At 39.2% G+C, this 72,089-nt stretch overlaps 1 protein-coding gene across 1 annotated transcript; it reads right to left on the bottom strand.

Annotated features, from left to right (window-relative positions):
- Positions 1–15,437: 15,437 nt before the first annotated feature.
- TES (testin LIM domain protein) lies at positions 15,438–40,117 on the bottom strand. Its single transcript, XM_072344031.1, has 7 exons — positions 39,892–40,117; positions 28,071–28,156; positions 20,820–21,072; positions 19,318–19,653; positions 17,778–17,993; positions 17,067–17,225; positions 15,438–16,937 (listed from the first exon to the last, which is right to left on the bottom strand). Exons 1-7 carry the CDS (start codon positions 39,916–39,918, stop codon positions 16,746–16,748), a joined length of 1,269 nt encoding a protein of 422 aa, XP_072200132.1. The 5' UTR covers positions 39,919–40,117; the 3' UTR covers positions 15,438–16,745.
- Between the last annotated feature and the right edge of the window lie 31,972 nt (positions 40,118–72,089).

Here is a 72,089-nt window from a genome sequence, read left to right on the forward strand (position 1 = left end):
AAGAGTTTACACAATGTTATGGAGGAACTGGAAGACTCAGTGAGTAAGAAGGCAGTGAATGTTACCAAATACAAGCAAAACAAAACTCCAGTTCAGCACCACACTTGCATTTATCTCAGATCAATAAGTCGAATTTTGTTTGAAAATGATTCAAGAATGGGAATGCATTCCAGTGAACTACCTTCTGTTTTCCTGGTTCACTCACTCTTAGAAGTTGACTTTGGTTGCTGTTGGATTCAGTGTTTTTTTGTTGGAGTTTTTTTGTGTGACCTACAACAGCTGTGCCAAATCTGTAATGTTGTGAGTGAATTATCTGTAGTAGCTTAAGGTCTAACCCAGCAGCTGCTGGAAGATCACTTAGATGTTATGCAGCTTTTGTGGCTACCAAGAACTTCGTAAAGAAATTCCCTGAATCCACTGGCCCTACAAACATACTGTTCTGTGCATTTCTATCCACATGAGACATCTGCAATTCACTGTTTGGGACTGGAATGGGTCAAATGCCTCCTTAGCAAGGGTGGGCTGCACCACAGTGGAAAATCTTGTCTCCTCAGTATGCCCTTGATAGTTCTACAATCTAAGAAATGGGTTTCTACAAATAAACAACATCTGTGTGTTATCAGAATTATCCATCTTCAAGATGGAACACATTCATCTGAGCAGAGTCTGAAAGCCCTCCCAGGAATATTTAAAATCCATTCCTTAGGAAAGCAAACAGATACTTATGCCCAGCCCTATATCCTGCTCAGACTCCTACATTCACAAGGAGATCCAGTGACCTCTCTGGGTCCTTACAAACCAGCTATAGTACAGGGCAATTAGCCACCTTTAATTATTAGTACACTGTGGTTTTTATTTTTTGTGTGTATACTTTGATTTTATCACTTCTTAATGAGAAAATTCAGTTTAGGTTGGCATTTCAAAGAATGAAGTAAGATGTTCAGAAGGGTTTAAATACATAAATGCCAAGTTTCCCTGTAAACTCAAGTCAGATATCTAAATGATCAGAGGAGATCCCATGAAAACAAATGTGCACAAATTTGTCACGACCACATTTCTGTGTGATCTGAAGGAAGACCTAGAGCTGATGTGAAGAGTTTGGAAGTAAAACAAAACATATTATAATCATGTATTTAGAAGAAATATGTGTGCATTTCAATGACTCATGGAAATGTATCCCAAATTTATTTTCTTACTTTTATTACAGATTAAAAGTTTATTTGTGTTTAGGGAAAACACGGGAAAGGAAAGGTGAATGGCATTTCAGTTTTCAGTCCTGATTCAGCACAAAGAAATCTATGATTAAAAATGTTGGAGGACACAAGCTGATGGCTTTCCTCGAGCATCAGGCAGGTGTTACTCATGCAAGTAACTAACCCTGTGTGACTTATTCCTTCAGAAGATGAACTTGTGTATTCACACAATTTGATAAAACTACTGCTCAAACCCTAGGGCATAATTACACTGCAATATAATTACTTTTTAGAAAACAAAACAAATGACAAAGGGAACTCTAGCAGTTGGGAAAGTCTTACCTTTTCTCCACCACTCCAAATCCAGTTCATTGGTGAAATAGTCAGAAGTTCATTTGGTTCCCAGTTCCAATTTCTTTTGCCTTCATGATGGTAAGATGCCACAAGCTATCCACTATTGGTAGTGACTGCTCCATGAGCTCTACTATTCTGTTGCAAATGCAAAGGAAAATGAATTTATATATAAAAAAAATCCTCCATGAGACTGACTGAGCTGCACGTTTAATGGCACAGAATCATGGAATTGAAGAAACTGAAAGGAACTCCAAGAAATAATCAAATCCAACACCCCTACAATAGGTTGCACAGGTAGGCAGCCAAATGGGTGTATCTCCATAGAAGGAGACTACGCAAACTCTTTGGACAACCTGTTCCAGTGTTCCATCACACTTACTGTAAAGAAGATCTTCTGCATGTTAGTACAGAACTTACTGCGTTCAAGTTTTAGGCCATTACTGCTTGTCCTATTGCTACACGCTGCAGTTCAACTGATGGGCAGTTAAGAATTACTCACTTGTTCATGAAAGAACCTACTGCTAAATTGCCTGATCTGGTATTTTACCACATTAAAAAAGATGTTGCTTCAAAGTTGTGGTAAAAGCTTTAGTTTATTAACACTACATGAAATTAAAACATAGCCATGAACCAAGTGACATTTTACATCTTCTGTCTACATTCTATCCACTCATATCAGTTTCTTGTGATTAATTTACCCACAGCTTTCTGTGTCTTCCTTCCAGTACTGAGTGTTCTTCCAGAGGAAAAATAAATTAGATATTATCATTTTTTTTTCTTTCTGATTTTTACCATTCGGAAGTTCTAAAGACCACACAAGGAGGTTTTTTGGCAAGCGTGAAATATGGAGTTTTCCACAATAGTGGGTGGTTGCTTTTCTGAGAATCTCAAGCTTCAGCTATGACCAACAGCTTGTGGAAACACTTTCATACATGAGAAGGGAAGTGCTGAGTAAATTATCCATTTTTGATGGAGATTCCACATCTAGGTAAGAGTTCCACTCCCAGCACACAGTTACCTCTCCCTGCTGGAATTCTTTCCATCAGACAATCAGGCACAAAACTACTTACTTTTTTTTTTATCACTATGGGTGTGACAAAAATCTACAGATATGGTATCAGATAGGAAGAAAAGAATTAGCTTCTTTGTTAAATTTTGGTAGGCAAGTGATTTGATCCCTTGCATTTGTACACTGTGTTTGTGTAATAAATAAATTAGGAGACGGCTTTTATTTTTTCTTTCATTTGCATGTAATAGCAGAGATATGCAGGTTTCAGATTTGTATTAAAATTATATCAATGCTTTGAGCTTGCAAGATTTAATGTTTAAAAGGTAATTCTCAAAAGACATGCAATAAACATGAAATCTGTATAAATTCTGCAGAAAGGAACAGATGGTTAACCTGAACTACTTTGACTCCCTGCCACCAGGAGAGGGTGAGGTGAGGAACATGCTCCAATCATTCAGAAATAAGAGCCTAAAACAGCATCATGGAATGACCCTTATAGGTGCTGACCTTCCCTTGTTAGCACCAGGTGGAGCACTGATGACCAGCTTCAGCCCAACAGCTTCATTTTAGATGGCTTAGAATAGGTAACATGAACCTTACCCTGCAAGTGCCTATTATTTCCACCCAATACAGCAAAGCTTCTAATAGCAAACATAAATGGAAGAAAAGTGCCATAAATATTTCTAAGTGTTTTGCTGGAGCAGGGCCAGAGTGCTCATCTGTTTGCAGGATCAAACACCAAATCTTTAATGGTGTTTAGCACTTGAGTTCACCATTGGTCTCATTGCTCTGACGTGCTGTTACAGCTGTGAAATGTGAAGGCCAGACCTGAACAGATTTGTTTGTCACCCATCTGTGCTGCTCCCTTTAGCAGAGGGAGGTGAAGGTGTAGAAGAGCTCACATTAGGCTGAACACTGAGCACCTGAAAGTGATTCTCATCAGGGTCCTTCTCACAAAGACAGCAATGTTAAGGGCAGACACAGAAGTGGAAACAGATTTCATATACAGCTATTACATTTTCTTAATGATCTACCAAGCCCCTGTCAGGCATTTACATTAGGTGCAGTTCAGGACATATGAGTTTAGAAGTCCAAATTTCCTCTACAGTCCATGGGAAGAGACACTCAGAAGGCCAGTGGGAACATCCATGCTAGCTGTCCATAATCTCCTGCATTACCCATTTTGCTATTTAATTGCAGTATTAATGCGTGGTTGTTTCCTGGCAAGGTATAAAGTACACATGGAAAAAATATGATACTGCAAGAACACAGAGCACCTTTTTGAGTCCATTAAATTCCCCTGTAAACTGGCAATAAACTCTGCTTTCACTGAAGTCTTGTGTCTAAGCAGCACAAAATGTGTTTTTGTTTTTTTTTTTTAATGCAGTCTTAAACATGCTTTTTCACAGCAATTTAGATAAATGACCTGCAAAAATGATGTTGAATTTTGTGTCTGAGATGCTAAGCTTTATTTGGGCACACATCAGAAAGATAAAATAGAAGCAACTTAACAATGTTACGTCTTGGCTTTGAACGTGGGGAACGTAACACATTATCATTCTGCCAAAACAAACATGTTGCATTTGTGACAAATTTCCAGAAAAATAGGTTTAGACTCATTAGCCACCCAGCTTTGTTTCCAAAATGACCTGAAAGAGTAAAATACTTCTCTCATCTACTTTACTGTTGTTTTAGGCCAAGCAGAGGATTGGCTTAAGTAGCTCTGTTCTGACTTTCATTAAACTATTTGACTTATTATGAATCTAGTCCAAACAAAGGAAAGAAAACATTTCAGCCAGCATTACAAGCTGACTTATATGCAGCTTTTATAGAACAGAACTTTACGTTTGCATTGCTGACTCCAGTTGCCACAGTGTTTGGCAGTTCTGCTTGTCCAGGAAGACTTGGTTTGACAAGCTCCACTGCAAACAGCTCCACTCTGAGAACAGTCTCACGTAAGGCAGAGGCCCACCACTTTGCTCTCCCATCCATTGTGGGAAGTGAAATCTGCAGGTGCTGACAAGTAGGGTGGACAAGTGCACCAGCAAGAAATAAATCTGTTGTGGGATGGACCAATTCCAACCCTTCTACCACTTTCTTGTCCAAAGTGAAAGGGAAATTAGCACCTCGATCTATTTGTTTGTGTGAAGCACTGTTTGTTTGTTTAGGAGAGCTTTTACTGATACGTGACATGTGGATGTTGGTATTTCTGACAACCTGCGTCTGTTTTGCAGATCCATCAGCTTTACAGCCTGCTCCAGTATGCAGAGAGCTGAGCTGAGACCTGTACAGACACCTTACAGCCATCTGCACCACTCTGAGTGGAAGGGCAAAGGAAAGCCACTGCAGTTATCTGCAGAATCCTTCCACTACTTCAGTTCTGGCATTATTAGCAAAAATGTCATAAAGGACATGTCAACAAAGAGCTGCTTGCTGTATACTCTCCTTAATGAGCCCTGAAAATAGCTCTGGCCCTGTGAAAGTACACCAGCCCACATGGCCTCCTGCAGTGGCACGAGGGTTTTAGTCCACTCTCAGTACTGAAATGGATAATTTGCATCAATACATGTTTGCAGCTGTCTAGGTCTGATTTCTGTGTTGCCCCTTTTGAGTTTTTATTCATTCATTCATTTATTTATTTATAGGGATCGGTATTAACAGTAGCAGAGATGATGGCATTGCTTTGGTGTAAAAGGATGACATTTCAACAAGAAGTATACCTCTGTCTTTCTTGTGCACTTCATGTGAAGTGGAGGTTCCTGTGACGGCAATTTCCTGGATGGGATTACTCAGATTGGCTGTAGCTTCATTTGTGGCTGACAGCCCTGTCCCTGTGAGGTGAAGGATGTGTGGTAGATAATGGGGTAGGGCTGTGACATTCCTCAAAGGCTTCTAATTCCTGTTCTGTTACAGAACTCTCTAGGGGACCCTTCCCTTGGAGCTCCCTCTTCCTGTTACCTCAGCTGATGGGACCAAGGCCTGTGTAACACCACGTATTACAGGCTCCTTTCAGATGGGAGGCTTAGATTACACATCCTAGTCCATTCCCACAGACTTGTGTCAGTGGGAACATGTTCTTACTGCTTTGAAAGTTGAAGAACTTGTGGGTCAAACTTTTTCCCGTGCCAGTGAGGTCTCCCACCTGGTAAATGTTATCTCAATAATTAGCAGTGACAATGTTGCCATAGGAAAAAAATATATACTTAGAAGCAAGAAGCCTTAAGAGCACTATTTTGGATAATTTTAGATCAGTGGATTTATTTTATTTTTAATTTAAAAATATTATCACCTTGTAAGTAAATAAATAGTTGGAGTTAATCTGAAGTGCTAGTTCAATTGGCTGAACAGTGAAATTTACCTGCAGTGTTATCATTGGAGTACCTCTGAAATACAAGAAGCTGCACCTTTAGCCAAGAGCCATAGCTCAGGAGGTGTGAGGCTGGGTATGATGGGAGCAACAAGGTCCGTTTGCAGTGGGCAGGGAATGTTGGTCATGAAAAGCTGCACTTGTCAGGTGAAATTGGAATGTCAGTGCAGATACCTGAAGCAGAACTTCTACCTCTTCCTAAGTTCAAATTGTCTTGAAGTTTTTAGTTGACTCTGGAAGAGTCCATCCTGTGTTGAAAAAAGGAAAGTACAGAATTAGAGAAGCTAATGTGTTCTACAAGCGGTTAGCAGTGCAAAGATGAAAAGTCATCCCCAGAATGACACCCCCGAACTTCTGGTCTTGTATGAATGGACAATGGACAAGGGAAGAACCACCGATGTCATCTATCTGGATTTCAGTAAGGCCTTTGACATGGAACCCCACAACATCCTTCTCTGCAAATTGGAAAGATATTGATTTGATGGGTGGACTATTCAGTGGATGAAGAACTGGATGCAAGACTGAGTCCAAAGAGCACTGGTCAGTGGCTCCATGTTCGGATGGAGATCAGTGATGAGTGGTACCCCACATCAATCAGTGCTGGGACCAGCATTCTGTAATATCTTCATCAGTGACATTGACAGTGGGGTTGAATTTACCCTAAGCAAGTTTGTGGATGACACCAAGCTGTGGGTTGTGGTTGACACACCAGAGGGATGCCATCCAGAGGGACCTAGACAGGCTTGAGCAGTGGGCCCAAGTGAAACTCATGAGATTCAACAAATCTAAGTGCAAGGTCTTACAATATATACTAACAATACATGCGTGGCGATGAAAGGATAAAGTGCAGCTTTGCTGAGAAAGACCTGGGGGTAATAGTGGATGTGAAGATGGACATGAACCAACAATGTGCCCTCGAAGCTCAGAAAGCTATTCTAGGCTTTCAGCAGTATGAGGGAGGTGATCCTGCCCCTCTAGTCTGTGATGGTGAGCCCTCATATGGGGTACCATGTCCAGATATGGAGTCATCAGTATAGAAGAGACATGGACCTGTTGGAGTGCATCCAGAGAAGGACCACAAAAATCATATAGGGGATGGAACATTTCTCCTTTGAGGACAAGCTAAGAGAGCTGGGGTTGTTCAGCCTGGAGAAGCGAAGGCTGCAAGATGACCTGATAGCAGCATTTCAGTATCTAAAGGTGAGCTACAGAAAAGAAGGGGACAGAATCTGTAGCAGGGTCAGTGGTGATAGAACAAGGGGAAATGGCTTCAAGTTTAAAGAGGGGAGATTTAGGTTAGATGTAAGGAAAAAGTCTTATACAGTGGGGGTGGCGAGGCAGTGGATCAGCTTGCCCAGAGATGTGGTGGATGCCCCATCCCTGGAGACTTTCATAACCATCCGTGAAAGTAAGCATGATATTATTATCCTCCCCCAAAAGTTCCTCACTCATTCTAGTGAAGCTAATTAACTAATGAGCCAAAGAATGCAAACATACCTGATGTTCAGAATTTCCCATCTTCTGTGGGCTTTGCATTTTATACCACAGAATTACTTTTCTGACTTAAGTGAAACCAGCAAAAATTGACAGAGTTTGATTTTACAATTTTCTTCTTTTTCCCCTCCACTTCTTCTGCCATAGGTAACATCATTAATGTAAGAGTACCTATCTCCTCCAAAACATGACATGGCCAGTATACTGTGCCTTTCCTTTCTCAGTGGAAACAAACCCATAGGGCAGGGTGTCAGGGCTGGGGCAGACTTGCACGCGGCACAGCTCTGGAACATCGTGTGCCATCCACGTCAGGTCAGACGCATATCGTGCCATTGCGCTGGAGGCAAAGTGGCAAAGGTTTACATTAAGAGCAGGCCTGGGTCTGAGACAGCGAGTGCATCAAGTATGAGAATAATGCTTCTTTCTTTAGCCATCTCCAGGCTCCACCCCGTTTCTCAAAATTGCTGAACTATTTACAAATGTTTAAGAGAACCTCTGTGTTATTAGAGGAATGTTTACACTGCCACGCGTTCCCAATGCAGGCAGAGCTACACAATCAAGGCCCACCCCAAAGACAAGAGCTGCACTGTAAGATCAAAATATGTGCTGGTTCTTCTCTCCACTACCATACAAGGCAGCTCTGCATTCCTGCTGGTAACCTTTTATTACCTCCTCAGTTTTCCAGATCACTGCCAGATTTCTTGAACTTCATGGAATGATTACAGCCTTCATAAATGTAAACTTCAGAGTTTGCTTGGCAGTTTTGTATGGGAATGTCAAAATGAAGAAAATAAAAAGGTTTTCAGCAAAGACCACGAGGAGCTTTTGCACAGTAATGGCTGCAGTTACTACAGTTTATAGTTCAATAAACCTCCCCAGCTAGAAAGAACCCAGTCTCAAAATGCCACTGTGATGTTGCTATTATGCCCATCCCACGGGGGATGCTAGCTGAGGAACAGCATGCCCAAGGAATTTAGGCAATGTCCCATTGCATTCAGCACAGGCCTGGAATGAGATGTCAAATGTTTCTGCTTTCTAGTCACAGCCTGCAGTCTCCTAAACTAAATGCCTTTAGAGAGGAAGAAAGTATTACATAAAAAGGATTCCAGCTTGTCTTAGTGCTCTTGTGCATTATGTCTGAGTTAGATGGGGCCAGGAGCACATTTGTTTGTCATAAATAGGAAATTTGTAAAAGTTTTAGAGAACAATCCAACACATAAGAAAAAATAAAAGAAGTGATGGAATACATGCAAGTCAACAAAAGCTTAAAAGCACCTGAATGCATTTCATATAGAGAATTTCCTAATTGAAGAGCATGAACCTAATTCCTGGAGTGAGAGAGATGCTGTTTGTGTTCCGCCCACAGTGTTCTGGCTTCCTATTCTGGAAGGTCATTAAAATACTTCCTAAGAACAGAGGAACTGTTTTCTGACTTCATTCTCACTGATTGATGCTGATTTCTGTCCTGGAGACACTTTAAATGTTGTTTGTTAAAAAATGCCTCTCAGCTCGTTTAAACTGAAACCTTCAAACTATGTCTTTTTTCCTTCATGTTTTCTTTGACAAAGACCAGTGTCCAACTGAGACAACAGTTAACCCCCAGGAGTTTCATTGAGCCCAATGTCTATGCAACACAATTCATTTGTTTGCACCTGGGGGACTCCATAAGGGTTTTAGTACCTGAGTTTCAGCTGCTGTAATATCTCATTTCTAGGTCCAGAATTTGAAATATGGATAATGTGGCTTTTGTGGTCCAATCTGAAACTTAAATGCATCAGATTGAAATGGGTGCAGACTTCACCACCATGCTTGCTAAGAGACTTTCAGAAAGGCTCCTCAGACAGACAGAGGTGTGCGTGGGTGCATCTTTCATGTGAGCAAGTGTGTCCGTGAGAGAGACAGGGAGACAGGGGAGTGTCTTCCTCCCATAACCTCAGCAAAATTCGGCACAGGGGGAGGGCTCGAATGCTTATTAAGTTTCTACAAGTTTTCTGAAACTTGCAGAACGAGATTTGTCTGCTAATGCTGAGCCTCAGCCTCTGAAAGACCAGAGAAAATCCACATGGACAAATAAGACATAATGAATTCTCCCACCATGGGAAATGCTTTAGTCAGAGCCGATGTGTTGAACAGCAGGGAAACCTCAGACCAGAGTTCTTCCCCACATGGATTCTCTGCTGTTTAATGAGATGCAGGTATGGGTACAAACCATAAATATGCTTGTAACTATGGCTTCCCAGCCAGATGCTCTGAGATCTATAAGGAATAAACTGTTAATATAATACAGTTTGTTAATTGGTACAGATTTTTAATTAATCACAAAGCTCTCAGGAGCTTAGTTACTTTGGTTCAGGCACCTGGGAACGCTTCTCCTGAGTCCTAGGATCCAGCTGCTACTCCGTGCTGTGAGCTTTAGGATTAATTAGGATGACACAAAGGAGCAGTTACCTCAGCCAGAGGTGCACCTGGTTGGCACTTTTTTTGTGACGCTGGATAGCTTCAACAGGAACAGACCATGAGAATAAAGAATTAGATTGCAGGCCTTGTTGGGATGGGTGGGTCAGTGACTGTAACAGGACAAGGCCTAGAGCAGCTTGATATTTCAAGAGTGACAGGACAAGGGGGAATGGTTTTAAGCTCAAGGAAGGATGGTTTAGATTGGATGTCAGGGACAAGGTGATCCTTCCAACCCAAGCCATTCTATGATTCTATGAGATTGGTCCTGCTTGATTCAGGGAGTTGGATTAATAACTCCCAGAGGTCTCTTCGGTTTAGATCTTATGAATTCACATCTAATAGGCATATAACCCTTTTGCTGTTATTTTACCGGAGTAAATCTTTTCTACTTGGTGAACATTTGGTAGTGTTTGGATGCCCTTAGCCTTTGTGAAACTGAAGAAGACATCAGTATCCACTTGTTTGAAAATCCACTCAGAGGTTTTCAAATGCTTCCTGTTGCCAGCCCTGTGCTCTGCTGCCAAGTGGGTTCCTCAGAGCCGCTTTCTGGGAAGCGCTATAAAATTAACCTCAGACTTCAAACTTCAGCATGGAACATGAGCCCATGATCACATTACATTTTGCCTATATCATTACATGATCACATTTTGCCTTCTTTTTTCTTTAAAATTTTAACAGTGCACATCTGTTGATCAATATATAGTTGTAACCTGTTTGACTTTAGATATGCTGTCAGCCATGTTGTCAGCATTAGCAGCACAGAGTGGTCTGACCTTTCCTCACCACTTGTACTCTTGCCCTCTCCTGTTCACCTCACACCTCCAGTACTGCAAGCTGTTTCTTCAATGCATGGTCTCTGATTTCCACCCATAGCATTTAAACAATATTACCGACCTTCCTTGCTTCACATTCTCTAGTTTTCTGCCTTTCTGTCACATCAGAATTAATCCAGAGTACCTGCATAATTCAGTATTAACTCCTGCTGCTGCTTTTCTCACTGTTTCTTCCCTTTCCCTGCTCTAATCATGGTTGTCCCAAAATACTCCCCCTGTGCATCCTCCTCCTATCCAAATTTGCAGTCATGCTGTTTTCCACTCCCACCCACTCTCCTGGTGGCAGGGCCCTCTTCTGCCCCTCCTCTGCTGATTGCTTCCTTAAAACACTCCGAATCTCTCTCCTTTTTTCCCAGCTCAGCACCTCCCAGGGCTTTGCTTCATTTCCCCCCAGCTCAGCGCAGCACAGTCGGCACCTGCTGGGTGACTGCAGAATGCCATGGGGCTGCAGCCAGCCTTCCTCAAACCACAAGCACAAAGACCAGGGATTGATGCTCATAAACAGCTCGTCTAGTGCAACCAACGAATACTTCCAATATTTCGGTGAGATAATGCTTTTCTAAAAAACAAAGGTTAATAAATACATGAAGCTTGACTAGGGAGCACCGCTTAAAGTGGACACAACAATGCGGGGCCAGAAGCCAAATCTGAACAATGCTGGACTTAATCTGTAGCAAATACCTCTTCTTATTTGGGTTGGCTTTTTTTCACGTGTTGGGAAGAGGAAGCGAGGGAAACTCTGATCTGTTGCTTTTTGTTGTGGTTGCTCACAGCAACAAGCAGCCCCAGCATTGTGCTCTGGTGGTGGCACAGCACAGCAGGTACTGCTTTCAGTGCCTGCTGGGTTGCAAGGTAAAAGCCACCCACCTCATGTCTTATGGCTTAAACAGGGAACAGAAGGTGGAAGTCTGCAGTCTGAGCCTCCTCTTAGCTCACGTGATTTTGGACTGAGCTTCCTTAAAGCTCTTTCATTGATCATTTTGATAACTGGGAAAAGACATTGAACACAAACATATTTTTTTCAGAACTTTGACTATTTTTTTTTTTCTCTCTATTTTGCCTGGATTGCTGATGACCCCCACTTCTTCATTTTAAGCTTTATACTGAATTAGTAAATGGAATTGAGTGTGTAAAGACTGACTTAGAAGATGTTGGGCTATAGGCATTTTTGGCCTTATCCCTTTGGAGCAGTAGGGTAGGAGATGCAGTATGTGAAATTGGCTGATTGGTTCCAGCCTCTGTAAGTGTGGAGTCTCCAACCTGATTCTGTTAGCAAGCAGCTATTTGCAGGACTGCTCTGAAGGAAACCACTGATCCCCACTGTGCCTGATCTTGCTGCTGACTGCTAGTGAAACAGTGGTACAACTTTAGTAGTGCAAAAGGATTTCAGCTAACATTCAAAACCAGCCTTAGTTTCATTTGTTGAAGAAGCTGATTAGGACATGCTTAATTCCAAGCTCCAATGGGTGTAATGAAGAGGGCTGCACTGAGACGGCATCACAGCTCAATAATGGGGACAATCCCCCCAAAAACATGAGGCCAAATTTGGAGTTAAAAAGCTTGGGGACAATCTAGAATCCACATTTCCCATTTCAGTCAGCAACTGCTTCACTCACCCAGCACTACCAGGGAAGGTGAACATACCCATCCAGTTTCACCCAGAAAACTATGATCAAAATAATGTGGGTATGCAGGATGCAGCAGCTGGATTGAGTTCCTGTCAATTCAGGGATAAAATAGCGCACTCTGCTGTCGTACCACTTGAAGAGATGTTAAGGTCTAGCAAATTTCCTGTTGGTCCACAGAGATCATCAAAAGGCTGAACAATGTCTCTTACAAAGAATGAAGCATCTGGGCTTGTACAGCCTGGGAAATGCTCTAGAGAGACTTAATTGCAGCCTTCCAGTAATAAAATAAGCTTATAAACAGGAGAAAACCCTATTTTTTATATATGCAGATACAAGGGGGATCAGTTTTAAGCTAAATGAGGGAAGGTTTAGATATGAGCAAGAAACATGTTACTGTGAGGGTGGTGAGGCACTGGCACAGGCTGTCCAGAGAAGTTGTGGATGTCCCATCCTTGGATGTGCCCAAGAGCAGGATGGATGGGGCTCTGGGCAGCCTGATCTATTGTCCTTGGCAGGGATGTTGGAACTAAGTAGTAATTAAGGTTCCTTCTGACCCAAGCTATTCCATAATTCCATGGAAACTAACAGCATCTGTATTCTAGGGTGCACTCCAAGATACCATCTGATACAAAACAGACTCAGCATTAACTTTTCCTCATTGCACAGTAAAAAATGGTTCACCTGGACTTCATATAATTAACATTTTTATAGCTGTGAGCCATAAACAAGGAAAACCTTGTTGTTTTTTGTACTAACACTTTCTTCATTTGGACTGTAAAGACTTCAATTAAAGCACTAACATTCAGCAAGCCATAAGCAAGTTTTACTACATACATAAAACTTAAATTTGCTAAAAGCTCTTCATCCACATCTGTATCTCATAAAGAGCAGCAGGAGCTAGATATGCTCAGACCGCCATTCCATTGCTGGAGAGACTGTACAGGTGAATTTGGTTAGGTCAGTGATGGAATGGTCTCCTTGATGCCCTCTACTGCTTGGCTTGAGCCAGTAAAAAACATTCCAAGTGGTTGCCAATCAACTGAGATAAAGAACTGTGCCTCTTAGGTCACTCAGCAGTTTGAATAAGACGCATTGAAGAGAGCCTCATAAAATACAATGCTGAACATAAATGCATAATGTTACAATCTGAAGGTGAATTCGGGCTTTTCCTTCTAATATATACTAATGAAGTCTCTAGAGATAAACCATTTGGTAGTCATGACCTGCAGAGTTAAACCCAAGTACAATGTGATTCTGTGATGATACCCTGGCAGTGGTATGGCAAATAGAGCTGCCTCTTCAGGCTGTCTCTTGCATACAGTTAACTGCTCCTGAAAGTATAATGAGCACTTACAAGGCTTTCTCACCAGCTAGATCTAGATCTACTTTTAAGGTAAAACTTCAACTTTGATTTCTGGAGTTAAACATTTTTTATCTGCAAAGTAGGTAGTTCTGTTCTTAAAGTGTGCAAAAACTTCAGGTTTCTATTCTTAGCTTACAAGGATAAATAGATTCCTCCATGACAAAGACAGAAGAAGAGAAAAAAAGATAGACAACTGCCACTGTTATTATAGAAATGGCTGAATGAACCTTCCATGCTTATTTTCAATAGAAGCTTTCAGCTTCTAGTAGAAGTGTTATCCAGAGGAACACAAGTTCCTTCCTTCTTCCTTAGAAGAACTAGTGCTCCTAATTATCCTGTGATCTACTGTGTGTTCACACAGTGATATCTTAGTCTCACCTCTATCATCTGTACTTTAGACTTGAGCTTCCTATAACATGATTATTTCTTTCCCATTGTCCATGGACATAGGTTAAACTTTGGCTACCCCATAGTAGAAACACTGAGGTGAATCAGGTTCCAGAGAAAAGAGCTAGGAAGGAGTAGGTAAGGGATTAAGCTTCTTAGAAAAGGCTAGTTAAGGGCAGCAGGCCAGCATGCTTCAGGAGAGGCATGGAAAAAGCCAGTCCCAAAAGACGTTACTGTTCAAATGTTTGGTTCAACAACAGTTTCCTCAACAATTCTGTCCTGGGGGAGTGAGTAAGTGCTGAGGTAATGCCTGCTCATCCTCTTCAGCGAAGGTTACACAGCAATAAAATTTTCATAAACAACATTGCACAGAACAGGCCTCAAAGTGAGAAGTGCTTGCATTAATGATAGTCTTACCAATCATGTTAAGGAGAAATAGAGTTGTTGCAGAAGGTGGTCAGGGAGGGAAAAGGAAATTGCCCAACATCTTTTTACAAGAAGTTATTCTTAAAGGTCAGCTGCAGCTTTTAGAATAGATGTTAGCAAATGGGTGAGGACAGAAGAACCCAAGACAAGTAAAAGGCAAACACTGTTCATCATTTAATGATACCTTATTATCCCCTCAGGGATGGCAACCTCACAACATGTCCAGATATAGATAAAGGAACAGTAAAATGGAAAAAAAAAACAAAAAACCTCAACAAAACAAAACATAGAAACTTTCTTTTCCTGAGGCATCCTGATTTCCCTTGGTCTAAAACTGCAAGCTTGGTAAGAAAACAGACCCATTGGTAGGAGCTGAAAGACATTCTTTTTAGTTCAACCAGGGGATCCCTGAGGAGGGCTGTAGCTGAAAAGGACTATACATGCTTCCAGAGCATGGATCTAAAGTTTGCATCTTCATTTAGACAACAGACAAAGTACAAATCTCATGCTACTGTCTTATTTATTACACAGGAAGTATCACAAAGCACCTCAGTGTCACTGCACCCAGCTGTGGTTACAGCTCAACTCTGAATTCAGTATTTTTCCTATGACTTGAAATATAACTGAACTGAAGCTTTCAGTAATACCCTCATGTGAATAAATGAGTGTGAACAAAACTTAGTGGTGTGAATTTTCGTCTTCACAAACTACTGAAATTATGTATTTGTATGAACAAGACCCATCCTTTTTCACCAGTGCGTGCCTCAGTAATACTGTGTATGCCAAGAAGCACCTGACAATATCACAGGCCTTAAGTTATGCTAGAAATAATGCCAAAGCTAAACAGATGTTGAGGGATATTTCCCTTTCTCTTTTGTCTCCCTCCAGAACAAGGAATTCAGCAAGAACAGAATCAGAGAACAATTCAAGTGAACAATACCAATGTTTATTTGTAAGTGTTAGAATACCAGCATCATAAAACATAAAGCTGAACATAAAACTTGCATAGGATTTGTTTTTAATTTTTATTTTATTTTATTTTATTTTTTTAGGCTAAAGATGATCCAGTCCCTCTTCAGCACAGAGATAGCTAATAAGTCTCACTGTAGACCTACAATCATTAAGGGGAGGAAAAGAAGACAAACGCCACAGGAATCGATTTATTTGGCTTATTAGAGAAGCAAAGGTAATACATAAGGGTGAACTTTTAATTCAAAAACTGGAAGCCTTCTAGTTGAGACTTCTTTCTGCTTTGGTTAAGAACATACAATTCAAAAGCCTAAGTACAAGCCTTTTGCAGTATGACCTACTGGGGAATGCACACGGTACCCCTGTGCTGTGCTCCTCTGACAGAAGGCACAATATGCAAAAAGAACATTCATGAGAAGCTGAAGCCGGATCCACAAGTTGTAGTGGATTTTTAATTTGGGTAGGATGTCCCCTTAGATTTATTCCACCATCATCCCTCCCCTCCAAAAACAAACAAAGAAAAAGCAACCACAAAGCCAAACCAAACCCTCACAAAATGCAGAAGCGAAAGAAACGCTTGCAAAGTAACTTCAAAAAGTAGTAAGAAGAAACATGAGATAAAGCATTTTTTTCAGTGGTGCAGGTTCTTTACATGTGAGATGTGAGAGTAGTTCCTATTTTTCAGCAATCCATGTGTCAACCAGGAGCAAAAAAAACTACATGCAGCTTTAAAAAAAAACACCCAAATGAAACAACTTCATTCTCCCTGCCCACCTGAGGTCTGGTGAACAAAACTGTATGTGGAAGTAAAGCTGATCATCTTGTCTAAAGTGCTTGATGATAGCAGGGAAACTGAGACATAAATAACGTGTCAAATTGAAAGTGGTAAAGCTAGATGATTGTATAAGAAAAAAAAAATGGAGCACATTCACATTTTCTTCTTCCATTATAAAGGACACAGTGAAAAGATCCTTCATGGTGAAAAGTTCCCTTAAAGTGTATAGAGTTCATAGCATACTTTTTCCTACAGTTCTGGGATATGAAGACATTTGACACAAGACTCAGGAACAAAATCCCAAAGAATAAAACATTACAGCTAAGGAGTCAAGATTACAGAACATGAATTAGTCATTAAAAGAAAAAAAATCTTTGGGAAAATGCTAGTTAGTACTTTCCATAACCTTAAATGCCACAGTTCTACATATTTTACAGTAGAAAAAAAGCCTTTGGAACAGAGCAATTATTAGTTTTGTGCATGTTACCCCTTAAGACATCATCTTCTTCTTACATTCCACTGAGCAAAAGACCATCCCTTCCACTGGCATAAACTTCTGGCCAATTAAACACTTGCTACAACAGGAACACAAGAAACACTCCTGTGTAGCATGCCAATTGAAGTTGTTGTAGGTCACACGCTGAACCTCTGGATCTATAGCATTATGACAGCCTTGGCAGATCTATTAGGAAAAAAAAGACAAACAATCAGTTTACACTCTTCAGATACTCCCACCTGGGAGAAAGGTAAGAGTTCCATGCTCTTCAGGTTCCCTTCCTTCACAACACCAACATGTCAGTGAGGATCTTACCGCAGCATGTTTCTTCACATAGCATGGTCTGCAGACTGGCTTATCATTCACCATGACATAGATTTCTCCAGCCAAAACACAATCGCAGTCAAAACAGCAGAAGTGTTTCAGATGCCAGTTTTGACCTTCTGCTTGAGTATATTCATTGCTGAATATTAGCTATGAGGAAAACATACAAGCATTAATATCTGAATAGTACTTCCTTTATTAAAGCTGTCCCCATGATATTTTGTCATTTGTCAGGAACTGCTGGTATCCCACAGCTTCAAATGACTTCAATAAAAATGGGACTATTCACTTGTATCACTATTTTCCAGAGTTGCCATTAAGAAACAATAAGATGCCAAAGACATCAGGCAGGCTGCTCTCTTCCTTGCTACAGATGTAATTTAGGGAGGCGCTCCCCCTAGCGCCCTTCCTGAGGAAACATCTGCATAACTAAAGACTTTCCAACATAAGAATTAACACTCCTGTATTACACACATATCCTACTCTTCTGTGAACTGCACAAACCCCCACCAAAACCAAAACAAACTATGGAACCTTTTGAATGTGAAGTATCCACATACATCTCAGTTCTTTGCAACTATGATCAGCTAAAACTAACGAACAGATGTCATATCTCTGCATTGAAATGTTGCACTACGATGATATTAACTTTTCAGGATGACAAACCAGTGCATTAAAACAAAGGTCTGGGCTATTTCCTACCTCATCGCATCCAGCACAGCGGGGTTTTTCACTATCACAATAATGTCTTCCACAGTACAGGTTGCCATTCTTCCAGAAATAGATCATGTCTACAAGAAGTTCGCTACAGGTACAACAGACAAAACAAGCTGGATGCCACAGTTTGTCATATCCTGCACGTTCTGCATAGACAGCTGGGTCACCTTCTTTCATGTTCAGCTTGCAGCGATAGCAGGACTGGAAAGAGGTTTTAAAGATTAAGTAATTCTTTGAAGAGGAATGTTTATAGCATAATAATATAACATATTAAATAAACATCTATTTAAACCCACCTGCCGGTAATGAAACTACAGTATTAACTTTCATCCAGTATCAGATAATGTGACATATCACAGAACAGCAATTCTCACACCAAGCAATTCAAGATGATGCTTACTATACTGACAGCATTAGTGCTTCTTAAATGGATTACTGTATTTTGCAGTATTCACATCCTCAAAACTACCATCCAATACTTTGAAAAATCCAACAGACAAAACTCATACTATGTTCTACGAGCATCACACACTCAAGAACAAGGAGCCTCCTTCAAACCAACTAGACACAGGGCAGTATACATAACAAAAATATGGCTCTGTATTCACAGATTGTGAGGGAAAAGTCACCTGTCACTTGCAAAATCCCCAGCCTAGACAGCTAAGAGAGAAAGCAAAGACCTTCTTTATTAAATGTAAAACTTACTATTCTGCTAAATATCCAGTTCTCTGTTACTCATCTTTTAATCGTAGCAAGATAGATTTTTAACAAGAGAAAACTCATGAAGACAATTATTATAGGTAGACATACATTAGTAGTGGAGATCTGATTTTATTTTTTGAAATCGGATTTAAAAAACCTGTTCCTTCAAAGAAACTGAATTTCTACCCTGCAGCTCCAGGAATACACACTTTCAGACTTGGAACAAATAGGAACAACCCTTTCTGTTGAGCTGTTACAAGGTGGAAATCAGATGTCAAAGGGGAAAAAGATCCAATTATAAAAAAATCTAATCAAACCAGCAGTTACGTGGCTTAGCCTGTTGGAGACAGGAGGAAGAAGTGTTACTTTATTACTTCTTAGTTTTATTTAGTTTTAAATGCAATTTGATAATGGAGCAATTTTTGATTCTTCTCCAGGAAAGATAAAATAGTTGACCACAATTAAACTAAAATTAAGCTAAAGTCTTCAAGAAGGAAAGGGTGTAGCAGTCAGTCTGTAAGATTATACAACCTCTTCGTTATTCGGTAGAAGCCATCCTGATATAGAATATCTCCAAGCTGACTTTTTTTTGCTATGAACATAAGTCATCTTGGAAGCTATTTGCACCAGTGTGCTAAATACTGTCGTGAACCACTAGTTCTGAGCAGACATTAACAATGTTTTCCAATTTCTCCTCTTTCATCCCCTCCCCAGATGTTCACTATTTCAAATGAACAAACAAGTTCAATGAATTAAAATGACCAAAGAGAATGCTCAAATGGAAGACTCCCTTCTTGCTTTATCTTTTCTTTCTTATACTTACATACTGAGATGCCTTCTGGTCTGCTGACTTGTCCTCCATTGCTCCTACAGCAGCTGAGGTACTTCTGTCCCCACTGTTCACGTTATTCTTGTCAGTAGCTTTAGATTCCAGCTCACCGGGGAGCTTCACATCTCCAACACCAAGTGCTTCATTTTTGTACTTCTTCACAAATTGTTCCATCTGTTTAACTTCATTGGGGGACAGCTCATGGCATTTTGAAGGATCCTGATCATGAGCAGGCAGCTGCTTAGCCAACTGCTTCTTCCTGTACTGAGCGCCTTCTGAGCCAGCAACAGGCTGTTTCTCCTTTGGTAGCATCTGCATATACTGTCTAGCCTAAATCAGGCAGAATTAGATATCAGATGCCATTTCTATTATAGACCTATCCTTTTAAGCAAACAAGTGATTAAAATCATCTCTACTGTTGCTAGCGACAGACAAACTTGTCAAAAACAAGGTTCTTTTCATAAACATTAATGTCCTGAAGCAAAGTAGACAGAGAAAAAAAATACAGCAGAAACACTAATTGGCTTCTTCCCAGAGTAAGAAGCAGGCTCCCTTTCAAGCTATTTATGACATGTAGAGTACACAGAGTTATGACTTTTCAGAGTAAACAACAATTGTTTTGCATAGCACCTTGCCTCTTCAAAACTCACTAGAACTATGGGTCACCAGTACAGCTCTAAGAAGTACAAGCTGGAACAGCTTTCCTGAGGCACATAGCCCATTGCAGAACTAGTTCTAGGAACAACAACAAAAAAAAGCTCTTTTTTTAATCAAGCAAGGGCAAGTGCAAAAATAAAAGTGCTAACTGAATATTAAGTAATGGTCAGCTTAGCTGCACAAGGTTTGATTCATTCACTGAAAAAGGTTATTTAGAGAGGCAAGTCAGAGATAACAGTATGCCAGCAATGATTACACAACACTGAGTACAGTAAATTAACAGTAAAAGCTTGAAAAGCAAAGTAGAAATCCTCAGAAGGCTATCTACCATCCCATCTACTTGAGCTGCAAACATAGTGAACGAGAGCTCTTCTGAGATGTCAACACTGAACTTGCTCTTACCATATAGAGTAAAAGACATAAGCAAGTCTGGGTGTTCCCCTTAACTTTAAACTGTAATAATAAATTGTATTGTGTGCATTTGTGCGTATGTGATTCTAAGCGCACACACTGCACATTTTCCAAGTTAACTGATGAAGGTAGATTAGAGAAATTGCGCTCCAGGGATGTAATGAGTTAAAAGTAATCTACTATTAAACAAAAATTCAATCTTATTTCCTCAGTTCTCAAGAAGTTCCACAGAAGCACATCAATTTCTGCAAGACTGCACAGGCAAGGCTGACTAAAAACATCCACCATAATTTCAGTTTTGAGGAGGAAGAAAAGTGTAAGTACATTCAGCAGAACAAGAAGAGGCAGATTTGTTGTTCTACTAAACTGTGCTTTACATCTCATCATCTCTCGCCTTGAACATGAAGGAAAAAGGGGGTCTGACTTACAAGTGTCTGATTCTGAACAGGAGGAGCCCACTCATAGGTCACAGTGTTGATGGATATGTTTTTCTTGGCTTGCACCGGATTCGTCAGTATCATTACGTTACGTTTATACATGGGAATGCCATCATTTTTCAGCTTTGCAATAAGAGTTGTATATTTCGTATCTTCAAAGAGTTTCCCCACTTTCCTGTCTTCTTCATTGCTTGTGAGGACATCGTGCTCTTCCTGGCCACATTTGCAGTTGCGGCAGATTTTTCTGAAATTCATGGGAATGGCAAAGAATTATAGTCTCAGCTGCAACCTCCACCTCCCATCAGTGGCATGTAACAATATCGGCAGAACCCCAAAACCTTGTTTTTGGTGCTTTGATTAGGTTAGATACAAGTTTTCCTGCGATTTGTCAAATATCTTTGGAGGATATTCTTTGTTCTAGTATTTATTCACTGAGATCAGGGTGGATGCATAATGCTGTACTAAAATGCATTAACGTAATTGGCTGCTGTGTCATTCCTTCAGTTACGTCACTGCACATATACATATCCGTGATCACTTACCTATCAGGTTTATTGTGAGTAGCCACACATGACCCATGCCTCAAGCATATAAATACGATCCCCAGCAATTATTTATTTGCACCCTTAATTTTTTCCAGGTCCTCTTTGTATATTCAAAATTACACACGCTACTATTTCTCCATTTGCATGATATATGGTAACCACAGGGTTACTATCAACTGGAAACAAGTATTTCTTAGTAAGGAAAATAAACACACACAGAAGAGAACGTGGTGCAAGATTAGCACTTAAAAGAGAAGGTGAAAGAAGAGTGACTTGCTTATATGGAGAAAGTATTTCTGACATCTGTGAACAAAGTCCGAGGTAGTCTGGTACATGCTGTACAGAGAATTTTCACAGATAACAGCCTTAAAAGGTAGATGGTTTCACTTACTCAGATAGATGGAAGTATTCTTTCACATACAATGAAATATATTTGAACTCCTTTGATGAAGGCACATTAGATAGCAATTTATTAAATTACGCATAACTAAACAATTCACTTTTAATAAGCAGGACCTTGGATTAACCGCTCTGGTTCACTATTTATTAATGGCTTTTCCTGAGCTTCCATTCGACCATGGTATAAGGAAATTAGTGAAGCTGGATGTTAACTAATGGCTCTCCTTATATGTGAAAAGAACAGATCAACCTTCTGGATGTCTCTTGAAAATGGACAAAAACAAACATTTTACCCAATGATTTACTCTTCATGTAGTGAGTAACATAAGACTACTATCTATAAGACAATTCTCAAATCTGCTTACCAGAAACCATGTAAGTCTCACAGTGTTTGGCAACTTGCTGTCTGAAGCCTTGAAGACAAGGTAAGTACCTTATTGTAAGGCATGTAATGAGTGCATAGCTTGAATGAGCCATGACTACAGCAAAGCCAGTAGGTAGTGGAAAAGGGAGGAAGAGGAAGACATGCCTGTAAGGTCAGCTGAACTGATGCACAGCCATGCCCAAAATTATACATTACATTCTAAGTATACTCTATGACCATTTCAGTGTGTGATGGATGCAGTCCAGGTCATCTGATAAAACAGCAGCTGTAGTTTCCTGAGTTACAAATCCCATTCCAAACAGAAATGGTCAATTTTGCTATCTGCTACAGAAGATCCTATTTTTGAATCTTAGCTCAGTATTACATCAGCAATGAACAGAGTTCTATGCCCCACAGTGCACATGCAACTTGAACAACAGTTTACAAGACATTTTCTTCATTTTTTCCACACAAGCCTTTAGCAATAAGCAGTGTGCTGCAGTCTTGTTTCTTGATAGTATGTGCTCTAACATAGCACAGGTGGCTGAACAGACATCTCCAGGTAAACTACATGCTCAGCAACCATAGTGCAGTCTTGCTGTCCAGAACTGTTCTGATTGCAAAACAGAACTCACTGAGAACAATTCATATGGTTGTACTGGCTGTGTGATCAGTATGGCAGTTTGTCTAGTTTTCCCTGCTCCACACAGCCTTCGTCTACAGCTGCTCTGACAGTCTGCAGAGATCAGAGCCACTTCCAACAAGTTCTGGGGGAATTCTTCCCCTTGGATCTTTTTCATAGGTGCTGGAAGAACGACAAGGGTTTTGTTCGTATGGCATATTTACTTTCTATTAGAGTTTTGAGATCCTGTTTCTGTTCTCAGATAGGAGAAACACCCTGGCTTAATTGCTTTTATCTTCAGTCCCACACTGAAGGACTAGTATGTCTCACTAGTTTCAGTATTCTTGAGATTTTTTCTGTAATCTTGATAAACAGATGCACAAATCCGTACAAAAAATGAAAATACATAATTTACCTTCAGGTCCTTCCTGGGTCCCACTGTGAAAACTGGCATTAAACTACCGTGGCTTAAGCTTGAGTGGAGAAGAAAAAGCATTATCTTTATGCTTGCTGAAATTGCTCCTCTTCATGCTTGCTTATATCAAGAAATTGACTGTGAACATTTCATCCTAATGTTATCTCCTCACTCTTTCAAGAAATCAGTGAATGTCTCTTTGTTTTATGTGCAGTTTGCAAGAAGCTGTTTGTAAATGTGATTGTTCTGGATTAGAACTTGCAGATAAGTTTCCAAAGTGCAGGAGCAAATAATCCATGAAGATAATCCTTACTCATAACTGATATCAGCCTACTGTAGTAAGCTACAGGAAAATCCCCGAGGCTGCTGCCATCTCCCCTGTTCCCCAAGGCTTCACTGAATCCCTGCCACACAGAGACATCTGCACTCTGCTAAAAAGCCAAAAAAGGTTTCCTATTCTGATTTATAATCCCTTTTCTTGATTAATTCTTAGCCCTAAATGTCAACTGGATATCTTTTACATACACAAGCCTTAGCACAAAGTACTGCTTACAATTCAGTCATACTTTCTCCCTCTAAGATGCCATATCAGAGTCTTGATCATCTGCCATGTTCTCTGCTGCTCCCTTTGACTACGAAAGAACTATCTTTCTTAAGAGACTATATCAAACCAGCTCTAACCCTTCATTACACTTCACAAATCTGTCTGATAACTGACACATATATTTTTTAGTTTTGATATTAAAGCAAGGGTCTCACACACTGGAACATCCAGTTGCTTCTTTATACAGACTTATATTTATCTCTCGTGGCTCTACCTAGAAGACAGGCAGTAAGATCATTCTCTTCATTTATTCTGTCAACGGGTGATAACAGTGTAAGCGTAGAAAAAGAAAATATATTTTTTTATTTAACTTGAGGGCATTCAGCAGAATCTTAATTAAATGAGATGTTAGAGGTTCCTGAGAGCTGTGGACACAAGCAGGACTTTAGCAAAGGACAGAAGTGTTCCCCAGTCCAATCCTAGCAGCTTTGGAAGCTTTCCCTTTCCAAAACATGGCATATAAGAAGGAAGCTTAAGAGCTGTGGAATTAAAAGGGACATCATTGTACAATGCAGACTTAGTGGACTATGTCTTGCTTCCAGGTCTTGCGTGAGTAGAAAGAAAAACAGATTCCATGTTCTATCCTTGTCTCCTAGGCTCATGTACTCCCACGTCATAGCTTTCTACTACCTACAAAGCTCCTTCTACGGAAGGAAGCATCACTCATCCACCTGTTATTTTAGTTTTTATGTGTCCAGAGAAGAATAACAATTCAGATCATGACCCTTTCTATGCTGGCTTTGAAGCTTCAGAAAGAAGCATTTGCAAGCCCAGAGAAACTCTCAACAAGGACCTGGCAAATCTTGAGGCTTTGTTCTCCGTACAAAAACAAATAAACTCAACTCTTTTGATTCCTCCTGTTTTCCTGCTATTAATACAGCTGTAGTAATTGTAAATGCAGTTAGTAATGTCCCTCAGTTCTCACCTGACAGCCTTAGTATCAGAGGATGTTAAAACAAGTTCCCTCTGACTTCCAGGGGCTGTATCTGTGCCAAGAAACCAGGTGCTCATAGTAGTCAATCCCAAGCTTAAGTTTCTTGCCTCCAGCAGCTTTACCATTTTGGCAATTATCACTTCCCAGTGCATGACCTTCCTTCTCACTTGTAAGATCTGATTACTGTTCCACATCTCCCTCTAGTGGGAAATACATTTTCCCCCAATATATATATATATTTTATCAGTTGCAGGGTTTTTAAAATTTATTATTATTATTATTATTATTTTTAACAGCTTGCTTGGCATCTTAGTTTTGTGGAGGACATTTTGCAGTCTGAAAGAATGACTACATCTGAACTTAGAAGACCCTGCTCCTTGTTTATGCTGAATCTGGATAAAAACATAATTTGGAAGGCAATTTTAAAAGCTAAAGTTATTAGCACACAAATGAAGCAGGTAATTTCTTTTCTTTTTTTAACCACTGCAGACTGCAACTTCCATTGTAGTGACTTGTAGGCAGGTCACAACATTGAGGCTTTAAGAATTTCTACATTTGGGAGCAAGTTTTACGAAGAGCTTTGTTTATACCTTCTTGTGTACAAAATTAACACAAATTAGCCCAAATTAACAGTTCTGCATTTGCAAAGTCAGCCCACCTGTTGTGCCAAGTACTGTAGCACAAAGTGCTTAAAGATTTCAAGTTGCCACCTCAGAAGATATATTTGCCAAATGCTAACAATACAGAGAAAGATGGTGTAGAAGCTCTGTATAAAACACTGCTATTAGATTGGTATGTTTGGATATTTTTTGGTGCACTCTCCAGTCTCACTTGCCAAAGGCAGCACTGATGCTCCCTGAGCAAAAACAGAGAAATTGCACCTAGTTCTTAATGGTACGCAGTTTTCACCCTAACTCCATCCACCAGAGGGCAGAGTCACCCTGACACCAAAGCAATGTACAGCCTACGTGCAGCACTGCTGCTGTCTCAGCTGCTGCATTGTGTCTGGCTGGCATGGAGTTAACTTGGCTTAGAGTGCCCCTGTGGTGCTGTGTTTTGGATCATGATTAAAAATATTGGTGATAGCACTCACTATTGCTGAGCAGCACCTGCGCTTTATTTCACGCTGCCTCTCCATTGCAAGTAATGTAATGCTTTATCTGTTGCTGAACTGTCTTTGCACAAAGCCAGCCAATGACTTTTCAGTTTCTCATGCTGCCCTGCCAGTAATGGGGCCGGGGGTGCACACGGAACTGGGAATGAATAGATCCAGGACAGCAGATCCAGAGAGGTCAAAGGGATATATTCCATGCCATATAGCATCAAGCAGAAGTATAAAACTGGGGGGGTAGGGGAGTCAGGATGCAGCCAAGGGAACAAAAGTAAGACAGTAAGTACTCAAACATGAACAAACATTCTGAATCCATCCATCCCTCTTTCTGTTCCAGTGATGAACTCCTGAGATATCTATACCATGCAAAATGTACTACTATATTTTTCCTTTATGAACATCTTATATAACTAATTTCAGACTTCATATTCACATCCTATCTGTGTCCAGAAGCGGATTAAGTGGAGAAAAAGCTGTATTTCAACCTGTTCTAGAATTGCCTTAATTGCCAACCTTTCATCTCTTAATGTGTTACATTTCTCTGACACCTAGAAGTATTTTTTTTTGGCCACCTTGTTGCTTGGACTATCCTACATCTTCTCAACTCTCAAACTATAACTTCAATCCAAACTAAACAGACTTTTCTGTTTTCACATCATCTTACTTGATCTTTAATGCACTGCCATCTACAGGCTTTCTTTAAGAGAGTCCTGACGAGCCGTTTATTTAGAACCTACCAAGATGAGCCATAACTGCAGGAGCAGCTCAGTAAAAGGACTATTAAAGAAAAGCACACACAAAAATATTTAAATGCACACCCACAAGCAGCTACATTCCAGCTTGGCAAATATGCTTATTTATGTATTGCTTCATATTTCTTTTTATCCTTAGTTTTTTTGTTTTTTAAGAATATGTTAGGAAATAGGCCTCAGCAGTGGGAACTAGGAATGAGAGAGGACAAAAAGAAGCAATTATTTGGTCTCATCTTCTTTTTTTCCTCCCAACATATAATTTCATTACCAAACTGACCCTAAACAAAGGTCTCTCTCTGGAGTAATACAAAACATAATTTTCCTGTAAGTACAGAAACAATATATTTACTCCTGCAAGACTTGTGTTCAGTTTCACTGAATCACCTATGCACATTTCTATCACCGTTCTGTTACCTCTACATGAACCTTCCCAGAGTCTTCCCATAAATTGTTTCTTATCACAGAATCACAGAATGACCTGGGTTGGAAAGGACCTCAAGGATCATGAAGCTCTAACCCCCCTGCCTGGCAGGGCCACACCAGGTTTATCTATTCCTTGTTTCAGGTTGTTATTTGTAAGTTGCTAACATAGTTACATATTGCAGATATATAACTGAGTTATAACCTCATCAGTATACAGTAAGTTTCTGTCGTGGGATGCCTGGTTATTTTCTAAACCACGTCACAGCTGCACTCAAGTACTCTGAGATGGATGCAATATCTCTTAGGCCTTATCTTCACCTGATACCACTCTAGCTGAGTTGTATAAAGATCAGAATTAAAATCCATCATGAAATCCTATCACAGACACAGTTATTACTGTAGCTAAATAGCAGTGGGGAAAGGCAACTGCTTTAGTTACGTTGCCTGTGCTAGTGCTACTATCCACAGTATGAACTGTGAACGGAGTGGGTCAGAGCTATTTGTTAAGGTTTCAGTAACACAAAGAAGGGAATTGGACGTTTCTGTCAAAATAACAGCACTGACCTCTCAAAGGTCCATTTGCTGCAACTATCGTCAGTCCTCACTGGTTTAGAAGTGGTGTACTGTTCAAGGCAAAGAAATATTTAACTTTGTTGAAATATAACACAGTTCCCTCCTTATGGATGTACACAAAGTTTCAGCCTCTTTTCAAGAGAGAAAATTTCACCTAAAATCTCAGATCAAAGCTAATGTATTTGATTAGAAATTGAGAAAGCATTTTATTACTGTGATGAAGCACTCTTGCAGTAGAAATAAGGATGTTTTCAAATCTACTTCAACCATTTATTAAACTAAAGCGAATGCCTCAATAGAAGCAGTAGCATGGACTTTAGTGAAGATAAAATGTATACTCATACACGATTACCTACTTAGTTGTTGCAGTGCTGCAACTCTAGTCCTGAACACAAACACAAGATCTTTAAAGCATCTGAACAGTTTAATGGAAAAAGGGAAGAAAAAGCCCAGTACTTGCACATTTACATCTAATTGTCAAAGTGTGTTGAGTCACTTACCTCCAAAAATGAAGCTCAAATCCTTCACACTTATCCTTGCATTTTAAGCAGGGGGCACCAAATCCCTGTTCATGGCCCAAGCCCATCTGTTTAAAGATCAAGAAGAAAACTCTTGTCAGCCCCAAGAATTAGCTGCATGAATGATCTCACTGCTTCCTTTATAACATACAACCACAACTAAAACAGAACATTAAGCATTTGACTAAGCCAATATCAGGACAGTGTTTTAGGTTCCAGTTACCCCTTTTTTGTATTTAGAGAAGTGATGCTGTCTGCACAGACCTGTTTGTAGGATTGATCTAGCAAGTAGAAAGCCTTAACCTAAACCCAGTTGGTTTTATTTTTTAGTTTGTTTTTGCGTGTATAACATGCCTCCACCAAAAAGCTCATGCTGCAGACTTCAAAGGGAGAAGCAGACCTTACAGCTCTGTCTGTAGATGTGAAACCACAGTGTGAAAGCTGCAAAACCTCAAGTCCAAGCTAAAAGGTATTTAATCCAGCTGTCAGGACAAAGTGATCTGTAGTGTATCACTTGACAATATACAGAAGATCACGAAATAAACAGACTCTGCTTTGATATCAATCGCCTGAGCATCAGATAGAAATAAAGAAAACATTTAAGTGATTAGCATAATATTTTTGAAACTACTCTGACAGTGATGGAGACCAGAACATACCTTTTATAATTGTGCTTCAGCTGAACTAATACCAGCTTACTTTCCAAGGAGAAAGACAAACAGCAGTTAGTAAGAACAACGACCGTAAATGATACACAGTGTTTCACTGTGAGGTAATTAAAATACACACAACCAATTTATAACACAACTAATTTGAGAGAATACAAAAACCAGTGCATAACAGAAGCCAAATATTCACACAATATATCGATGTATTGGCACATTTAAGTGGATAGTGAGCAGCAGCTGGAAGTTTGAGGTGAGAAATAGACATCAATCACCATAACTTATGCATCTAAATAAGTTTCAGATGCCTCATTCCAGTTCTCTAAACCTTTGGGAATCACCACCCTTAAATCAGCTGTGGTCACAGCTGAGTGTGCAGGCTGCTGCCCATACTCCCAGGCATGAAGAGCACATCTAGAAGGCTGTGAGTATACTCTTTGTGAGGGACAGTAGTCATGACAGAGACAGCTCAATTCCAGTCTGACACAACTTACCATGAAAGAAAAAAAAAAACAATCATTGAATCATTGAATCGCCAAGGTTGGAAAAGATCTAAAAGATCATCCAATCCAGCCGTTCACCTATTACCGATAGCTCCCACTAAGCCATGTCCCTCAACACAATATCCAATTGCTCCTTGAACACCCCCAGGGTTGGTGACTCCACCACCTCCCTGGGTAGTCCATTCCAGTGTCTCACCACCCTTTCTGAGAAGTAATACTTCCTAATGTCCAGCCTGAATCTCCCCTGCCGTAGCTTGAAACCATTCCCTCTGGTCCTATCACTAATGACACAAGAGAAGAGGCCGATCCCCAACTCACTACAGCCTCCCTTCAGGAAGTTATAGAGAGCAATAAGGTTTCCCCTGAGAAACAAGATAGAGGGTGGTAAGTTCTAGTACTGATTTTAGTTCTGCCAGCAATAAGACAATGCAAGCATTAATTAAATGTGTCGATGCAAGCTTTTTCATAATGAAATTGTGGTTTGATCTTCAAGGATATATGCAGTTCATCTTTCAACTTGCTTCTGTCCAAAGTGAAGGAACATATTACTTGCAAGCCAATTACTCAGGACAGCACATGAAAAAATGCCACAGCTACAATTTCAATCATTTTATATTTGAAAGATCACTGCCTTCAAAGGCAGATAACCCTAAGAAAATTACAAGCCTTCCTGCAGATTATTATTTGGTAAGAAGTTGCACTTTAGCAGCTATCCAGCTACTGCTTACAACTGTGAGGATGAGTAGAGAGATGTGAAACTACTTATTCCTTTCATGTGAAAGGAAAAAAATACAAGCCTTAGATGATTGTGCTTTTATCTATAAGCCTATTGGCTCAAGAAGTTCACACAGCAGATGAGCTAACCTGAAGCAAGATCAGTAGACACCTAAAACAAACATAGCTTGAGAAAAGTGAACACAGGAACCTAGTGAGGTTCAGAAGGTCCAAGTGCAAGGTGTGGTACTTCTGTTGGAGACAAGAAAAAGGAAGAAAAGGCTATGAGGAAACCCCATTGCAGCCTTCCAGTGCTTGAGAACAGTAGGGAGACCAACTGTTCACACGGTCTGACAGGGATAAGACAAGGGGGAACAGTTTCAAACTAATGGAGGAAAGATTTAGGTTAGATGTTAGGCAGGAACATCTTTGCCTCTCAAAACCACAAAGAAAACATTAACCCATTCTCTTCAGTTGCTACTCCAAACCAGCAGTACTTTCTTATGCTCAAGCTCCTATCTCCTTTATTTATTTATTTACTTTTTTAAAGGAAGAGGGCAGAATAGGAGTAATGCTTACTTTATTGCCATGTTACAAGACACAGAAATCTAGGATCACTAGTGTATGAAGAGCTACTGTGTAGTATACTGTGTAGAATTCCCAAAGCACACTCAAATACAAGCAAGAGAAAGAATGGCTTTCAAAAGCAAATACACTATTCCCAACCTAACATTTAAGGGTCTTTCAGGCTAGAAACAAGTAGAGATAATTCATCAAGCACCGCAAGATTCTTCTCCTTAAGTGCTCCACCCAAAATACACTCCCTATCCCAACTGAGCTGACAGCAACCAGCCAGCATACTTGCACTGTCATCACTCTCAACACTGATTTCTTCAGTGACAGAAGATTTTATATTCCATCCCCAGTAAAATAAAGCACATCAAGGATATGTTTATGCAACTTAAGGCAAATAAACTGAATTAGTCAACAAGACAGACTTGTTCTGATACACATTCTTCAGTTTGCTGTAAAAGAGAAGCACGATCTCATTTGTGTTGCCTGGTCATCTTATAGATATTTAGCTTGAAAATAATAGGCACACTCAGAACTGAATCAGATGCTATTCCACATTCACTCTCAGACTCTGCCTTTGTTCTGAGTGAGAAACTAGGTAACCACATGCTGAAAATACTAAGGATATAAAATAGCATTTGCAGACACAGCATTTTGAGTTTGGCTGTACCTAACAATGTATGCCAAATACAGTACCATAACAGGATCTGCTTCAGTGGTAAGGAAGCATCAGTCCCAGAAGTGAGTGTTGCTTTCCAGTGGCTGATTCTGCTGTAACTCAGGAAATTCGGAGTACTTAAAATGCAGTGTCCCTGTGTTTATTCCCCGGGCCTTCCTATGGATGCAACTAGTGCTGAGATAGAGGACCCAGTAATACTGTGAGCTGGGCACATGCTAGAAGGGGAATGTACATCTGAGCACAGGATGGAATCAATTTTCCCCATAAATGGAATCATGGGAGAAGTGACCCAGATAGGTCAACTGAAATTCTGCCAGAAAGAGATTTCTGTGTGCCTACTGCCATTAATTTTCATTTTACAGCAAAAGCTATCTAAAACCATCTGGTACGACTAACACAGCCAGTATGGATTTAAATAGCCTGAGTATGGAAAATGATATTAATATGACTGAGATCGTGATTAAATAGTTCTCAAGGATAAAGAATTTTAAATGGTTGCAGCAAAGTGAGAATTACTGGAGTCCACCCTCCTTCAGATTGTGCTGGAGTCCAGTATGAAAAGTTGGCTAACTTTAGAAGAGCCACTTGTAAAAGCTTATTGTTGTCTTAAAAATCTAAATGGTCCAATTTGAATGCTCAATAGCTTGCCTGGATGAGTAAAAGAAACACTGCAGTTACTATAAATTAGCCTAAGCCTGGATTAGAACAAGTGTTTACAATCAACTTCATTGAAAATGACCAAGAATTAAAGTCCAAGAGATCCTGTTTCCAAATTGTATTAAGTTAAACCCTTTGGGAAATGCTTAAGTATGGCTTCTTTTTAAAATAATTTCATGATTCATATTCATATATATATGTAACAGATTTCAAAGAGCATACACCAACAGCATCTCCTGATATGGGATGCTACAGAATAATCATAGACACAAATCACAAAGTGGTAGTTGGCCAATTTAAGCCTATGGGCAGATGCAAATCAAAATACATTTCACCAGCTATGGCTTCTCCTATGTGGTAAAATACTGAGAAGTTTGTATAATAAATTTGTTCCTGTGTTGAATGAACTGTGCCACAGTGCTGGTAAAAAAATAAAATAGTAGTGATGAATGGAGAATCATCTTCTGGTAGTTAGAAGAACATAATGCTGTAAAACTCAAGATTACTGTTGATAATTACAGGGACAAAAAGAGCCCTAAGAAATCTTGGGTGAGTTAGAATGAAATCTCACAGCAGTCATTTTCAAAGCTTGCATATACTTGCTTTTACTGGTGACAGATGATTTAAAGTTGAAAGGGCTCTCTGGAGATCATCCAGCCACCCAGAAAGAACAGGTGCAGCTAAATCAGATTTGGCAGAGACCTTGTCCATTTTCCACATTCAACAACCTATCACTGTGCTGGGCCACAGACAGGAATGAATCTGTCTGATTGGAATTTCACACTGTGCAACTTCTGCCTACTGTCTTGTATTATCACCACACAATGACTAGAGTCAAATTCTCTCTTCTTTATTTCCTCCCACTAATTAGCTAGGTACAAACGGTAACAAGAAACTGGAAGTCTTTATTTCTGTAATTATTATTTAATAGGCAACATATGACAAAGATAGCCTTCAAATAACACTAGCTGCACAGAACTTCTTGCCTGCTTAAAGAGGAACCACTGAGGTGCAGTGATAAGAAGTTAAAAAGAAAGGAAGCTGTAATAAATAAATAAATAAATAAAATGGAGAAGTTCTACTTGACGTTTCTCACACAGGGTTTCTTGCACATCCTGAGTTTCACCAAAAGACCAAAGCAAGCTAGGGGCTTACTTCCTCACTCTTCCTCTACCCATGAGGGGACTCTTGCATCACCTGGCAGATGATCTGATTCATCTTTTGGCTTGCAGGGGATAGTGTGGCACGATACCCACACCCAATCTCTGCTGAATAGAAGTGATTCCCATGCTGGAGCCCTGTCTCAATTTGAAAGGTTGTGACTACACAGTGAAAAAGCCATCAGTGTTACTGCAGTACTTGAGTGGAACCCTGCACAGGGTTAAGGAATTTTCACTGTTCTTTTGTAGATCTTTCTTCTGTGTCCCTCAGCATTCCAAGAACAGAAACAACTTCTGCTAAAGCCATTCTTGAGTTTACTATAACATACCAGGGCTCCTCTGGTCTGAAGATTAATAGGCTATTAACTTATTTGGATATTAGTGAGGAACAAAACAAAAACACACAACAGAAAAAAAAAAAAAAGTACAGCATAACAGATGATGTCTTTAACAGATTTTAATGTTGTATAGAATCTTCCAGAAAAAGGTCAAGGTTAAAGCCAAGCATGGGGATGGGAAGGAAAAAGAACAAAACTACATCAAGAAAAAAATTGTATGCGCCGTGGATGCTTTATTGCTGAGAACTGATCTTGTCTTACTGAATTCTATACATGCAGGTGACTTCTCTGGTTGGGAAACAAACTGGAATTTGAAATAGATGAAATAGATTTTTCAAAGATATTTGAAAAAGATTAAAATTCTTCCACTCTTGAAGTTTATTTCTTGTAATTCCAGAATGGTGAGAAAAATAAATACACAAAAAACACAAACATTTATATCCAGGCTCCCTCATAAGGCTCTATGAACACTGTATCAGATCAGAGAAAGATCTCCAGTGAAGTGAAATACTGCATAGACCATTCGATATTTGTTATTTAACATACCTAATTTTAATTGATGGCAAATCTGTTCTAGCTTTTACTTTAAGCATGAATTTAGAGCTAGGGAAAAGTTTACTAAGATTAAGATGCAGAAACTCTTGTAAGGAAGAAGGATGCCAGAAAGGGCCGGCATCCAAGAAAGATATTTGAAAGATAATCTGAGCAGGACAAATCTGAGGATAAATCAAGGAACTGCAGCAGACTATGACAGCACACAAGTACTAGGAATTTATTTTATTGTGATGTCTTTACTAAATATCAAACAGCTCAGAATATAAATATTTAAGGCGCTACTATGGTCTGCTGTCAAAAGATTAGCAGCTATTAAAGACCTCAGCACAACAAGTGGGTTTTTTTCCCCCACAAAGTCCTGTATGATGCTAACAAAGTTTCAGGGTGATTGACACACACTGTGACACTGTCTCTAACAACCCTGCAGTACAACAGGGTACCATCCACAGGGTTTACAGCACAGCACAGTACCATTCAACACCCAATGCTGCCAAGGCAAACTAAGAATTACCATCCTTTCTCTGTTGCTCTTCCTGGAAGGCCTGGACTTATGCGTATGGGTCACCAGGAAAAGCTAATCCAACACAGGAACACAAGTAAACACTGCCTCTTATTTCCAGTTGAATGGCTTATGACAACACACACAACAAGAAACACTGAGTACTCTCAAGCTGCCCACAAAGAACTTAATGGTAGGTGGACAGTTTTGCAGTCACCACACACGGACAAGTGCAATGAAAACGCAACCAGTACTAGTTTACAGAAAGATCATGGCTTGTACTATGGGCAACATTAAGTGTGCTAAAGCCTAAAGGAATCCTGGACACTCCTCTTCCAGAAGAGTCCTTGTGACCAAGCAAGGGCTTGTCATTTGAAAACACACACAACTTACAGGCCACAGGCCAGCCGACTTTCCTAAAGATTATTCAAAGTTATTACAAGTCTACCAAGCTCAGCTCCTCCCAACAACCTGATTTAAAAGAGGCATTCTTAAGATAGATCTGTCATTTTGCTAAGAAGAGGAGTAATAATCAAAGAAGTGAGGTACTCATTTCATGATACATGTGTATTTTGCCTTTAAATCTGTGCTTTTGCCCCATACCTTCTAACATTTGTTTTTCAGACCTGCAAGTCTACACATTTACGAGGAACTTTAGACTTGCAGGAAAATTTGTTGCATTGTTTTTCCTCCTCTCTTCTCTCTCTCTCCTTGGCCCAAGCCAATGCATTCAGAAGCAGCAACTAGATAGCCTCAGACTAAAAGCAAAGCACAAAGAGAGAGGAAGACTATAACAGACCAGAGGTGAACACAGAACAGTGCCTGAAGCACAGTTACGTTTAACACGATGTTGAATGGGTGCAACAGATACCACCTTACTCTCTTGACCACATCTAAGACCCAAAATAACAAGTACACAAGCTTTCTGTCTTCACAGCCCTGTTCTTCCTGTGTGTCTCCAAAACATAGAAGAATCTCACTAACTCTTCACAACAGCAGTAGATATACACAAATCACATCTATAACCACACATATCTATTCAAATATCTTGCTGTATGCGTTACAATTTACAATGTATATTTTATGTCTACCCCACAACACTTGGAAGCTTTGCATTTGCTAGGATGAAATCATCGATTTGCAGAACTTATTCACTCATGTGAAAGGAATGCAATGCATTTTTAGCTACTTCTACCAAGAAAGTTTCACTCCTGATGGTGACTTGCTAGTTGCCATTGTTATCATTTTTCCTAGATGAAATAAAATGTTCTTTGTTTTTTAATTTTTTCTTCCAGGAACACATGCAGAAAATGCTCTTTGTGCCTTTAATGGCAGAAGGTCATAATAAAAAGTAACTTGCTGATTAATACTCTGTTTACAGTTATGCCATTGACCTAATCTCAGAAGTTATGCACTTCTACATGCAAGGAGTTCCTTGGCTTATTATCCAGGCATGTCATTATATTTTATGGTCAAATACTCAGGGAATACTTTCACCACAGAAGAAAAAAAAAGTTTAATTTAGCACTGCTTTCTTTGCAAACCTGAAATGCACAAATGACAAGAAAAGAAATAAATGTGAAAGGCATTCCAGGCAACAAATCATATCTGTCCAATATTCTCACTCCTCTCCCCTCTCTCTTTACCTTCAAACTTGCTGTTTGAAGGTAAAGAAAGAACCTAGAAATCCTCAGAACAAATACAAAACACACAAAATAACACCAAAGATGCAATAAAAAACACTTTATTTGTTAGAGGAACTTAACCATGTCTTCTCACATCTTCATACTTGTTTTTGTACTTCTTGCAGCCAAATGAAACTGATGTGTGTGAACTTTGCATTTCCTTGATTTTACCATACAAACAAAAACCCCCACCTCTCCTGAGTTTCCACAGCAGTAACACCAAAACAAACAGTATCGAGTGATGTAAGCAGGAAGCATAGCCCAACAAACATTACTAAACCATGCTAAAAGATGAGAAAGCTGACTTTGCTCCTAAGAATACTGTATGCACCATTCACTTATCAGAGAGTATAGTTGTTGACTTAATGATGTCTACAAAAATGTTTTCTTCCCACTGTAACAGAACAAACCAAGCCTCATGCACATTGAAAATCATGCAGACACTCCACACTTGAGACCTCATACCCTAGACTCCTTTGCCCTCTTCCCAGCACAGCGTTCCTTTTACAAAGCAAGTATTATTCTGTGAAAGCTTATACAGAACAGCCTCAATGCTAGCCACTTATTCTCCCTAATACAACACAAGACCATGCTGCCAGCAGGACAGTACAAAGCATGTCTGCTGACTACTGATTCATTTTAAGAAGATCACTGAGGTGAAAGACAGGGATGAAATCCAGACTGTTTGTTCTAACAGAGCCTCTAAGAAAGCATTAAATCTTCATTTTTCCTATTCCCCCCAAAGTAAAATTCAAGAACACAAGGCATATTGTATTTGAAAGAATTTAGTGATCTGCTTGTTCCACAAGTACTTTTCAAACTAGAGTGACATTTCTCAGGCTTCAACTCCATTGTGAAAACACTGTATATAAAAAGCTATCTTTATCATCCTCAAATGCAACAGTAAATCCACCTCCTTCTAAGAAAGAAGAGGGGAATAAAAAAAAGTACAGCTACCCTTAAGGAGAAAAGGAAGTAAGAGTATAACAGTAAGGAATTGGACCTACTGTTTGCATTGTTAAAAAACAATGAGAGTTTGAGCTCAAGCAATTGTCTCCTTAGACTCATCTCAGAAAACACATAAGAAATGTACAGTACACAGGGCTGCTGCTTCACTCCCACAGAACAGCAGAAATATGATCTATTCGCTGCTATGAGTCTGAAACAGCGGGTCTGAAAATGCAGTGGATGAGGCAGCAGTTCTTCCTGTAGAAGGACAGGTAGGTTGCCTTAGTCCTAGCGGCCTTCTACTAGAGGGGAAGCAATTCCTGTGAGATGAACTATGCTAGAATTATTAAGTTTTGAGGGATAAAAAACAAACAAAAACCACAAAAGCTTTATGTCAACACTGAAAACAAACTTTCCTGAGCCATTTTAGAAGCATGTACAACCTTAGACTCCCAGATATAAACACACTACTCGTATACCTACCTGTGTTTCTCTCCAGTACATTAACAGCCCCTTGAAAGCTACCCACAGTTGTCCAGAGAGCCAGCATCTATGTTCACAACTGAAGAACAGACCGCAGAGCTCTTGACCCAGAGAAATCTTAAGAGTGCCACTTTGGAAACTTATTTTCAGGCAGAAAATGAGTTTCATTATATTACCCAGTTTTAAGTTAACAGCTGTAAGAGGGCAAAGAAGTTGTTTTACACAATGAGTTGATGGTCTGAAACTACATGCCAAATTTGTTTCCCTCTGTCCTACTCAGTGTGGAGGTTACAGACTAGTCAATTTCTAAACTCAGATTTTAGAGCTCCGAGTAGTAGAATAGGAACCTAACTAGTAACAATGCAGCAACTCCTGCTTCCTTGTTTCAATCTTGGTATTTCCTGTCCACCAGGCAGGTCCAGTAGTTCAGTAGTTTGCACTTATTTGGAGTCCAATGAATGGTACAAGTTGATACAAAATAAGAATTTAGTACACAGATTTTGTTAAAGTCGGCATTTCTGTCCAAGGTGTGGGGCAGGAAAACAGAAAGTGAGGACTGCAACCTACTGCAGGTGGACAAATAAGTCTGATGGGGCCAACTCCACCTGAAGATAGATTTCTTTCAAAGTGCTTTACTGGCCTCCATAAACTTGACCAAAAGCTTCCCACAATATCCTCTCACCTCCAAAAAAGGAAGAAAATTAGCAAAAAGAAAAAAAAATAAACAAGAAAAGTAAAATTTGGGGAAACAAGTTTCAAATAGAATTAGAAGACCTAGGTTAAAGACACTGCATAGTTGAAGTGAACTACTCATACATTCCTTCCAGTGTACAAAATCTGAAGAAGCTCTGATTAAGCAAATAACAGGGGTCAAGAAAGAAAGAATTCAATTTATTATAGGACATACCATTACGATAACTAAACTTCCTCATTCATCCTGGCTCTGACTTGTAACAGATTAGCATTCTCCTGAAAAAGGAATCTCAACTAAACCATAAGATGGAAAGAACATGATAAGGAGAGGTGTACATGGGAGAGGAGGGAAATAGAAGTGGTTTTCTGAGCACGTGTATAGAAGAAATTCAAGAAACATGAAGCTCTTATTAATACTGCTAAAAGACGCTCTATGATGTAGAGCTTAACAGAAGAGAGAAGACAAATTAAATCCTACAAACAGCTTCCTTGGTTTCTGTTGTTGCAGCAGCTACCACAACTGTTTTACTGGATTCTGAAAAACCTGCAGGAATTTCTTTAGAGGATAAAAAAGAGTGAAACACGACTGAAGAAAAGTAAGAGAAGAAGTGATAAACTTCTATGTATAGTTGTCCAATAATTACACTACAATTCAAAGCATTTGTTCAGCTGCCACAAACTCCTCCAATCCAAAACTCCATCATCAGTAGAATCTCATCAATGCCTCATAGAACATACTTATTCTCCTTTCAGAAAGAGAAGAAATGCTCTATTTCCTACATTAGTGCAATTGGAGTTCCAACAACTTCCAGTGAATAAGCTCAGTCATGTCATCACTCAGAGAAAGCTGTGACTTAAGGCTAACCTGCTTCAGTAGGATTCATTCCTGAGGGGACCCATAGCCTTGCATGTTGTACAGCTACTCTGGCATCTGGGCCAGTTCCTAGCTTGTAATCTGAAAAAGCTTATTGAGTTTGTATACATATGTATGTGCATATATGCATGTGCACAAGCACACTTTAAAACAAGGTGCTACACTTCAATATAACAACTCAGAAACACAAAAATCACCCACACCCACAAACCATGGATTTCTAAAGTGTTCTCATACAAGGCTTCTACTTCCACAGTACCTGTTCTGAGATTACTTGATAAAGTTCTTACAAATGGAGCTGCTGTGTAAGCGTGGCATGTAATTCACAAGAAGTGAGGATCAGGGCCGTATCCCACAGGTGCTCAGCTTCAGAAAGGGATCCATACAACCAAGATACTTACCAGTTTCTGCAACTTACCATTCGCTGTTTGCCCACCTACCTTCCTCCACCAGGAGGGAAGCCCGGACAAGAGCTGATGGGCAGCACGACTCCAACGCACCAGTCGCACCAGTGCTCAGAGTTAGCTCGTAGCGTTCGGATGAACACTCCGAACAGCTAACGTAGGTTTCGCGCACGCAGGGAGCTCACACCCAGGCACGGCCACCGGTTTGCGGGGACACACAAGATCTCACAGTGGAAGCAATAACGCCCACAGGACAGGGGCTGCGGGCAGCCTCTGCCTTTCCCCTTCCCCTCACCCTTCGGACAGAGCGGGACAGTGCCGCCCCAGGCGGCCCCGAGCGGCAGGTAACCGAGCAGGCAGAGCCCGACCTCACCTTTTTCACTTTGTTTTCCAAGTCCATGCCGCCGTATTCACCGGACACAGAGCTCGGGGCGCAGCTCGAAGCAGGGAACAGCCCCCGGCCGGTACCAGGCGGCTGAGCCGAGTCGCTGGCGTTACACAGAGACGAAAGTGCCAGGACCGGTACCGGCACCGCCCTTCGCACTCCGCCGCGGCGCTCAAACTTCCGCTGCCCTGCGGCAGTGGCTGCAGCCGAACAAAGGCGGTGTGGCAGCCAATCCCCGCCCGCCCCCTCTCCTGTCCCCGCGCCCTACAGCCAATCGCCGCCCCGCCCTCCTGGCCCGGCGCGGCACGGCGGGGCGTCGCCTACGGTCACCGCCGTGCGGTCACGGCTCGCGGGAGGCGCGGGTTGCATGGAGGGCGTTTTGTGGTGCTTTGCTTCCCGTGGAAGGGGTAGAACTGAATAAACCTGGGAATCCAAGCAATCACTGATGGGAGAAGGAGAAAGGAGGCGAAAGCGGGCCTCGGCTGCTCACACAGCTGTGTGGAGCTGCTCGGGTGCCCTCTTACCGCTGCCAGGAAATGGTGATGTTCTCCCAAGTGGATTGACTTGCACCTGGAGAGGCTGGAGAGATCTTGGCACTCCCGGGACTGACCTCATGGTGTGTTATCGTGCTGCTTTATAGGAGTGTCTATTGTTTAGTCATGGAGCTGAGCAACGTTACTTTTCTTATCCTGGCTGTGAATGAATATTGTGATATAAAACTTGGACTTTGATCCCAGCCTTCAAATTCCCATATGTGTGATCAGTCATGGAAGGCAAGCAACAATGTAGAATGTATTTTATGTATAATGTATGTACAATATAAAATATCAGAGTGATTAAACATTTGCAAGATTGGTTACTCCCATAAATAAATGCCTTTTGATCTTTGGAAAAAAAATAGCAAACATTCATAGCCTTAGTGAATAATTTAGTAGGCTGTCACTCTTCTGAAGAGTCTAATCTTCTCTCTCCATACATACCAGTTGTTTCCATGCCTTACATCGTACTTTTTCAGTACTTTATATTTTTTGTTGTCATTTCATTACTTGTGGAGAGGTGACTGCAGCAAAGGGAAAATGAGTCTGTATCTCTTTGCTGTCTGTTTATAGGTAAAATGAGATTTCTGTTTGATTTTTCTGCTGGAACAGGTATTGTGGTGCATGTATTTCTACCACAGAACCCATGAAACAAACTTTGACCAGGAAATTCACTAAAAAAGTGAGAGGATGTCTCAAGGTTGTATCAGAAATATTGCAGCCAGTGGGACCAAGGAGGTGATTCTCCCCCTAAGCTCAGCTCTGGTGAGGCCATGCCTTGAATACTATGTTCAGTATTGGGCCCTTCACTACAAGGAAGACATTGAGGTCCTGAGGCATGCCCAAAAAAAGACAAAGAAGTTGTGAAGGGTCTGAAGCATTGGAATTATGAGAAGTGGCTGAGGGAGCTGAGATTGTCCAGTCTGGAGGAGGCTTAGGGGTGACCTCATTGCTCTCTACAGCTACCTTATAGGAGGTTGGTCTCTTCTTCCCCAGTGACAGTAATAGCATGAGAGGTAATGGCCTCAGGTTGCACCAGGAGAGATTCAGGTTGGATACTAGGAAAATACTCTCTGAAAGAGTGTGCTGTGTTGGAATAGGTTGCCCAGAGAGGTGACGGAGTCACAGTCCCTGGATGTGTTCAACAAACACGGAGAGGTGGCACTGAAGAACGTGATTTATTGAACATGATGGTGATGGGCTGATGATTGAACTAGATGATCTTAGTGGTCTTTTCCAAACTTACTGATTCAATTAATCTACACTGTAACACTAAAAAAAAAGAGGACATGGGCTATATTTTTATGCTCAGTGCGTTTCTGCTCAGAAGAGGTGGAAAAGAGCTGTTGTGTAGATTTTCTTTGAAATTTTGTTTTTCATGTCTTGCTTTTCTTTTGTATGTGCATGGTGTGTGTATTTGTGGTTCCTTACTGCTATTTTGATGGGTAAAAGCCAAGTTAAAGTGCCTGAAATACTGGTGAGCCTGCAACCAATATTTTTTGAATGCCATCCATACTCATAACTTCTTCAGACAAAGATCAAAGGACTGAACAGGAGGTCATGTCTGTGCAGTGAATGCAGTCATGAATGATCTCATGTAAGGGTGAAAGATGCCAATAATTACAAGGACATTCTAAAGACCTTTGTGCTAAGCAGAGGAATGAAAATCACATAGTCTTCATTATATACTTTTCATAAGGGAATAAAAGAAGAACCCTATTCTCACTGTGGGAAGCTAAAAAATTAAAATAAAATTTTTATATAATTTAATTGTATTTTTTTTGTTGTTGTTCTTATCTCCCTGGGAATAATAGCATAATTATAGCTTAATGATATCATTTTTTCATCTTCATTTTCTTTTTCCCACTAAGCTATGACTCTTCTGAGTTTATAATAACTTATTTCAGTTATATTTTGTCTCAAATCTCTTTAGTTGAAGACACCATGGTTAAGATTTGCGCATTGTTCAATTGTGTAATTTAGTGCCACAATCTAGTAAACTTGCAACAACCCTTCTGTCTAAGAATTTATATACGAAGCCTACAAATTCATATATATATAATGAAAAATGCAGACAGTAATGTAAGACTTCTCTTTTGCAGACCAGCGGAGTACAGTCAGCACACACTTCCTCTGAGAGCTGGATCAATAATGAATACATTATGACATTCAAACTCTTTCCTAGATTTTCTACCACTTTAATTGATCTGGCAGAGCTAACTTCCTGTTCTGTGAATATGATCCTGTATGGCTTTTTCCCCAAAGGATTCTGAGGTTGCGGGACACACAGCATTGAAATGAGACAAGGGCCATAATAATTCTACCATATACGCTTTGGGGAACACAGAGTAAGAAGAGTGGACAATCTGTCTGATTGTCTTCCTGGTTTTATAATTTTGGTTGCAGACACCATAAAGATGAATGCATTTTGAATAACTGTCTATGTTTGGAGAAACATTAGGTAGGTGAACTACACAGATGATGTATAAGTCTGTCTTTGAAGGAGAGGAAGGATGATATCATAAAATCTTAGCAATGCTGAATGTTTGTTTCTAGGAAAGCTGTTATTTAATAAACAATTCTTTTGTTTAAACCATGAAGCAAATAGATCAGAGCAGCTTCCAGCTAAATTCTGGCTGTGCTGTTTACTCGGTGTGTCATACTTTATTATTAATGACACTGTGTATTTTTAATATTTTTTGTAACTATAATCTTAAGTGTAATATAAATATGGGAGTCTGTCTTGCTTCAGAGTGGTTTAATACACTAATTTAGTTCTCAAAAACATTTCAGCTTGAGAAAGGGAGAACATTTGCCTTTTTGTAACCATCTGGATAAAACAAGGGATTGTTATGTGGAATGTCTTGGGGTAGGTCCAATAAAAAAACAAAACCAAAAACAAACAAACGAAAAAACCCCCACAAAAACTAGAATGGAACTTGAGTGTCTAAGTCAGAAGTTTCATATCTTACTGTTCTCTTACTATCTACTTCCCAGCTAAGCATATACTTAGTTCTCCATTTCACATTAATTGTTTTACATTTGCCTACCTAGATTTGAGATTCTTTGAACATCACTATTGATTGTATTACTTGATACCCGTCATACTTGGTCTGTTCAAGGTCTGGAGACTAAAGTTCATTATATTTAATGTGTTAGAGAGGGTTAATCTTTTAGAAAGTGCATGAAAGAAAGAGTCTCAAAAATACAGTAACAGCTATTTTCCTTAAGAAAATAGTGAGGAAAGGCTCTGCCCTGCTTTCTCTTTAATGCCCTAGTGGATAGTGAACTTGTCTCTGAGTTGTAATATGAAGTTTTGAGTTCTCAACCTGATTCACACTGCTGATTCCATTTGTTGGGATTGTGGCCTAACTAGCAGACTTTGGCTACATGGTTGGTATGGTAAAATGTGGTAAAAATGTGGTAACAAAGATGTAGATGAGGAAGTAGTTCCATCGTACAGGAGATTCACTGAATTAGTGAAAAGTACTGTGTTTAAGTTAGTGGGTATGCAGTTGTAAGACCTACGCTAACCAAACCCTGAGAAAACCTATAGAACTAGTTATATGAGAGAAGAGAACTTAATATCCACAGAACCCTCAAGATAGGCTACTGTCATGCTCTTTGTTTCCCTGTCTGTCCCTGTGATTCTTGAAACAGTGGCAATGCAAAATGGAGTCAGTATGCTATAGCTTGTGATCATGGCACTTGCTGGGGAAATCAAAGCTTTCTTTAATAAGAAGAGGAATTTGAACCTGGGTCTTCCACCTCATGGACAGTATCAAAGGCAGGAAGAGAAAGGGAGGAGGGAAAATAAATGTAATACTTCTTCTAAAAGGAAAGAATAAGCTGTAGTTTATTCTTTGAAATAACTGAGTTTAAATGAAGAGGTTACAGACTGTTTTGCTACAGGCAGATGTTTTCTAGAAAGTATAGGTAATTCAGATAAGTTTGCAGGCAGCTACTTGCTGACTGTGGCTCCTTTCTTGCTCACTGTGCTTTATAGATTTGAATCTGTTTTGGATTATGGAATGGCTCCATGAATTCTATGTACTTTATGTACCCTAGTATGGAAGCTAGGCATTATAGTGCATAACTTTTAGACTTCTCAGTCCTTTACTGCATAAAAATCAGGAATTAATTAGTAGAGAATGGAGCTATGTCTTTAACCTACTTCTGCTCTTTACTCTTAGTAAAAAAAGCAGTAGTTACAAACATGCCAACCTGGAGAAGTTGCATTAATAAATCTCTAAGTAAATTTACTTAAACCAAAAAAGTCGCAATACCTTATTTGCTCAAAATCTATTGCATACTATAGTACAAATACAGTATAAATATGGCGTCAGAAAAATACTAAGTAAGGCCAGAGTCATGCTTCTTGTTCTTTGAAATGATTATTGTACATAAAGCTTCCATAAATATTTAATTCATGGAAAAGGGAGGTACTGACAAAACTCAAACATTAGAAGGGAGTGTACAAAAGTTGGAAACAGAGACAGATAATCTGGGAGGAATATGGAGACACTCTCCAAGTATGCAAAGATGTATTTACAAAAGCCAAATTCTGCCTGGAGTTGAACCTGACAAGAGATGTCAAAAATAGTAAGAAGGACTTAGTACAAAAGTAGCAAAAGGAGGACTAGGGAAAATATGGACCCACAACTGAATGGGGCAGGGGGTCCTGGTTACATGGTTAAACTGTCTGAACACTGTAGTGCTCTTTGAACACTGTAGTGTTCTTTGGCAAATCTTTCATCACACATGGATTAGCAGTTTAACCTAAGCGTGCCCAGACCCCCCTCTTTGTTGTGCTGTCCTGTACATAACAGTGTGGTCTTCAATGCTACATTGCTTGGGGCCCACAGCATCTAAAAGAATGTAAGATTGTCTATGCTATTCTTATAGCATTGGCCATAATAAATGTTATTTTAAATCATACTTTACAAAATCAGGGTGCCGTTCTGACTGAGATAGTAGTGGACTGGTACCTCCTGTTGCAAAATAGGCCTATAGAGCAGTGATAAGTGGAATTAAGTTTAGTTGGAAACCAGTAACTAGCAGAGTGCCCCAGGGCTCAGTACTGAGTCTAATCCTGCTCAGCATCTTCAGCATTTTACTTTGATTTAGATCAGCTATCTAGACACCTGTGTTTTCCATCTAAAGATAGAGCCAAAATTTTTGATGTTTGTCTGACAGTTACATTGACTCTAAGTCAGTTACATTGTTTTTGTTAAAAATTGTCAAAGATTTCATAATATCAATAGAAAAAGTTGAAAATTAGAGTTAGGCAGAAACTTTCTGCTAAAAAAAAATTCCCTGCAAGAGCAGGCAAGTTATTTGAAATCAAATCTTTCTGCAGGAGTGGAATTTCTGATCACAATGAGAGCACACAGGAAAAAGATTTCCATCTTATTTACGATTAAGGTATTTAAATGAATTACAGAAGACCAGTATCTGATCCTGCTCTTCTTGGCTCACGCTAAAAGAATGTAACCATTGTGAATGCTTTGACTACGGGGGTAGTTAGTTCAGTAAAGGGCAAAGGATGTTTCTGTCACATTTCTCACTTTGAACATTCTTGGTTTCATTTTGGTGCAATGCAAGAAGAAATGTTGATCTCTCTCTTCTCTTTATTTCTCTCTCTCTCTCTCTCAAAAGAAAAAAAAAAAAAAAAAAAGAAAAAAAAGGGGAAATAATTTCCTACACACCTTCTCTGCACTCTTCTTCTAACAAAATGATAGTATGAGTACTTGTTTGGCTCCCTTCCCATGCGGTAGAACTCCAGTAAGCATTCTGCACATTCTCAGATTTTCCATTAGTAATAATTTACATAAAGACTGTATATCATGTAGAAAAAGGGATAACATAACTACCAGACGGATAGAAACATAGTGACTCTTTTGCTGTAATGTATATTTAATAGCTTCAACATAAGCTTGCAGGGATGATCTCTAATGCTATTGAAAGCAAGTACTTATGGTATATGACATCATGCTTTTATGGCTAAAAATGCCAAGGAACATTAATAGGTAATTGAATTCTTTATGTATCTGTTCATGATTACAGATTCTTATGATACTTGCCAACCACATCTTAGAAAAGCAAGCTCGTCTCAGAGAACAGACACTGCACATCAGCTTTCCTGCACACTCGCCTCCTTTTGTAGCTATACAAAAACCTTCAGGCATGTCTCATCAGCAGAAATTTTCTCTCAGGTGGATGGAGGCAGCCATTAGGGTCATGTACCTCCAAGCTGTCACTTAGATAGATCAGAAAGTCTTGCTTTTTCAGTCACTGATCAAAACTACTTATAGATTAAGAAAAGAGGTACTTGTTTGAGATCTTACCCATTTGAGATCTTACACTGTAACTTGCAGCTTGTTGACAAATAGTCTCATGACCTTCCTTGTGTCATATCTGGTTCTTCATTGATGTCTCAGGTAGCCAGTTCCACTCAGTAAAGCAGGAAAAATATATTCAAATTTTGATTAATAAGTTTACCATCAGCTTAGTGAGCTGAATAGGGTGTGAAAATCAAATACTGGGAGGGTACAAGGAGAGGGGCAGGATGCTGTGGCTGGGATCAGAGTTCTCATGGAATAACAATGAGAATTCACTGCAGAAAAAGAAGCGGTAACACTGTTAAATACAGCATGAGGCAGCTTTATGACAAAACAAAGATCCAAATGAGATGGGGAGTCTGACATAGAAAAATAGAATAATAGAATCACAAAATCACAGAATCACAGAATCACAGAATCATAGAATCATAGAATGGCTTGGGTTGAAAGGGACCCCAAAGGATCATCAGGCTCCAACTCCTGTGCACAGGCAGGACCATCAACCACCAGATCTGGTACTAGACCAGGCTGCCCAGGGCCCCATCCAACCTGGCCTTGAATACCTCCTTCAGGGATGGAGCATCCACAGCCTCTCTGGGCTTCCTGTGCCTGCACCTCATCACTCTCTCTGTAATTTCCCCCAACATCTACTCTAAATTTTCTCTCCTTGAGCTTAAAACCATTCCCCCTTGTCCTATCACTATCTACCCGAGTAAAAAGTTGATTCCCCTCCTGTTTATCATCCCCTTTTGAATACTGACAATGGGGCAGACAGAAGAATTAGTGGCTGGTGGCTGTTCAGCAGACACTATAGAATTTGCTTCATCCATATTGTATCACTGAGGAACTGGCAGCTGTACTTACCACAGAGTAAGAAATAAATCTGTTTTCAATTCTCCATTGCCCATATGCTGTATTTCTTCTTTTCTGAGTGCATCAGGCATGAAAATTTGCAGCAGAATTTCTGACATCTGTTTGAATGTGCATCAGCTGTATTCCTTTACTGGTAAAAAGCAAAGGATCCACAAGACATTAATAATAAGAAACAGCACAAATAATATGGTTCATCAGATTAGAACTTTTAATATATTTTCATTTTTTTCCTGTCTGTTTTCTCTTACCCCTTGCTGCTCTGTTATATGGTTTACATCTTCCTCCTACTCCCTTATATGGAGTGGATGAAGTCTTAGTTTACCTTTCTCTCCCATGTTTTGCCTTCCTTTCTCAAAAAGGTATTTTAATATGACTTGATAGCATCTTGTATTTATCTGTTACTAAGGGAGTATGTACAAAAAGTAACACAGGGAAAGAAGTCAGCAGTGTGCCCATGCACACATCTATTTCTAAATGCTTTTTCCTTTCTTTCTTTACTCATTTTTCCATCAACAACAAATATAATACCAACTATCCAGCACTTCCTGGTACAGAGTCAATTTTCAGTTTCTTGTAACTTTGTCAAACATTAACTTTGCCATACTTGAGATTTTCCCCTCCCCACATCCTACCCAGGTTATATTTTCTTATTTGTTTATTGTCGTTTCTTTTTTGTTTGATTGTCTTGTGAAGGTGGAGCAATACAGGATGAAAAGCTGTTGTGAATGACAGACAATTTCCTAAAACATGCATTGTGGAGAATATTTTGCTAACATTTGTTAGAATTAAAAAAATTCTTCTCTCTGTTTAACTAAGAATTTTATCAGTAGGTAGAGGTTCACTTTGGAGATGTTTTGTATAGAAGTTGATATCTATATGGAGCAAACAAGTAAAGTGGATAAGCCGATCTCTTGGATACTCTTGTGGTTACGGCACTGAAGTGTAGAAGTATGAGAGATCCTTGTCAAGTATTTTGTCTTTTTATACTGACTCTCACACAAAAATCCTTTAACCTATAAAGAATTGTTCTGTCTCACCAAGGATGTACTTAAAATACTCCATACTGAGCAGAACAGTTCTGGTAATTTATTATTATTATTATTATTTAGATATTTCCCTTTTTCTGCAAAGTCCCTTCTGTGAAGGACCAACCTGTGCTCCTGGATGATTATTCATTCTGTTCATTGTAGGATAGATGCTTGTGTGGCCACATTAGGAACATACAAACTAGGCCATTTTTGTAATCTTCTGCACTTTTATTATGCACAAAATGATAATCTTTTGAAAGAAAATATAGCCTTCTTCACTGGTTTTGTAACTGTCCCCTCTAAAATTTTTCAACTTCAGCCCAACTTCACTACTGCAATCAGTTGAAATAAAACTGTAATTTTGTAGTGCATCAGACTGTAAGCTTGATGTTTCTCATCTTTGCAATTTATATATATATATATGTTTTGTTTTGTTTTCAGAAGGTAAGCCTGAATTGTTTTTTTCATGTTTAGTAAAGGTGAATTTGGACACATAATAGTTAAATATTTTGTTCACATAATCTTGTCACAATTTGGCAGCTCAGTTTGAATCTTTCCAATACCACGTACCTCAGCAATCACTCATCTTGGTCTTAATAAATTGAAACGGTTATACAACTCCGAACGACATACTGGAGATACAATTTTCAGTAGAAAAGCTTCAGCTAATGTTCCTTAAATACTACCAACTTCCCGTTTCAAAAATCTGCTGTCTCTTTGTTTCACTACTCATGTAAAATGAGAAAAATAACTTACTTTAGCCCACAAAACATTTAGAAAAAGATCATCCAAGAATACGTGAGCTTTATATGTAATAAAGTGGTAACTCTGTGATTACCTGTAATACATGCATGGTTCTCATAGAAACTCAGTTCCAATATTTCACAAGTTCACAGTGTTAGATAAGTCAAATTACAAATATCTGTTTATTTCTTCTGAACTAGTTTATCTTTCCTGTTGATTGGGTGCCTACCACTTGAAATTTTGATCCTCTCAGATTATTATTGAGTATTATTGTTGTCAGCATCCTGGAATCAGATGGCCAGCAACATCAAATAGTGACAAATTGCAGACTTTGTTTGTCAAGTACTGCTGTGCTTTTAAAGGTTTGCTCAGCCCTACAAATAAAGATTCTGTTCTTCCTGGCAGAAGATTGCTGCATTTGCCTTTGAATTCAATTTGCAATTCAAATCCTGTCTTCAAAACAGGATTATCAAACATCAAGTCTAAGCAGGATTCCTAAAACATCTTAATGTAAGTTGGCAGTCACTTATCACGCATTATTTAACAGTTTTCAAAAATCACAGTGTTGTCACTGTAATTAGAAGCCTCTTTATATTGTACTACATAAGTGGCTTGTTAAACTGAAATGTAAGTTATTAATAGCAGGGTCTTAATTACTATAATTATGCTAGAAGTATTCTTATTGTGAAGTCTGAGAATGCTGTAGTTGCTGTGTGGATTTTTATGCATTTGGTTTATCACTACAAAATGCCAGTGATTTTGAATTTGCCTTCAGGTGTAATTAAGATTTAAACTGTAAAGTCCATTTTAGTATAGTATAACATGAATCTACATTTTGCATTGAAATTCATAAGTAGCTAAAGATAAAATACTATCATGGTTGCTATCACAAATTTGGTATCACTATTTTTGCAGGAAAAGTAATGTACTGTCCCCAACACATCCACAGATATAATAATTTCATCACAGAAGGCATTTGGCACTGGATTTGTTAACCAAGGTGTACTTTTGGTATAAACCTGTTGACTGTTCCCAGTGTCATTCTTTGCCTTCTTTTGCCCAGAAACTGCTTCTAAAAAGACACCTTCCATTATTTTCACGGGGACTAAATTGTGGCTGACCAGATTGCTCTGCAGATCAACAAGATTTTATAAGGAATGTAACATTTGTGTGCCCCTGGTGGCGCAGTGGTATAAAGTGCTGCTTGCGGCACCGAAGGGCCTGGGTTCGAATACCCCTGTGGAGCAGGGGGTAGAAGTGCCGCTTCGCTACACAGGGGGCTCAAAACCTGGGAGTTGGACTCGATGATCTCTAAGGTCCCTTCCAACTCGCACAATACTATGTTACTATGTTATGTTATTTATCTTAATCTACTCATCAAAACCTCCTCTGATTTCTACAGCCTTTCAGTTATGGTGTGGAGAAACCTCACAGAGATACTGGCAGGCAATCAAATGCATACCATCTGATCTCACAGATTTGTATGGTTCAACATTTCTTGTCTCAGTTGCCTTCTCTGCTGGTAGTTCTTTTCTGCCTCTGAGCAGATCTTGTGATGAAGACTGAAGCAAAGAAGACAGGCTTAGTTGTGTATCCTCTGTTTAGTCAAACTGATCTCTTGATACATTCACTCATTTTTCTGAATATCACAATAGACTTTTCCTGTACTTGGAGGCTTGTCCTTGAGTATTGTTGATCCACCTATCATCTGTGGTAAGAGGTTGTCCCTGACACCATCCAGATAACTCTTAGGTTGTCTTGTTGCTGTATTGCTCCTTTGGTAAATGTCATGGGATAAAATTTCCTCATTAAGAAGCAGATCTTGTGATTTAGAGATTTCCTCAAGTTGCTTATAAAATGATTGGTTTCTCACTTTAGTTGAATGATATGTAATAAACTCTCACTATAGTGCCCTGCTCCATGGTCTCTCTTCTGACCCTGATCCACAGGCCTTCACACAGTCTGCCTCTTACTCCAGAGAAATGGTGCACACATTCCAACTGCTCCTTCATGTAAAGAGCATCTTACCCCTGTCCTCATCACTCTCTCACCTCCTTCTCCTCTGCCGGCCTTTTGTCAGAGCATGCATCCATGTATCAGTGTGTTCCCACCATTCAAATTGTCCCAGCATTTATCAGTTGTTTCAGTGGTGTTGAGTTCTGCATCTGCATGTGGAGACGCAGACTGGACATCATTGTAACAGCTTCCAAGCTCTGTGACACTGTGTACAGGTGGGAACTCTTTTGACATCTGCAATTCTTCCTGTGGGTTTTCTTGTTCCTAACACCCTGTCCCGTGTGCTAAAAAACACTAACCTTTCCTCACTTCAGTGAGCAGTCTTATCATTTCCTTATTGAGTTGCATTGCCATGCTGGCCACCTTTTCCTAATGGACCCCAACTTCTGCTAGCAATCCTTATTCCCGAGATCCAGTGCTGTCAGAAAACACCATTTCTGTATGAGATTGTAAAGATGAGCTCTACAGACATCCTTGGAAATAACCAGAAGTCAGCAGTCTGAATAGACAAGAAGTAGTATGTGAAGGTCTTCCAGGAACTCCATAGACCGCTGATCACAACGATGATCTTGATTCACAAGAACTTATAAACACTGAGCATGAAGAATGTCCTGAACCTATACCTATCAGTATGTATACATATCAGTGGATCCGTACAGTGGATTATGTAATTCTGACCACACCCAAGAAGTGGTGTCAGATAAAGATAAACAGATAAATACTGCAGGATTATAGATAGAGTAGATGAAACAAAGGACCGTTGGGGAGACTATTCTCAACACCCACATAGAAACCACTGATGCATTAATCCTCTGCTTCTGAGTAAGCAGCTGAGGTTGGCCTCTTGACTGTTGCTCTAAATGGTAATTGTGTAGGTGTATGTGAGTGAACTGTGTGAGGGAAATGCACTGTATGAATAATCACCAAGTAGTTTAATTAATGAAAAGCACTCTAATAAATTTTGGCTGTGATCTGTTTCTTCCCCTGACTATATCCCCTACCAGACAAAAGAGAATTTACAACGTAGTCATAAAAATAAAAGTACTATTTGTGACAGCAGTCCTGCAGCCGGCTGGTAACTCAGAGGATGTTCACTCTCACTAGGCCTTTCCTATATACCTGTTGGACCAAGGAAAATATCCCCTGGGTTCCTGTGTCCTTCACCTTTGTATCTTGATGTCTGCAATCGCTTTTGCTTTGCTCCATGTTTCCCTTAGAATCTGAATGGGTGATTGCTGAGAAATAATAGTTTGAGGGCACAACAATCCCCATCAGACTCTCCAAAAGGTGCTGAATCAGGTCCACAATATGGTGTAAAACTCTCATGACAGCAAATCCATGGGAGTCTGCAACCATTACTGTCCACCATTTCATCTTGCTGCAAATGCACATTTCACCCTCCAGAGATTCCGCAGTGGAGTTTGTGCCCCCATGCTCGTTACTGGAAACTCAGAACTGAAGTCAGAGGAGGACCCATTCTGCTGATTCCAGAAATCATAAACTTTCAGTTTCCCCTGGACCATGGATTCAGTGGACAAACAGCAAATTATTCCCTAATCAGTAGGAAACTAATGAGAAAAGAGCAGACAATTTTTATCCAAAAACAGAGTAAAAAAGCTTCAATCAACCAGATGCTGTTATCCACAGATACCCTTAGAAGCTACAAGAAGCAACACCCTGCATTCAGGAGGAATAAAAGAATAAATACCAAACTGGAATAAGCAAATAAAAAATTAAAGCCCAGCTACTGGGAGGAAAATAGCTATGAAGAGTACATACATGTGGAATGCTGGTAGTACCCCCTTTTACCACAGATCACTGATCAATAGAAATCTGTGCAATCGTAATTATCACAAAGATATAAAAGCAGATTGTAGAGGAGCTTACAACTTCTTGTACTCCCTTTGAGGATGGATACTGTTCTCCCTCATTATTAAGGAATAGCTTTTCTTTGTTGGTATTTAGATATGTAGGAGTTGAATGCATGAGTCAGAGCTAATCACTCTATGCTCCCTTTATAGTCTATGGAAAGAAATGGGTGATTCATTTGGCTTACTTAGATGCCAGTCTTGGGATGACATGATTCATCCTTTGGAGATGTCCTTTGAATTTCCTTTTATCTTTGATACCTAGTTAATCACACCCTTGGCAACCACCTCTAGCTCTGGTGAGCATTTGCAGCCTCGAGGCCAGTATAGTTCAACTCCTTTTCATAGAATTGCAGAATAGCTGAACTTGGAAGACCTGATCATACATGAGAGCCAAAAAAAGGTGGCAGGAGGACTGCATAGATGAACATTTTAATTGGGAGTAACCATGAAATCAGGTTCCAAGAAATGTTGCTTAGTTTGGTCTCAGATATTTTTAGGCATTTAACTTTGTCTGAATAGCTTCCCATGAGAAGCAAGATTATTCAGTCATACAGAAGAAAGCAGCATGAAAAGTTCATTGAAGGTAGAAACCCAATCAAATAGTTCAATCAAATTACTCATCGTACCCCAAACATTCTGAGTACCAGCTCACCAGTATTTTTTAAATGTGGTGTAACGCAGACTTTCTTTGCCTCTTTCCCTACTTTGTCCTGCTTAACCCTTTCCCCTAGCATGTTTTATGATAGTAAGGGGCTGAACTAACATTTGACTTTCTCGAAGTTTTATTACTACCATTTGAAGCAGAAAAACAAATAAATAACATAACGAGCATCAGTTAGTCATTTTCAACTGATCCTTGGTCTCCAAATCTTCTCAGCTTCTCAAATTAAGCAACAAAAAGCAGCAATTTGCAGCTTCCTTCATCTCTCACTTTCCTTTCAAAAGCCACAGACACATTTTCAGGTAGGCATTACCGCTTTGAGCTTCCCCTTCCTCTTCAGTTTGAGCTTGGTGTTTGCACCTAACCCCACGCCTTGTCTTCCCACTTGCAGCATTTTTCCACCTCTGCTGTAAAAGTACACCAACCATTTCAGTTAAAATTATGTAGAAACAAAATTCCCAAGAAGCATCTTGTTCAATAAGCTTAATTTTCTTAGGGGCTTAGATTGTGTTAACAAACTTGAAATGATTGAAGCTTAGAGGGACAAAAGAGAGAGGTATGAGGAAATTGCTGCTGTAATAAATAGCAATATGAGTGGCCTATGATTTCCATTGCCGAAGATGGCAATCTTGAGAGTTGTGCCAAGCTTGTAGGGAACTGAATGCTCAGCCTCTCACAGAGGTACGTGCTCCCAAAGCTATGAACCAGATGGAGTCACCATGTCTCTGGACACATCTGTCCTCTATGGCACTGACCTCAAGAGGTGGTGCCCTGTACCGTCAGACCTAAGCTTGCAGAATCCCAATGGGCTCATTAGGCTGCTTTCAAGGACTGTTTATCTTAGTAACTGCATGACATCAGAACATTTATTTCTGCCATTGATTCAAATATCTTAAGTAAATGCTGAATGAAGATGTCTTCCCGTGCCTAGATTTTATTCAGTGCATAAATATTTGTGTGCTGGATATATAAAACATTTCAGAATTAGACCACTGTATTATTTATGGTTTCATTAAATGTTCCCAAAATATGCCTGTGTTAGAGCAGGCATGTATTCCAGCTGCCTGAAGAATGACTCTTTGTTGCTCAGAGAAGACATTTTACTACTCATTTTGCTTTGCCCCAAGAGGTAAAGTTAGTTTAGTACTTGAATGAGGTCCAAAAAGAAAGTACCGTATGAACTAAAGGTCACAGTTCTTCCAAGTGAAAGCTCTGCTGATAAGTCTTCTTGACAAAAACAGCTCAATTTTCAGACAAGTTTAGCTCACATAAGATATTATGCTCATTTAATGAACAGATGTTAGACTTGCTTTTTTTTCCTCCCTTCTCTTGATTTAAAGTAATGTACAGTCATTAATACTGGTAAATTTATCATGGAAAGGTATTTTATGGAATCAGGAGAGGGTAAAAACAGATGTTTTATAGTACTACATGAAATGCAGACAAAATGAATGTAAAATTTGAAGGTCAGGTGAATGTCTTGATGGGGTATTTCTATATCAATATAGTGCCCACTGACATCTTTAGTCTCAGCTTACAAAATACAACACTTGCTGATTGTCTGTGGAAGCAGGAATAGGGAAAAAGATGCCTTCTGGGCTGAACTAGGAGAGGCCTAAAGGAAACACCTGCAAGGAAGTTAAGAAGCAACATGTTCAACCCTACTCCCTCCTTCACAAGCAAGGAAAATGTGACATTTGTTATGTTTGTAGCTGTTACTTTCACAGAGCATAAGACAGTGTGGTCTAGTTCAGATCCAGTTCAGAATCCAAAGGAGGCTGCCTTCCCATTGCAGATTTTTTCAAGTTGCTCATTTCCTCAGTTTGATGATGGGCCAAGAACTCTGAAATGTACGTTTTCCTTCTTGCTATATTTCACAAGCTGAAAAGTTATGGCATATCTTGATTTGTAAAATTTTGGGCTGAGATAAAGACAATAAAAAGCATCTGTGCATCTGTGTTTGAAAACTGAGGGTTGTCAGTATCTCTATGTCCAGGTAGAGGCTGGTCACAAGAAGTGTCACTAAAGGGTCTGCCTTGGAACTCATGACCTTCAACAAGTTTATCAGTGACACAGACAGTGGGATTAGGTGTATCCTCTGTTGATGTCACCAAGCTGAGTGATGTAGTGATGTAGCTGACACAGTAGAGGAGAAGGATGCCATCCAGAGGGACCTGGATAAACTCAGAAAGTGGGTGTGTGAGAATCAAATGAGGTTTAACAAAGCCAAATGAAAGGTGTTGCATTTGGGTCGAAGCAATCCCTGATAAGAGTACAGACTCATGGAGAGCAGCCCTGCAGAGAAGGACTTGAGGCCAACTTTTTACACAGTCCAACAGTGATAGGACAAGGGGGAATGGCTTTAAACTAAGAGATTTAGGTTAAATGTTAGGAAGTAATTTAATACTCAGAGGGTAGCGAGGTGCTAGAACAGGTTGTGAATGCCCCACCCCTGGAGACATTCATGACCAGATTGGGCAGGGGCCCTGGGCATGGCAGAATGCAATTGTGCTATAAACACAATTAAAATGATCACTGTGTGTGCTTAACTGTGACTTTTTTATTTTTTTGTTTGTTTTTATTAGTGTGGCTTTTTGTACAATGGGTCCCATAAGCTAGCTTTTCCATAGATTCAATAGGCATGGTATGTTCTGCATTTATAGAACTCTGTGAAATATAGATTCAGTGAATCAAACCATTTCCAAAATACTGGGCTAAATGTACATATTCCAGAGATGCACATGCAGAGTAGCCTTGTCTGGGATTTCTGCCTGATCAGAGTGCCTTGACATCTTTGATGGATGTAAAGTACCACCTACTTTGCCTGGACATGTTTTTGGTGCAGAAAGATTACGTATATCTGGGGAAACCCAAGTCTACAGTAACTTGTTTCCAGCATCAGGCATATTTAAAAGGACAGGACCTGTAGATTGAACTATTACAGACTTGTCATCACCACAGATAGTATATTGCAGCACTAACATTGTAGAAACAATGGTTATGTTTTAAGTACATTATAGCTTCTTTTTTGATTGTGAATCTCTCTAGATGGAGCAATTTCTTAGCAATAAATGTGACTATGAAAAATAACATTTTTTTTTTCACGCTTTTTGCTAGTATGTTCATTCTATTGAAACTTAGTATTAATGTTACTGAGCTAGAAGCTCAGCAGCATTACTAGAAGGAGATTTTATCACACTGAACATTTGAATAAGCTATGTTGTTTGTTTTGCTCATTCAAGAGCCAGATCAGCTGACTGGTGATGAAAAGAAGTTACCAGTCAGCTCATAATGTGACATGTTTTGTCCTTTCAATGTATGAGATATATACATATCTCATATGTATATGAGCATCTGTGTAAAGGACATTTGGCCTTTATTAAAGCATCTGAAATTACTAAAAGGAATAATATTTATTAACCAGACAAATTTGTATGCTGTCAGTGCATAAAAACTTTTTCAGTCAATTGGACAATGGAGGGAAGTTACTGAAGGTTCTGAAAAAACACCAACTTTGTGCAAAAGGGAACTGAGTTAGCACCAATTCTCAACTCCTGCTAAGAAGGAATTTGCTGCCACCTCATGGGTTTGTGAAGTATTTTTCTCCTACAAACTCTTACTATGAATGGTTCTTGAAACCAATCCTAAAAATAGTCTTTTCCTTGATATATAGATGATCCTGTGCACCCTCACCCACCCCTAGTCTAAATTTTTGTTTTAATTTTTATTGCATTTTGATTTTCAGAATACTTTTTTTTTGTTTGTTTGTTTTTGTTTCTTCATTACTTAACTGCCTCATTTGGTCCTTTAAATGTCAAAACTCTTGTTAAATATTAATTCCTCAGAACACATAGCTATATTTTCTTACTTGTATCTTTTCTGTATTTTTTTTACTACCATGTTATTTATTAGTTATTTCATGGAAATTTTTTAAGACCTTATGTTAGTATTCCTAAAAGTCCATCAACAAGCTGGATAACATTTAACACCCTGCATGATATTAATATCTGAAGGGATTTTTTTCCATGTCTATGGAATATAATGATCTCGCTGCATGCTGTGTAAAACTTTTTGCAACTTAGAAGCAAATCCTCAAATAGCAGTAGATTTCCTTACCTTTTAGCATCTCAGTCAGTGACCTGTCCAGTTGGAACTGTAAGCCAGACAACCTGAGACTTAAAATACTGCACTTCTTAAGTTAAAGAAGAGAAAGATCAACTACAAGCAGAATGTCTACAGTTGCCTAATTCTTGTATTTCTATAGGCATACTTCTCAGAAGATTAAAAATAATTACGTGGTGTTGTTTGAGACATCTGAGAGGAATAGTGGATGTGAATGTGGCAAAGATTTTACATTATATGGTAATTTCTTGCATTAAAAAGTCCCATTTTGCCTTAGAATAAAACCAGATACTTTTGACAGTTTTCAGAGAAAGAGGTTTAAAAATGGTACATAAGCCTCTATGCAGTACATTCACCTCATAAGTGAATGAAACCCTGCTTCTGTCAGCATGCACAATTGTTCATGCAAACTGAAACAGCTTCTGAAGAATAGACTAACTGTATTGTCTGATAGCTTCTTGGATGTATCTCTCACCTTTAGCATAAGAAAGATGGAAAGGAGTGCAGAACTACTTCTCCTTTATTGTAATTCACTTTTCCTCTGCCTGGAGATTCATGGAAGTTGAAATTGGGAACTTACTGAAATGAAATACCTTTTTCATTTCTGCAAAAGGGGATTCTTCAGTGAGTCAGCAGTTACGTTAGATTATTTTTGTTGAAAAGTTCTCAGGTTTATTTTCAAACAGTCTGTGACAGACTTCTCTGCAAATCTGAAAGAAAATAGAGAAATGGGGTTTCAAATACTGAACTTCAGACAACCAGTAATTTCCAACGTGTAACTTTCACTTAAACTTTAGTATTCTACTTTCTCTCCTGCAGTGGCTGAATAGTACACATCTCATAAACACTGTGTGGGTGAGAATTTTGACAAAATAATTCTAAAAGCGATATAAGCAAATAAGAACATGCAAACATTTGATTTTCCCACGTTAATAATTTCAGTATGCGAGTGTTCCCTCTAGTGGCTGACTGGGATTTAGAAATGGAAGCCGGTGGTGCTCTCCTGGACCAATGTGAACCGCAGCAGTGGTTTGTTCTTAAATCTCATCCAATTCCTAAAACATTATTCTTTGAACCAAGAACTCCAGACTGGATCCTGCTATTTCAGTGGGGAGGGATTCCAGCATGTTTACTTCTTTCTTCATGACAGCAGACTGTACCTCTCAAGTACAGTGGTATTGAGGAGCAGCTCTAGTTGCTATCTCTAGGGCAAAGCTGCCAAATTCTTCCTGTGTTAGGTGTGCCTTTAAAGCATCCAGAGAGATGAAAGGATTGTAGACCTCACTCTAGATTCAGAAATATATTGTTATGTCTGACACTCCTTCAGTGTTTTTCTTGCATTTCTTTAGCTGGACATTCAAGCTCAGTGTGTGGATGGTTTGTATGTGACTATAGTTCAATTGCATGAATTTCATGAATCAGTATTCTTGGGGAATTTGAAAGTAGTCTTGTCACATGATAATCCTGATGAATACAATTACAAGTCAGAATAAGACAACATGGAAGAGTAAGACACCTAGGAAGAAATAATTGCATGCACCAGTATAGGTTGGGGGAAGACCTGCTGGAGAGGAGCTCTGCTGAGAGGGACCTGGGCATCCTGGTGGACGACAGGTTGGCCATGAGCCAGCAGTGTGCCCTTGTAGCCAAAAAGGCCAATGGCATACTGGGGTGCATTAAAAAGAGCGTGGCCAGCATGTCGAGGGAGGTGATCCTCCCCCTCTACTCTGCCCTGGTGAGGCCTCATCTGGAATATTGTGTCCAGTTCTGGGCTCCCCAGTACAAAAAAAGACAGGGATCTTTTGGAAAGGGTCCAGCGGAGGGCCACAAAGATGGTGAAGGGCCTGGAGCATCTCCCCTATGAGGAGAGACTTAGGGAACTGGGTCTGTTTAGCCTTGAGAAAAGAAGGCTGAGAGAGGACTTGATCCAGGTTTATAAATACCTGAAGTGTGGGAGCCATAGTGGTGAGGCTGGTCTCTTTTCAGTAGTGTGTGGGGACAGGACTAGGGGCAATGGGCTGAAACTTCAACATAGGAAGTTCCGCACGAATGTGCGCAAAAACTTCTTTACAGTGAAGGTGACGGAGCACTGGAACAGGCTGCCCAGGGAGGTGGTGGAGTCTCCTTCTCTGGAGATATTCAAGACCTGCCTGGACACCTACCTTTGCAGCTTGGTGTAGGGAGCCTGCTTTGGCAGGGGGGTTGGACTCAATGATCTCTAGAGGTCCCTTCCAACCCCTACAATTCTGTGATTCTGCGATTCTGTGATGTCTCAGTATAACTCATTCCAACAGTCTTTCCTTTTGACCTTCAAGGAGTAATTGTGCTTCCTGTTCTAGAGTGAGTTGTAGCTATTTACCACAAAGAAAAAAATAACTTTTTGATTGTGGCATAATTTACCCTTTTTCATGAAAAAATTCCTTATTAATATATGACCAAAGATAGAATTGCCTCAACAAACAGTGAGTAATTCTTCCCATAGAGCTTGGTTCCTTCTTTTCTAGTGTTGTATAACTTGTGTGTTTGGATAGCATGCATCCAAGGGAGATCTTGTATAGGGGAAGTATACATAGCCATCCTTTTTAATACGAAGCATTTATGAGACTGAGCTACTTACAATGGGCATTGGACTAATTTCATTGCTGCGAAAATGTGACAACAAATCTGCATAAGGCAAGCATTTAGCCATTGGAGATTGCTATGTACTACTGCCAGTGCCTAAGTGTTGCAGGTTATATTTCTGCATCTCTTTATTCCCTGACTAGAGAATCAGCAGGATGAACTGGGTGAGAACCTATGCTAGGTTTCATTCCATGTATCTTTCTGAGGATGCAGCATTGGCAGTACCCAACCTGAAGCATCAGTACTGAGTTTCTATGTTCTTACAGCTATTTTGAGAGAGATAGAGGCCATAAGTACCTTGGTTATCTCCTTAATTTGGCAAATATATTCTATTTATTTTATTTTACTTTATTTTATTTCCATCTTTCTATTTTCTGTCACTGTCATTCATTTGCTTTATATTTTTAAATAAATTAATGTTTCTCTCCATAGAGCTCTAATAAAAGCAGTATTATAAAATATTACACCACCTATGATAATTTTTTACATAGAAGATTTGTCAGTTGAGGAATATGAAGAATGGAAGGCTTCTTCTTTGTAAGGTTAGGGCTAGTATAGGACTAGAATAAGGACTCTTCATGGGGGATAGTGATACGCACTCCTTCTGAGTGCTGGGTAGAAATCTCAGGCTCTCCATTGGGCTGAACATGCTGCTTCAATATAAGGAACTGCAGCAGCTTTCCTTAATCCTAAGATTGTATGATTCTTATCTGCCAATGGGAACCCAGAACAAGGAATTTTACTATCGTCTTGTGATCTTGTTTTAATTTTGACATAAACCTGTAAATTTAGAAGTTGTTTTTGGTACCATCAGATGACACAGTGACTCAGCAGTTAAACTCCAGCATTTGCTGCAACAGCACCTACTGGGAGTTTCTAACAAGAACTAGGTTTTTATCAGTTTATAAATTAGTCATATTGAATAAAGAGGAAGTAACCAGTTAAGCAGAGTAGGGAAGCATAGAAATACTTCCTATAATGAAATAGATAGTAACTAAGATGCCAGTAATGTTTCTTCTTTCTACTTCATCTTGACTGTTGATTCAATCAAATTATTCAAGAGTATAAGAAGAGTGGTCAGAGCCCCTGGATTTAGAGGATGCTCTGCAAGCACCTATAACACCAGACTATGGAATGTTACAGGCTGAAGGGTTCATCTCTATAGGCTCAGGAGATTTTTCTTTTGATGCTGAATGAAGGATTGGACACAAAGAACAAAGAAATTACAGAAATTACTAAGAAAAAGGAAATTATTAAGCATTATTAACAGTGACCTGCATTTCCACTGTTTGCTATTACTGCTCTTCAGCTACCCTTGATAGCTCACATGGCATGAGGAGTTTGGAGTAAAAGCGTGAAGTATGGGAAAGAGAGATTTTTATTCTGAATGTTTTCCTTTAAAGGTTCTTCACAAGATTCTGTAAGCAGAAGGGCAGACTGAACAGCATTTGTGTGTGGGTGGGGAGCAGGCCATCTAGCCCGGGAATTTCAGGTGAAGCAATATAATGAAACTGTAGGAGTGCAGAGAAGGGTAGTGTGGGTGGAAAATAGCTAAAACGGCACCATGAGGGTTGGTAACACACCTTCAGGCAGATTTTGTTATGTCTAATGTTAAGATGGGAACGTGTTCTGAGCAGAGGTAAAGGGAACCCAAGTGGTCACAGATACATTTGGGATACCCAGACTGGACCTGGATGGCCAGCAGAAGAGCTGCTGTTTGCCCCAGAGCGCCAAAACTTTGTAAACCATCAGTGTGCATACAGACCTATTGTACATTATTGGCAAAACTCAGAAACAGAAGGCAAATTAGTAGGTAAACATGTTATTGTAAAGCATTCAGAAACCAAACCTGCTAATCGCTGTGCTTATGTACATATGGCCTTCGGATTCACAAAATGTCTGTAAATGTGAGGAATGTCAAAACATAAATGTTGATCTTTGTTTAAGGGAGCAGTAGGAGCACTTAAGCAGAGGGTTTCCTGGGCAGATACTTGTGAGCATGCAGTAGTGACTCTAAAGTCATAGAGGGTGCTGAATTCCCTGCTCACGGCAGACTCTTGCATAATGTATCCAGAAATTTTCTCATGTGCAGGATGTACCTCATAGTTACAAATTAGCACTGATCAGACTACACCTGATACTTGCATGAGCTTCCAAAATATTCAGTTGATAACATCTTGAATTAGTTAAATGGCATCTTAAAATTCTAAACAAAGGCAAAAAAGTCCTGAAAATTCTGTCTGGAAAAACATTTTGCTTGGAAAAATTGAACATGCCCACAAAAAACAAACATACGCATCATAACTTTGCTTTGAACTCAGAAAAATGGTTTAGAAATCTCCATGAACAGCACTTTTTCCACTCAGAAATGCAATTTTCATGTACTGTAAATGTAATATTAATGAAGAAATGAGATTTCGCACACAAAGTTTAAAGTTTCCTTAAAGCTGAATCTGTGAGAATAACATCTTACTCAGACAAAAAATAATTTAAACACGCAATTAAGCAACAGCTGAAATTAAAGTAAAATTGGATTCAGAATTGTTTTCAGAGCAGGGAATATGTTTTGTGTTGGGACTGTTAACAGTGAAATGCCACATATTACTGTCTCATTTCAGGCATCACGACACCTGTTAAGTATAATCACAATTGTACTGAAAATAACACAAACTGTACACAGATTTACTGGAACACTTTGAATGGATAAGGAGTTGAATTATGCACATAATTTAAGACAATGTTAAAATATTTATAAACAGCATTTTCTTTTTTTGCCTAAATGTAGTTGACTTTACAAGGAAAAGGCTTGTCAGTGAGTTTTACCCTTTTCCATTCAATGTCTGGTGTTGAGTACTACTGGTTTTCCTTAGTCTGAATGTGTATTTTATTTTTTATCATATGCAATATTGAACACTGCTACTTTTCAGGGCCTCCTCACTAAGTCCGTGATAGAAGAACAGTGCTGTAGATACACCTATTGTTTTATTTTTAAACAATATCCTGAAATTTCTCTGAGAGAGTGACAGTAGCCAAACTATTTATGCTTTTACCTTGGTCACAGCTTAAGATTTCTGTTTAATAAATGGGAAATAGGTTTTCTGTGAAAAAGAGGAAGTGACATTGGTTTATATAGCATGACCTTGTCTGAAGGGGGGCACAGTCCTATATAGAACTGAAGGAGAACATGCTCTGTGTCTGAAAAGCCAATACAGAAAATACACAGCAAATCATGTGCCTGCAGCATTACTGAAGGTAACGTTTTTCGGAATATTTCTTAAGGAAATAGAAAGCAGATACTCCTAATTAAAATATATTACTCATTAGGAAAAAGAAAAAAAAGAGAAAAACATAAGTTCACTGCAGCTAGCTGTGAGAACTAAGATATCTGTGCTTTTATACTACAGCAGTGCCCCAAGATGGTCTGAACTGGCTGGGGGTCATTTTGTTGGACAAACAGGAAAATACCTTTCTTTGCCATGAAATGCTTTGTATTGTAGTTCAAAAGGTTAATGAGATAAGAAAACATGAATGTTAAGGGGGAGCGTGACATTAGTGATCAGGGTGTTAATCTGTTTTATGAAAATGCCTTAAAACTCACTGTTATGTGTTAAATTCTGCCCTTATTGTAGTATTGTCGTAGTTCACAAGGACAGAGCTGAGATGCTTAGAGAGAAGTCTGGCTTTTTGGCTGAGTCATATTCTTTGATGTATGCTGCCAAAAATCACTGTTGGAGCAGTGTGTGCAAGTGCAGAACCCATCAGTTGTTAGTGCTGGCTGATGCTCCAGTGTGAGTCAGCTTCTCATGTGTGCTCCAGCTGTGCAGTTCTGGAGGTGCTGCGAGAGGAAAAAAGAGCTGCAGGAGAGGGTGTTTCATTGCACAGCCAGGTTGTGGCAGCTGAGCTTTTCTGCTGGAAAGACTTCCAGCCATGTAAAACTCAGTGTGTGGAGGTGAAAGAAGTTTATTGGCCTTAATTGCAAGGTTATTACTTTTGTTGTTGTTTTGTTTTCGTTTTTTAAATCTGGTGTGGGATGTATAAAACAACAGAGAAACTGTTGTAAACTAAACAGTTTCACAGGCATGTGGACTCTTGCATGCTTACTTTTCATCTCTCAGTTGCAAGATGTAGGTATAATGGCGCTGGACATAAAGTTGCTACATCATTGCTTGCTTTGGTCAGAATTGTGGAATGGCACAGTGACAAGTCCAGAAGTTTAGTTTCTAATTAGAATAGCTGTCCTGTGTGCAAGGCAGCACAAAAGCTCTTTGACAGGCAGTCAGAATATTTTCAAGCCAAGGAAAGCGGAGTTAGGTGAAAGAGAGAGAAAGAAAAATATGTCAGTGTGCTCTCTAAAATTTCTGACACCGAGGAGGTAATCACGTCCTGGTTTTTACATTCATTCTTTGGGTTTAAAAAAGGGAAAAAAAAACAACCACCTGGATGTTTTGCTGGCATTCAGATTCTGTGAATCTGATGGAAGCAAGAAGCCTGTGCATGTGTTACAGTGTTTATAGAACTGAGTGTCACACCATAGTCAATTTTTAAGTAATTTATCACAAAATACTCAATTTACTCTCATTAATTTATTTTTTTTTCTTTCAGAAATCACTTTCATTAATTTATTTTTCCTTTCATTTCCATTATATTTTCCAATGCAGTTAACAAGTTTTTTTCTGTTAATAATTAGACTTAGTAGAAAGGTCTTGGCTTCCCAGTTCATCTGCAGATCATTACCTTCTCATGAGAGATGTGAGATTTAAAGTAACAGTTTTATTACTTTACTATGCTTATATATATATCAGTGCTTATTTTGGTCCATTTATCCTTGAAAGAAAAATTTCTCTAAAATAAACTCCAATAATTTAAGGATGTATTTATACTTACTCACATTATGAAAGAGAAATAAAACTATAAAAAATAAAATGCCTAATATTAGAATATGTTTGTGCACATCACATGAGCACTACCACTGACATAAGGGGGAGCTACTCATGAAGTAAAGCTCTATTAAGTGTGAATAAAGGCATCAAAATCATGCCCTGAGAGGATAAAAATTATGCAGCATCCTGTAAGTGCTCAGTTGCTGGTAATAGCTTCGTATATATGGAACAATTGTTGTTCAGTTGTTCTATCAAAATTTTAGCAACACAGAATGACAATACTGAAATCTCCCACATCTATATTTGGAACACACTTCCTCCTTTCAAATGTCACTACGTATTTTTAGATATAAAAAAAGGGGGATCTATATTCTTTCAACATATTGCTTTTCTTCCAGTTCCTTTTTCACAAGTGAGTCTAGGAGTTGGTCTATGTAGGCAATAAGTCTGTGTTGTATCCAAGGGCTTCTTGGCCTTCCCATGAAGGAGACAGACATGGCTTTGTCAACGTGCACTGAGATTGCACTATATGTGCTCATTCTGCACGTGTGTACACTATGTATGTTCCTTGTCCAGTGCCACCCCACCTGTGATGCAGACTACAGTGCCTGGAGCGTAACCACATGTAGACAATATATGCGTCTGTGTGCGCAATTTACACATACATATCTACGTATGTATGCAATGCTGGATGCTTAGCTCCCTACTGAAAGTAGATTTGGGTGAGAAGTATCACAAATTCTCTTTTTCTCTTTAGACTTGCTCTCAGTGATTAGGAAATTTCTCTTCATGGCCTAAGAGTGAAGGAGGACTGTGTACTTACCTGTCCTCTTGGGAGATGTTATGGTAAAAATGGATGCTAAAAAGCCAATTAAAAGAAAAACAAAAAACAAAAAAAACCACATATATATATGTTTGCCACATCTAAAAGATGCTCTTAATTTCATATATCTAAATTCTAGAATGATGTGCTTTCACCCCCCTTGCTCTAGACTAATTTCTTGTACCTTGACCACAATTTTTCTCAGCAGCTTTTTCCATAAGATTATCCCTGTGTCACATCCAAATGACTCACAGGATCTTTGTGACCCTTTCCATCTAACTTCCGTTGTACAACACGGAAAGATTCTCAATTTGCTCTATTTATCTGAGCACATGTTAAAAAATAGGATGTCAAGTTCTTAGTGACTAAGGCTGATTCTTGATGATAAGAAAATAAAAACACAGGATAAAAAAGTGAAAGACACAATATCTGGCACTGATATCTACAGGAAAAAAGAAGTGCTTATTAAATGCAAAGCTGCTGCCTGATGGACATGTAAAAATAGTTATGTGATAAACTATGAGCATTTACACAAAACAAGTTTATTTTACATGTAGTAGATTGTAATCTTACCATCTTATTTTGGTTTCAGTTTCCACTGTTTGCCAAGATATAAACGTGGATAAAGTCTTAAGGCTGTCACTTGTATGTCATACTCATGAGGGTCCTTTTATTCTTTATACTTTTACATGTATTGTTGAATTCTCAGTCTATTCACTAGGTTCTGAACACACCGCATGTGCCTGCGTACCACAAGAGGTTTTCAAGATGTGATTGGACAGTGTGCTAGATAATCCCACCTTGGCTCCCTGTTAAATGAAACATTGGGCCTGATGACCTCTTGAGATCCCTTCCAACCTTGGCTGATGTGGAAATGTAAAAATCAATGCTGCTTTTTTTCAGTACTGTGGATGCTGTAACCCAATTAAAATGACTATTTGCTGATCAGATATCCCCATCTGAACTCTTGATAGTAATTTAAATAATCCATGCCAGTTTTGTTCTATGATGAGTGCTTAAGGTCAACACCTATGTTTTTATCTGACCATTTTTTCCTCCTAACCACAGTTACATTGTTTTATATATATACTTTTTTTTTTTTTTCTCTGGAAGGCAAAAAAATGTTTTCTTTTTCTTTTCTTATTTTTCTGCTGAAAATAAGTGAGGATTCAGCTACTGACCTTTCAGAAACAACTCATTTTTCTCCCCTCTTAAATAAATCTGGTTTACTGCCTTGATTTTTTTCTGTCTCCTCAATTGTCCTAAGTGTTTCTAACACAGAACTGGAGAAAGGTGATGAAGGTGACTTTTTGTCACTTCTCCTCCCTGCCTTAATGTTGGCTGATTCATTGAAAGCCATATTTTGCAATTGCAGATATTTACCTGTAGAAGTCCTAGGAAAAATCCCTTGCTGGAATGGCTGAGCCAACTTAATGTCTCTTGAAACAGATCTGAGGATATGATCCTATCTTTGCAAAATTTCATTTTTAGAGTATTATGTTAACTAAACTGAAACCACAGTGAGATCATTAATCTAAGACATTTGAGATACGATATCTCAGGAGTAAAAAGCTGTGTATGTTATTTTTTTGTGTGTAGGCACTTGAACATCATGTGAGTGAGAATGACTCAGATCTGTCTTGAATTTCCTCAACTGAATGAAATACCATTGCATTTACCAGTAACAGGTGCTAGCCCCTTTTTGTAAACCTAGCTAATTAATTTAACATTGTTGGCATGTGATATTGTAAGTTCTTGTTAGACAGCAAATTTTGTTTGAAGCTGAATAGCATTGTTTGGAAGTCTGCAGACCTTGAAGATTAGGATGGTTGAAAGTAAAATAAAATAGTCATATTAAAAACTCAGTAGGCAGCATTTAAAAAGCACATACAGTTTCAAATAATATATTTGTCTAATGAAATTAAATATCCATAAGCATCTCATGTTATAAACAGAAACAAAGAGTTCATGAATATATTTTATAGAAGATGTATAGTTAAATACTTATGCATATTTACTTCTAGATAGAAATTAAATATAAATATGAAATAAATATAAACATAAATAGAAGTGATTTCTGGTGTGACAGATAATACTAAGTAGATAACAGTATCAGCTGAGTTTATGTCAAAATCTGTACATGCTGCTTCTGAGAATTGTCATATTGTCTGTGAAGGAATTTCCACCAGTGAAGCTTTTAAAATGTTACTGTATGAAGAGCCATAAGGAATGATATGGGTATAGTTTATCACAGAGTTTATCTGGGGAATCAATGAAAGGATTTCCTGATGGCCCTTCCAGATGTATTTTTCAATGCTTTTGTAGGAGGAGGCTTCAGTGTTGTTTTTGATGTATGCTGAAGTGTTGGAAAATGAATTGATCTGAAGATATCTTTAGGAAAGAAATAAAAAAGGACTCAATGCATGTAGGACAGACAGTAAAAGTCCAAAGAAAGTGAAAAGTAAAAAAGGATTTAAAGCCTTCTTTAAATCTTCAAGTAGTTTTTTAAACTATGATTTTATTATTGTTATTATTTTAGTTTTTCTTATTCCTAATAGACTCTCATCCTGCTTCGAATCTACTAGAGAAAATCTAGTAGTAATCACTACCATATTTGGCTTGGGCTACTGCAGCTTGGTCTCCTCAATGTGTGGCTGGGAAAAAAAATCAGCATGATAAAAGTAATTGCTAAGGAAAGGATGTACTTCATGTGAATTCTAAGCCTTGCTGACAGCGTTACTTAATTTGGTGCACCGTGAGCTCTACCAGATTCAGTTCCGCTGTTTTGTATTCCTGTACACTAATAACAGGCGGGTGAAAATGATCCCTAAACTGGCTTGACTTTGTATGGATTCCAAGGATTCAAGTCAGGAGGCACTAATTTTTCATTTCCATTTATTATTATTATTATTATTATTATTAGTGGTTCAAGTAGAATGACATTCCTTAAAATTGATGTTACCCCATGACAATGGCAGTTTCCTTTAAGAGGTGCTTACTGAAGCACCTCTAGGTCTTAAATTTATTTAGACACCCATGCTTACTCCCAGAAGATTATTTTTCTCAAGTACAGCTTGCTGTACCAGAAGTACTATCTTTCATTCATAAGGACAAATAGACCTATCTCTTTGCATCAATATTCACACTTTGCATAAGCCTCTTAGAAGATTTCCATTTTTAATGGTTTTAATTAGCATTTATGAAAAGCTGTGGTTTCACATGATATAAAGTGACAGATTAAATTTGTTAAGTGGATAATAATAAAATGTGAGTTGATTTGTTTCACGGGAGTTTAAAAGGCTTTTGCTCAACAGGGCCTCCATGCTAATTCATTAAGCATGCTTTAGACCTTATGGAGATTTTTTTTTTTTTTTTTTTCTGATTTAATTAACACAGATCAAACTCCCAGGAGATTTCACATCCTCCACAACTGTGTGTGGTAGAGACAGTAATTTAAAACCTATCTTTAGGTCTTTGTGTTCATTTACTTGAAAAAGGGATTAAAAAAATACTCTATGAAATCATTCTAACACTGTGGAGGCTAGTGAAGTTCTTTAGAGCAAGAGCTAAACACATTTGAAAAGACTGGAAGGGCTGTGGTTAGGACCAGGCTTCAGAGGGATGCTTTTTTCTCCTGGCTGCTTCAGTGGCCTCTAGTCCCTGCTGCCAAAATCATTTGTACATTTTGTCCACTGATGTCTTAATCCATGATGTGTAAGTAGACCCCAGAGTAGAGTCCTAAGACCTTGATCCCAGTGTCTCATGGTGGTTCATCCATGGGTTATGGGGTCAAAATTGCTCTCTGTTCCAAGGACTGGCTGAATTGTAGCCTGGTTATATCACATGGAATGAAGAACTTGTGGTTTGGGAAGTTGTGGGTTGTAGATTTCAGAATCGGCAGACTGAGGAGGCCCCCAGGATCTAGTTTCACAGCTCCTGGAGCACACAGTGACTATCTCTTAATGCAAGAAGTTACTGTTAGACACTTCAAATTTCTCTCTATCACTTTAATTGAAGTCAGTGATTCCTAAGCACATTAGATGGACCTTGACAACGCCTCACAAATCAGTTCCTTTCTGTTTGCTTTTAATAATGTAAGGCTGTACTGAGATATCCTTCTACGCATAAGGTCGATCTCAGAATGATTTGAAATTGGTATCAAAGAGAACTTTCTTTTTTCCCACTTGTCTGCAACCAAAAATTACAGAGAAAGTAATCACTAAGGAATACAATAGCAAAGAACATAATGCTGCAGAACAATATGTGGTAAATCTTATTAGAGCCACAGAAGGAGATCTCAAGGAGCTGTGCAATGTCCTCTTGTTCTGTATGTTAAATTCTTATTATTATTCAGAGGGAACATCACAGAGTCCTCTATGAACTTTGTGTCATAATACATATAATATCAGAAAAGTGTATTATTTTGAACCATGAGAGCAGTAAAGCCTCTTGACAGTACAAGAGACTCTAATTATTTGGGAAGTTGGAAGTCTTTATAAACATAGTTCATATTAATAGCTGAAACTAGCAAAAAACTCTCTATCTTAGTTGCTTTTCCATTTTTATCTCAATTATATATGCCTTTTAAAGATGGGAAATTGTAAAGAAAGATCAGTTTCTCCCCCCGAGTGCCTGGATCTGGTAAGATATTCTTTGAGTCTCCTGCAAGAAAAAGCTACGTCTTCTTAGGCCCTGTGTGTAACTACATGTCATTTATACACAAAAAGAACTCATGCCGATAGTTACTGATGCAGTACCCTGGAGATATGCATGTATGTCTATGTGTGGTTAACTATAAACTCATTACAGGGTTAGATATCTGGCTACTGGTCTGTAAGTGGCATCTGGAATTGTAGTAATTTGGATGCTCTTTTTGAGAGAGCAGTTTAGTGTCTTCTTCAATTTTTGTGTGTGCAGAGAAGTTGTGAGATGGTAGAGGTTCTTGGGAGTAATATGTCCCCTTTTTCAAAATATGCCGCAGTTTGCAGAAGTGAGCAACACTAACCTTTTCCAGGAGAAAGATTGGTGTAATGTTTCCAGTCCATTTTTTAAATTTATTTATTTATTTATTTTGTCTCTGTGGACCATCTGCATGTCAAGCCTTATATATCACAAGAATTCCTGTTTCTTGAGGCTCCTCATGGAGCCTCTGTAATGTCCAAAAATGTTAGGGAGTGGAGGAATAGACCAGCTGTTTGGGAGGAAGAGTTTGGTTAGTGGAACTGAAATTCATCCTATCTGATTTTTCTCATTACTGTTCGGTATAAAGTTGTTTTCTATGCTTCTTTAACAGACACAGAGAGAAGGGAAATAGTAGAAAAACTCCTTTCAATGTGAGTAATTTTATCCCCTGAAGTTTTAAAACAGAGATTAAATGAATAATTTTTCCGTTTCTCCATTAAGGAGCCTAGATGGCGAGCTTAGACCACACATGAACTTTCAGCAAGATGAATGAAGTCTGGAAAAAAGATGAGAAGGATAAATCAAATCTGTAGAAGAGTATAATGGCTGAGCTTATACAGTGCTGTGTTTTAATCTGGCAAGTAGCTAAGTGCCACAATATCATTTGCTCACTCTTCCCTTCTCAGTGGGAAGAGGGAGAGAAATGGAGAAAAGAACAATAGAACTTATTGGTTGAGATAAAACTATTTACTAAGAGAAAAGGAAAC

Source organism: Excalfactoria chinensis, chromosome 1, assembly GCF_039878825.1.
Source record: "Excalfactoria chinensis isolate bCotChi1 chromosome 1, bCotChi1.hap2, whole genome shotgun sequence".
Classification (NCBI taxonomy): Eukaryota; Metazoa; Chordata; class Aves; order Galliformes; family Phasianidae; genus Excalfactoria; species Excalfactoria chinensis.

What these genes read in the sequence shown, in the direction of transcription:
- TES (XM_072344031.1), bottom strand. Translation starts at nt 39,918, where the DNA reads ATGGACTTGGAAAACAAAGTGAAAAAG. An exon ending in TTTGAGCTTCATTTTTGGAG is followed by an intron (nt 21,073 to 28,070) that starts GTAAGTGACTCA and finishes CATGAATTTCAG; the next exon opens with AAAAATCTGCCGCAACTGCA. An exon ending in GCTGTGCTGGATGCGATGAG is followed by an intron (nt 17,226 to 17,777) that starts GTAGGAAATAGC and finishes TTTTCCTCATAG; the next exon opens with CTAATATTCAGCAATGAATA.